The sequence below is a fragment of the Gordionus sp. m RMFG-2023 genome, chromosome 3 (assembly GCF_954871325.1).
Source record: "Gordionus sp. m RMFG-2023 chromosome 3, tfGorSpeb1-WG-v2, whole genome shotgun sequence".
Taxonomy (NCBI): Eukaryota; Metazoa; Nematomorpha; class Gordioida; order Chordodea; family Parachordodidae; genus Gordionus; species Gordionus sp. m RMFG-2023.
Window position 1 is genome coordinate 45,534,372 of NC_088777.1, and position 72,089 is coordinate 45,606,460.

The following is a 72,089-nucleotide window of genomic DNA, read 5'->3' on the forward strand; positions in this document are numbered from 1 at the left end:
AAGAAATTCTCTGGGGTCATTTGTGAAAAGTCGTAATAATATTACCCAGATTTTTTAAAAACATAAATGAAGGCGAAAAATGCCCGTTTAGAAGTCACTACTGGAGTGAATATGAAGTTTTTAAAATTTTTGTATTTGTTTGTCTTTTTTTTCTGCCTGTGTTATTAAATTGAAATTTATGTTTGAAAGGAATGATGAGACACACGTATAGTCCCATATGAGTGATTTGCCGAGGGCCCAAGGTATGGTTGTCATACCATCAGGTCTTAAACCATCTACTTGAGATAAATTTGATGTTCAAGATTGTTTAGAAGTGTGCAGCTGTTAAGCTTCTATTTATTATATGGTTTACAGTTGAGTGGCGTTGATGTCGCCCTTGAGTAAAAATGCAATTTAAGCCATGTCTACCCGTTGAATCAACGGGTGATTTGCATTTGATGCAGTCATGAGGCTGTACTATATCGCAACCTAAACCAATGGTTACTCTCAGTTGTTCATCTGATAAGAGATTACCAAGGTTGCGACTAGGGAGTGATTCTAACCATTCATGACTACCAAGTCTGTCAGATAATTGAAGGAGTTGAATGCAATCTAAAGGTGGATTGACTGATATATCTGTTTGTTATTTGGATATAAAGGTGTGAAAAAATTTTTGTGTGTGATGATTGATGGTAATATAGTGTTAATGGGTGTGTTTGCCTTCCATTTGTCAATAGCTTTATCTAATAAACGATCGGTAGGGCATATGAAGCCAGAAATCATAGAATTGTTAGATAATCTGGGTGATACGAATGATGATAAGGATAAAAGATTGAGTGGCAAAAAATCTAAACCGCCTAGTTTAGAAGGTAGCTGAGCAAGTGACCAATTGAATGAGTTTAAATTTGTGTTTAAAATTTTTTCCAGAAATATTTTAAATTTATCTTGAATTTTTGATATGAATTCATTGTTTTTGAAAAAAGATGATGATCGGAAATGTGCATAAATTTAGGTATGTACAGGCATTTGCGAATTAAAAATAAAGATTGATGAGCTGGTAGGAGACTTAGAATGTACTCCATACTGTAAAAGCTTTTAAAAATCTTGCAGAGAAAATCTTTCGACTTGGTCGCATTAGCTAATGGGGACCCAAGTAAGGTTAAGCTGTCAGGAGCAATGATTTTGTAGCCTTCCAACTTTTGTGGCTTATTGTTTAAGAAACATAATTCTATTTTATTTATGTTGAGTACCAGGCCGATAGCTTGGGAATTGATTTTCAGGTGTTTTAAGGCGCTTAGTACATTAGCTGAAGGGCCACAGATAGTCCTATCATCTAAATCAAATGTATTTTTTGAAAAATTCTTTCCTTTATCTAAAAAAAAGCCGAAATCGTTTTAAAATTTGTCTTATTCATCTTACTTGTAATAAGGGTGAGTTGTTTTTTGCTAAACTGACTCTTCTTATTTGATTGGAGGAAAGTGAAGGAGTAATTACTTATAAATGCCGACGTGACTAATATTTTATTTATTTTAGAAAATCCTTCATAAAATTCTAAATACCAATTAAATTTTATGCCATTGTGTAGTATTTATTAATATACTATTATAAATATAAGCATTTAGTATATTTATTTTAAATGATTAATAATATATATTTATATAATAAAGAGTATTCAGCTTTGGGTACTTAAAAATTGCCCCCCTGTTTTGGAGGGTTTATGTTAAAGCTTACCAAACTATGATGTTAAACATCTCTATATGATTAATTATTTGAAGCAATTAATTTACACAAAACAATTTTTGAACATGAAAGTGTAGCTAGATGATGAAAGTGATAAACAGCGGATTAAACTATAAAGAAGGATATACATTACAATACACAGAAATTATTTCATAATCCTTTATTAAATTTCTTCAACCACTCATATATTAATAACCAACATATATTACATAAAATAAATCTAAATTTATTATACCCTCTAAATTTTTTTAAAGTCACAATTTATTAATTAAAAAAGCTTAATAAACCCATAAATGTTTAAAGTGAAGGAAGAAAATATTTGATGATATTTAAGACGTAAAAGAAAAACATATTTTAATAAAAAATTATTTGCCGTTTATGTAAATTTTTATTAATATAAGCCAATAATTATATGACAAGCGTTGCTAGGGCATAACATCGTTGCAGATAATTAGGTGTTCAACACCAAGCTTCAGACATTCTTCTTTTCCTAATTGACTTTTGCCCGATCGGAAGTATTTAGGATTAATTTCAATTTAAAATATAATAGGTATTTTTATTTTTTTACAGTTGTTTGGCAATTCCTTATATTTTGTCTCAAGCGATATTTGTTATCACTAGAGAACGAGAGTAGTATCCCATAATGTTCCAGAATTCGTAAATTTAGAGAGAGAGAGTGAAAGGTTTTTTGAAATGTATAGAATGATTCTATTTGCATTATAAATAACAATCAAAATAATATTCATTCTTTTAAAACTAATTGAAAATATATTCGATTCGAATATTGGCTAGCCAACTTCTGATAGAGAACACAGTGTAAACTTTAATAATGTATTTCATTTGTTGGGTATATTGAGGTAAACATGCTCATCATTTTTATCATGAGGGTTTTAGATAATAAAAAATAAAAGCATAAACTCGTAATTGAACCAAATAAATTTCCTTCAAAATAACAAATTTACTACACTATTTTTTATTGAACATTGACTAAATATATATATATATATATTAGTAAATTACCACTCTCAAAAATTTAAAAATTCTCTTATTTACTAAAATTTATAGGTTGATGATTACTTATATCATATAGTCTCCCTCTCTCTCTCTCTCTCTCTATCTATATATATATATATCAGAGAGACTGGCAGGTACGGCTTTGCCAGGTCCGGGTACACGGATCGGGCTTTATAAAAATATCCAAAAGTCTACGTTAAATTCGAGTAATTCTAATCTTGAATCAAAGGGTTTAAAATATATAAATTTAGTATATATTCTTTATTTTACCAAATGCTTTAATTTCAGGAAGGTACTCATAACTGCCATCAGCTCCAACAATGTTTGCTAGAAAAATAATGATAACAATAAATTCTTCATTTTTTAAAAAAAAGTAAAAATATGTAAAATAAAATTTTTATTTAAAATTTAGTAAAATTATAAATATATAATATATCTGCTAGTTTAACGATATTATAGTATTTACCTAATTTTTAATATAGATTGTAAATAGTTAAATGTTCAATTGTCTAAAATAATTTATAATTGACCTAATCAATTGTTTGCTCTCAAATAAATCTAGTTAAGACGAGTTTAAAGAGATTTTATTCTTAGATAACAATTATAAAGGAAGGGATTCGATAAATATTTGCTTGAAATAAAAATTGAACAAACACATTCCTATTTCTTGGTCTTTGACAAAAAACAAACTTAATATGTATTTGTAATTTATATTCACAGTAATAAAATGCGTAGTTTAAAACTCATATCCCTTATTTTTATGATAGAAAAACTCATCAACATTTGTGTTTTTCTTAATAATAATTGTCTAACATTAATCAATATCTCTAAGTTATTGGGTAATAGTATATAACGTTATAATATATAGCAACATATTAAAAAGGGTTAAATATCATTAGGAATGTAAGTAAGTTCCATGTTAAATATATTTTACCATGATCCCATATATGATACTGTTAGCTTTCTACTTTATAAAGCATTAGATAAACAACAATCTTATTATACAACCCGATGAACTATAAAAAACAATTTAAAATATAGATAATTTAATTGATGAAATTAATAACCTTTATTTATACTTACAGAGACCTGCAGAAAATATTTTCAGGCCCAGCTCGTGTTTTTTTTAAAAATCATATTAATTTACACTGATCCGGGTTTTTTTTTTAATTTTCGTGTAGCCGCACGTGTTTACAACAGCCTGATGTTGTTTACGCTCTATAGGCTAAGAAAAATGGTTGAGCAAAACAAAGGCTTATACCAGATAACTTAGGATTTAATTATTTTAAGGTGGGAGATAGCTGATTTTAAGTTTAGATTCTTTTATGTAAGTCGTAAATAATTACTATCGATATTTAGATTTAGTCTATCATATCCATTGAATCTCGATTTTTCCTAAATGAATATATAGTTTATGTATTTAAAATTTTGAGTTTCCAATCAAATTCCTATTAACTATTATTTAGAAAATGCCTTAAATCAGGCAACTGCCTGCTATAAAAAGTGGGCGATTTTTATTTTTCATGCATTTTATTAAGAACTCTAGAAAGTGGGCATTTGTTGCTTTTTTGTTGCATAAGTTTGTTTTCCCCAAAATCTTAGGAATGGAATAAATTTTATTTGTTCAATTTTTTTATAAACTATTTTTTAATATATATTTTATGAAATAAAATAGATTTAAATTGATATATGCTTTTTCTTCTTTATAAGTGTAACTCCAATATTTGCTTTAGTAGTTGAAAATTGGTCAATAATGGGAGATCCAATATCTATTAATATTAATTGTATAAAATTATCTCGAGAAGTAACAATAACATTAGCCAATTAGACTAAAGGTTATCATAGAAAAATTATTAAAGATGTAAAAACTAATAGATTAACAATTTGAATATTTCTACATTTCAAATTCGAATGTTATTTTTTATTTTACTCCATATAAATATTATATACCTGTAAAAGATTTAAAAATCATTTATCTTACATTTATTTTTATCTTTTACATTATTTAATTTAAAAAGTACTTATAAAACAAAATTAAACATGCCAAAACTATTGGCAACTTTATAATATACTTTATTGCGTATATTTTAATTATATTTAAAAATTGTTAAATTTTATTTTCCTCTCTTGATTTATGTTTTTTCCCAATATTTTATCTGAAATTAATTTAAAACAATGAGCAACGTATTCCTATTATATTGTTAGCACCTTAAGCTATTCATTTGTAATAAAATTTTACTTACAAAATTAATATTGGAAATATTGAAAAATGCGAAGAAAATATTTATTTTTCCTGAATTTAATATATAATTTATTACATTTATTGAAATTATTTTACGATTTAATCCTCAACTTCAGAAGGGATTGGTTGGGTTCTGGTTCAGCAAAATATAGGGCTTCTAGGTCCAGTGAGGTTCACACTTCTGATGTATTTTTTGTGAATTAATATTTTTATCCACGAAATATTATAGATTTTTTTAAACGTAAACACCGATTGTACAAACAAATTTTTCCAATATTAACGTTGACTCAATTGATGGTTGCTATATAAAATAACTGTTTTTATTCCATTTTTGAATATATCTTTTACTAAATTTAATGAACACGTTGTGATTTTCATCAAATGATTTTTCCCAATTTAAAAATACTATTACTTGTTTGTCTGGGCATGATATTGAAAATATTTAAAATTATTTTAGTTCAATTATATTCAGAGGAGATAAATATATCTGAGGCCAATTGATTTCAAAATTTAAATCTTGGCAAAAATATTAATTTTTAGTTTATTATACTCAGAGAAATGTAAGAAAGCATTGAATAGTGTTAAATATATTTTTGAGTTTTTACCCAAATATATTAAAATTACTGTATCTTGGCAACAATACCAATTAATATAACTGAGAGTACCTTTTCTTCATTGAGGATAACAAAAATTAATCTCAAAAATACCACATCAGAAAATAGATCGAAAGGACTAGTTTTACTTAATATACAATACCGAATTCCTAATATAGACCACTTAAAATGGGCATGAAGCAAATTAAATTTCTATCTATTAAAGATATTATAATTTAAGGGTCTATTATATATTTTATTGTGATTTACTTACAGGTTTATATATCCCATAAATATTTGTGTTAGAAATTTTCATATTTAAAAATATGATTGGCTACATAATAAATTTTATGATGATTAACTGTTTTCTTATAAATTTTTGATGTTCCACAAAAAATCACATTAATATAAAAAATATTATTTTATCCCCTGCCCTCTCCCCATTTGAAAATCTTTCGTCAAAAATAATAATGGAATAATGTTTGTTCATTTTTTTTCAAGCTAATATTTGTCGAATACCTATCCTTTAATAGTTAAATTGATATCTAAAGATAAAAATTGCTTCAAACTCGTTCTAACTAGAAAACAATAAATAGGTAAATTAGCTATTATTTTAGGCAAAACTTGAATATTTAAATATTAACTCTTTTCAATCTACGTTACGAGTTAGGTAAATACGATAATATTGCCAAATTTATTTTGAAAAATTTTAAATATAGAGATATAATATTATAATTTTACAAAATTTTAAATTAAATTTAGTCTTACTTATTTTCTTTTTTAAAAAATGACAAATTTTATTGCTATATTTTTTCTTATAACAAACATTGTCGGAATTGATGGCGGTTATAATCTACCTGAAATTAAAGCATTTAGTAAATGATAAAAAATATTACAAATTTAAAAATTTATCATTTTATTCAAGGTTTGAGTCATTTGAATTAAACATAGAAACTTTTTGAATGTTTTAAAAATAAAATACAGTTAGTCAAAGTCAAACTATCATTATTTTTTTTAGTTATAAATATGTATTTGTATTACTCCAATTTTTCACTTGAACCTTTCTAATTAATTTTTTTTAACAGAAACACATCGCTTTTCAGTGAGCTATGTTAAAATTAAACTCCTTGAAGCAAACCATACTAGTACTAAGGATAATTATCCCTATCAATATTCAGTGATTGTCAATTTTAAAAGTCCAAGAGGCGCTAAAGAATTACGTAATAAATATCACAAATTTATTTATAAAGTTTGGAGAATAACTTATGGAGATGCTGGATTGATGGCCATAGGCGAAACAAATGGGGTTTATTATATTATATTTTCTTTTATAAATAACAATATACTTCTCTTTTTTTTAGAACTTCTCTGTACATCGCTTGGAAGAAGAAAGATATTATTTTATTCGAATATTTACCATAATTAATAATAAATATCTCGAAAATTATTCAACTTTAAAATTTTTTACAAGTATATAATCATTTAGAATATTTTAATTATAAAATTAATGAGAGATTGATAGATAAGCTATATCCACTGCGCTATCTTATAATAGATAAATCAATATTTTAATTTATACGATTATTTAAACCCAAATTTATAAACATTTATTAGATGATAACCTACGACATAAAAACCCACTTCAAGTATTCGGTATAAATAATTTAAATAAATTTTTTTTCAGTTTTTCTCACATATTTTTTTCTCTTATATAGATCATTATCCATCCATTCCATCACTTGAATTTTCTACTTTGGCAAAATTACCAAACATGTCATATTCATTGGCTTTGAAAATGAATGGTTCAACACCTAGGAATAAAATTGATTATTTCATGTTTATTATGGAAAAAAATAATGAGCCCATTGAAAGAAGAAGTTTGAATAAGGTTAAAATATAATATTATTTATATGTGATAGATTGTCGGTGATGTTATTTCTAATTATAAATTTATCGTATCTTAAAAATATAAAGCGATACGGTGATGGTAGTTTAATTTATTTAATGTTCAAAATGAAACAGATACATATGCGAGAAATGTAAATATAATATTAATAAAAATATCAATATGGCCCCACAATCTATCCTCCTTACCATATTGAATAGAAAGTTCTTCCAGAAAACAAATAATAAGGAGACACGGACAGGAGTAAATTCAGAATAAAAAAGGCACTAGATAAAAATATCACTGATAATAAGTCAATTCCATCTTTAAATAAAGAATATTTAAAAAACGGGATGAGAGTAAGAAAACACTGGGCTAATAGCTATGTAGGTAGGATTCGATATCTATTATCAAAATAGGTAGAGATCAAAGGCCTAGACTAAGAGTTTGTAATATGTATTTTATAAAATTTGAAAAACTAATAATGTTATAAGACTATTCCCTTTATTAATAAATATTTGGGATTTTTTTTCTTTTCGATCTTCCTTGGCATATTTTTTGTTTTTACCTAATAATATATACAAAAAAAAACTATATTTTATGTTAATATACTTTTTTATTTTTATATTCTTATATTTAAAATATTTAAAAAATCACAATTATCATAACTATTATCTGAAATTTTTTATGATCATTCACAATCATCTCGCTCATTTTGCTAGATTGAGTTTATTTTTTAAAAAAAAAACATTTTTATAAAGAAATTAATTTTATAAATTTAATTTTTTTTTTAATGATAATAACTATATTCATTTTAATATTTAGGATATCAAACAAATTACCTTCAATGTACCATTCGAATATAAGGCTGACTATGTTATGATAGTTTACACTGTGTTTAATAACCATCGAAAGCTGGAAAGCGAATATACGATACGAAAGTTTTTCCAATTTTCAAAAATAATTCATAATCCTACTTTTTAAACATCTTTATTTTTAAAAAAAACACTTTTTTGATAAAATGTATGGTATGTTAGGAACAGGTTATCACTATTAATTTCTCATTCTTCGGATTTTGTTTTAATATTTAAACAGAAATTATATATTTAATCTTAATTTATTTGAATTATATACCGATGTTTTTATTTATTTATAACGGAATTAGCATAAATTAATAAAATAGTTATTAAAAATGAAAATATATTCGTGTATATGCCTTAAATTTTGAAGGAGCATCGGTTTTTAACTCTTTCAGGCAGGATAAATTGAATTGGAAACCACTTACCAAATATTAAATTTAAACTTAATATATATCATCTCTGTTGAAACCACCAAAATATTAAAATAATCTTTAATCATTCTTATTTACTACACAAGTTTTATAATATTTATATTTGATACAGGAGATAATCAAATGATATCTATTATTTCTAAATTTAGCAATGTTTAAATTTAAAAAAGAAAAGATTTTTTTAATGCTATAAATTTATTAAATTTGAAGATCAAAACACATTTAAGTAGATGATTTTTAATCAATGCAATGTTCTCATTCGTCTAATATTATTAAAAAATTATTTGAATAATAAGAACCCAAAATTTACATATTATATTCGACATTCTTTATTTAATTTACCATTATGATTCTATCAGACTAAGTAAAATAAAAATTATATAACTTATCTTTATACAAATGAATTGTGACAAAAAACATGTTTTAATTTAATGATAAGCAGACGTTTTTAAACATTTTAATAATCACATCACTCTTTTCCTTTAAACCCCACTGTATATCTTGATATTGATTCGACTATTTTTCCCCTTTTTGTTTAACTTAAGTTTGCACGACTCATGTAGAATTTCTTCCAAGGCTAAGTTAGTCTCTGGGTAGGAGAGTTTAATTGGATGACGTCCATCACACGCTCAACATCGTTTTTATCTTGCCAGATGTAAGTTGTTTCAGGGTTTTAATATCTTCTTATTGGGCCTCTTTGTCTTTTATCGGTATTGTTCATCATTTCACCATATAATCTTATGGCTCTTCTTCTAGGGTCAAATTTTATTAATTTCTAGATGCTTCGGAACCATCTACAGTATCTCTAATTTCTATCCTCATTATTTTGTTACCCACTCTTATATATGATGACCTCTAAAAATAAAATTAACAATTATGTCTTAAGCTATTTCAATCCCCCTTACTTATCCTTATTTTGTTCTCATTAACCCTTTTTTTATATTCTTTGTTTTAAAATTCCTTTTCTTTTTTCAAGAAAACCCAAACAAATAATTAGTTAACTTATTTTTTATGGTCTAAACAAACGTTTTCAAGAAGGCTCATTTTATTAGTTTACTAAATTCTTTGGGACTAAACCCCGTTTCTTTAAGAAAACCCAATTTATTATTGCTTTTTACCATTTATTACGTTTTTCAAGAAAACCCTAAATATTATTGCTTTTTACAATCTAAGCTTACCTTTTTCAAGGAAACTCAAAATATTATTTCTTTATTTCTTTATTATCTTGTAAGATATTTATCGTTTTTCAAAAAAAAATTGCACAATTATTTTATCATGCCCGATCTCCGTCCTTGGTTTTATTTGTTCAACATGCCTAGGTCATGTTCCTGTTTGCCCTTCAATTTCTACTTCGACTTTTTATTTCCCAATATTTTTTTTACTATACCCTTCCAAACATCAATACCCAAAATAAATTTCCTATTCTCTATTTTTCAAATTTGTTCCTTCTGCTTCACTTTTTCCTTTAAAAAATTCGAACTTGTTCTTGTCTTTCTTCCTAAAATATCTCTGCTGGAGATTTTTTTTGACTGTCTTAATGTTGTTGTACGCTAGCATTGACAACTACCATTTACCTTCTCAATATTTTTTTTTCTTACCAGCTTTTAACTATGCATAACATTCTTCCTATTGTTCATCTGATCTTGTATAGTAAGGCGGCGAAAAAACTAAATTCTGAACATCCTATCTATTGCAAAATTGACCAAATTTTACCTTTAAATTCTGGACTTCCATTTTACTAAAGTTTTTATTAATCCATATTTGACCAAATCTTTTACCTTGACTAAAGCTACTTTTATTGATAAGCCTAAAAGTTGTTGACAATTTATTCATTTTAAACCCATACCATGATAAATATCTTTTTTTCTCATATTCCAAAATTCACGTGTATTCTTTAGAATTTAATCTGGTTTTCGGCCATTTAGCTTTATTTCTTAGTAATACATTGGCAACTCTTAGCTACTTTTTCTATATTCATTTTTCGCAACCAAACATCTTTTCGGGCTCTGTTTTTTATTATTTCTATGCCTTGATGATCAGCATGCAAAGGTGTTAAAATTTCTTTTCTTCGACGAATCAGGAATTACTAAACGTTATCTTCACATTGAACAATTGTCTTCTATACTTATTTATATTTTAAAATTTTTTAAAGCTTTATTTTAGCTTTTCCATTCTATATCTTCCCCCAAACATGCTCTAATTCATATATAATGATGTGTTGTAACGATATCCATTCTCAAATTTTATATTTAGTTATAAAAAAAAAATAATTCAATTTTCATCCTAGTTCCCAAAATTATGAGTCCATGGAGAATCACCCTTATCAAAATTTATCTAAAAAAATTTGTCATCCCTTACCTTCCTACACTAAATCCAGGGATAAATTTTTTTTCCTCTAAATTCCTAGCTTTAAACGTCGTTTTTTAGACGATGTGTATCTGTATCTAGATCCATTTGAAAAATATCTTATAAACTAGAATAATTTAACTTATCTGCAAACTTAGATTTGGAATTTCTCAAAGTTCTTTTAACTGAATTATCTGGTAGCATTATTATGCACATTATTTTTGTCAAATTTTGAAACTTCTTCGACAAGTATCTGGAATGAGTTTTGCGATATTTCTGAGGCCCTCATCAGACAATTTAAATTTATATAGCTAACGCGTTTTTATCAGAAGGATGTGATATGGCTTTACATTAAAATTTATTGTTAAAGCATTTCCACCTAATAGTAAATATCTTTCCTATGAAAAACAAATAAAATGAATATATGGTATATTTCTCAAAAATAATTTTTAGCTTAATTTTAATTTATTTCTATAGATTTAATATTAAAATGTCAGATATTGGAGAGGAGTTTTAAAAAAAAAAATAGGCACAATTTTCCCTCCATGCCAATATATTTTTTTTTTATAAAATTTTTTTAAATCTGACCCTCTACTCACCCCTTCATGGTTTATTATATTGTTGCAGATTATTAACCAAGATGTCGAGAGATATTTTATTTATTTTGAGAAATCCTATCGTGATATTATGCAATTTTATCCTCCCCTATACTCCAGACTAATTGAAAAAATTTTTTATTAGCTTTCATTTGATATCATAGTCGAGATACTTAATTCAAACTAATTTTATCATCCAAAAAAAATTCTATTTAATTTATCTCTGCTAAAACTATGATTAGGCCAATGGTGTATTGTGTATTAAATGTTTAGATATAAATTTGCTGAATAGAATTATTTGAGACTTCTTTGCTATAAGAAGAAAAAAACTACAAAAAGCATGTCTGATAAGATGGGATCTTTGATAACAAGCTGTTGCAATATTTTTGGGTTTAGAATGGCTATTTTTTGAATTCCCTTGGAGAAATATTGCAATGGGCTGGAACAGATATTTCATCTAAAGCAGATACATTAACTCAATATGACAGCCAATTTATTTTGCATTTAAATGTATTAATAAATTATTTAATTACGCCACAATTTTATAGAATATTTTTCAAAAAAAAGATATGGATGTGGCTAAAGCTATGAGAATCGCGAAAAATATTAGAATTTGTAATACTAAAAGATAATATAGACTATTTCAAGAGGTTTATGTGATTGTTGAGGCGAAAGCGATTGATTTGATTTCGAGATTAGCAAGCCTAGACTTGCATTTGGACAATTAAAACGTATATCACCTTAGAATCGATCATAGGATTCCACTAAAATAACCGTTAATAAACATAATGTGAATCATCAAATGACTCTAACCAATTATACTAATGTTTATATATCAGTAGCTCAAGGGGAAGGTAGTGGACGCACAATAGCTGAATCCCCTAAAAATTTTGATATTTTTTATACCGTATAAAAAGAAGGTCATTTTGATAAATATTTTTGAGACCCCTGAGATTGTAAAGGCTAGTGATGCCCCTGCAATATATCCTTTTAAAGATATTTAAATCTTATCATTGAAAAAAATTAAATATTTAGCTAAATTTTATCTAGAATAAATATAGCTGAGACTTATTAAATTCAGAATTTAAATCTTGGTATGAAAGATGAATTTTTGCAATGCAAGCATTGCATACTTTAAAATATATTTTGAAGTTTTTCCAAATATATTAAATTACTGTATATGGCAATACCATTTAGTACAATCACAAATGCGAACTTTTTCCTCATTAGGTGAATGAAAATTTATCTCAAAAGTACTACATCTTAAAATCGCTTGAATGGGCTAGCTAACTTTATTTAATATACATCGAGATGTAAGTAATCCCTACTCAGAAACAAATTTTTGAAAAATTGGCGCCGGAATTAAATCATTTATGAATGATATTTTAATTAACTTTTTAAACCATCATATAATGTTTAATTCTATATTGTGATACATTCCGATTATGGCTATTATATTTAACAAAATTATCTTCGCTCTTAAATATTTTGTATTTTCCAATATTTTATTGATTAATTCTAATAAATTGTTAATATTCCAAAAAAAATTTATCCCCCTCGCCAATAATTTCTGGCTACTTCCCTGATTCTGAGCAATTATGAAATAAAATTCTTAGTATTTTAATTTTTATTCGAAGCCAAATAATTTGTACTATAATTTCATAAAAATTCACTTAAAACCTGGCCTTTAACAGAGTGACCCACTTGACTCTTAATTATTTTGAGATATTCAACAGATCATTGACAAAATTTATGGTAACTACGATTTTAAACAAAAGGTATTTCAATGACTGCATCTTAAAATACGACAAAACTAAGAAAGTTTCATCAATTAGAAAGCAAGTAACTTCTGTTATAGTATTTAATATACCTTTATCCCAATAACCGATAATTTTTCAATCGTCGACGAAGCAAGTTTAATTTATTTGTACCTATAGACAGTGAAAAACTTATATATAATTTTAGAAACATATTTATTTAAGCGCATGAAAGAGATTCTAAATATTCTACCAGTTTATCAAGCTTCGTATCATGTTAAAACTTTCTTTTAATTCCTAAAATTCTAAATTTGTTTTATTCATCCATGAATTTTGTATATTACGAGACAAGGGCGGACTGGCCATAAGACCCAGTGGGCATTTTGCCCACGAGGCCGCGAGAAAATGTCGATTTTGAGGCCGATGAGAGGAAAATATCAAAAAAGAGGCCGGTAGGAAAAAAAAATTATTTTGTTCACATTATTTTCTCTTATCATTTATTTTTTAATGATATCTATTATTTGAATATAACATTCCCTGAGAAGAATTATCATGTAGTTTACTATATTTGAATGCATAAAATATCAATTACGTCGCTTGACGCTATTTATCATTTACCACGTACTTTTTGTTTTTTTTTCAAAGGAAGTGAAAACGCTTATGTTTGAATTTGAGTAGAGTGAAAGCTAAGTTTTGATTAATTTATTATATTAATTTATTATATTAATTTTTATACATTAATTTATTGTATTATAGGAAACTATAGTGATTGATTGTATTTCTTCTTCTTAATTCATTGATCCTTTTGAGCTTGGGCTTGAGTAGAGAGAAAACTAAGTTTTCATTTATTTATTTAATTTTTATACATTATTTATTGTATATAGGATTGATTGTATTTCATTGATCCTTTTGAGCTTGGGCTTAAGTAGAGTTAAAGCTAAGTTTTGATTAATATATATTAATTTTTATACATTAATTTATTGTATATAGGAAACTATCTTGTTCTTAATTAATTGATCCTTTTGAGCTTGGGCTTGAGTAGAGTGAAGGCTAAGTTTTCATTAATTTATTATATTAATTTTTATACATTAATTTATTGTATATAGGAAACTATTGTGATTGATTGTATTTCTTGTTCTTAATTCATTGATCCTTTTGAGCTTGGGCTTGAGTAGAGTGAAAGCTAAGTTTTCATTAATTTATATTATATTTTTATACATTTATTTATTGTATATAGGAAACTATCTTGTTCTTAATTAATTGATCCTTTTGAGCTTGGGCTTGAGTAGAGTGAAGGCTAAGTTTTCATTAATTTATTATATTAATTTTTATACAATAATTTATTGTATATAGGAAACTATTGTGATTGATTGTATTTCTTGTCCTTAATTCATTGATCCTTTTGAGCTTGGGCTTGAGTAGAGTGAAAGCTAAGTTTTGATTAATTTATATTATATTTTTATACATTAATTTATTGTATATAGGAAACTATCTTGTTCTTAATTCATTGATCCTTTTGAGCTTGGGCTTGAGTAGAGTGAAAGCTAAGTTTTCATTAATTTATATTATATTTTTATACATTAATTTATTGTAATATAGGAAACTATCTTGTTCTTAATTCATTGATCCTTTTGAGCTTGGGCTTGAGTAGAGTGAAAGCTAAGTTTTCATTAATTTATTATATTATATTTTTATACATTAATTTATTGAGAGGAAACTTTTGTGCGCCTAATATTTGTATTACAACAATTTACTGATCATTAGCAAACAAACATAATATAAGAAAAGAATCAACTTTATATACTATTTTTACACGTAAATTGAGATGTATGTAAATAGTCAAAAGTAAAAACTTATTTATATTACATAACCCAAAGATAGTAATGTTTTTTTATTATTATTACTGGCTGGTAACATAACAGATTACTTTATGCTTTATATTAAAATACAATTCTTTAAAAAAAATTATAATAAATTTTATTTTAGTTGAATTGATATATTTTTAAAATACTTATTTATATTTCATACCCCAAAGATAGTAATGTTTTTTTTTATTATTACTGGCCGGTAACATAACAGATTACTTTATGCTTTATATTAAAATACAATTCTTTAAAAAAAATTTTAATAAATTTTATTTTAGTTGAATTGATATATTTTCATATATGCATAGAAATGCCAAAAGGAAATTTAAAGGTGGAGCTGAAAAATTAAGAAAAAAAAATGCTGCTGGTCTCAAAGCAGCTGGTGCTGATCCAAAACAACTTAAATTATCTTTTTTTGATAAATCAATACCAAGTATTTCAAATACTATTACTCCGTGTAAATAAACTATTTTTTTAGAGATATCAACAACTGCCTCCCATTCACCACTACCTGAAACAACTACCTTATCTAAAACATTTTCATGTATTATGGCATCAGTTCAATCATTGCCACTATCCTCACACTTGTCAGAAGCAACTACATCAATAATGCCTTCAGATATTTCTCAAAGTGGATTATAAGAATTGGATGTGCATACACATGAAAATTTTAAGTTGCAATTAACAGCCACTATATATCAAGAACTTAGATTTTTAATGCAACATCCTAACAACCAATAAACATTAAATATGATAAATTATATTATCGAATGGTAATAAATGAAAAAAATACCTAGAAAATGGATTACCATAAAAATTATACGCAATAAAGCCCAAGCTGTGTACTGCTCAATCTGCTTGGCATTTGCAGTATGTGAAAACACTTTCACAACAGGCTCTACAAATTTTCGTCACATGCACTCAGTTATTAAAATAAATGAAAAAAGTGCATATTAGTGCTGTCGAGGCCTACCTCAGAGCTTCAAAAAACCAGTCATTTAATAATTCAATTAGCGTTAAAATATTAAATGAAAAAAATCGACAAATTCATAACAATATCCACATAATAAAATCAATAATTGATATAATAAAGTTTTTAGGTAAACAAAACTTACCATACAGAGGATCAAATGCTACCGAAACACTTAGCCTCTTTGATAATGAAAATTTAAATCATGGCATTTTCCTGGAATTGATCCTTATTATATCAAAGAATAATCAAATACTTAGAGATCATCTAGAGAAGGCTATTTTAAAAAGCAAACGTAGAAAAGATACGCTTAAACTGTCTAACAAATCAAAATCGAAGGAAGAGGTTCTCTCATAACCTTGTTGTCAAAAACAACTGTCAACAAAGTTATTGATGCTGTTCTTGATCAAATCAGGAATTTAATAAAAAAGGATGGTAACAAACGGTTTAGTTTGCAAATGAATAGTATTCAAGACATTTGAGTTTATGATCAAGCAACCATTTGCCTACGATACATATATAATGGTAAAATAACAGAAAGGCTTTTTGCACTTACAAATACGAACTTTCTGAAAAAGAATTTGTTGATATCTTGAGTGAATGCTTTTTAAAACATGAAATTCAAATGAGAAATATAATTGGAGAATCATTTGATGGTGCTGCAAATATGCGGGAGGATTTGTTGGGTTGCAAGCTCTTATTAGACAAGAGGCTCCAGGTAGCTTGTATATTTGGTGTTATAGTCGCATATTAAATCTCTGTATATGTGATTCATGCGATAATATTGAAGGCAAAATTTTATTTGGATTATTGAACAGACTAGCAACCTTCTTTGGTGAATCATATAAAAGGATGGACGCTTGGGTGAAACAGAATAACTCAACTGGCCAAAATAAACTGAGAAGGCTGCAAAAAATAGGCGAGACAAGGTGGTGGGCACTTGAAAAAGCTCTTAAATGGATATATGGCAAAGAGAGCTTACTTCCAATAACGATAAGTGCACTTCGATTTATAATAGATAATAAATCATTTGAGGCAAAAACCTCATCAGAAGCGCAGTCGTTGATAGATAATTTATGTAAATTTAAGACTCTTAGTACAGCTGTAATATATTTAGAAATTTTTGAAATAATGGGGCCATTGTCATTGTATCTTCAAACCAAAAATTTAGATATTTTGTCGGCATGGAAGATAATAGAAGATGCTAAGTCTTCTGTGTCATCGATAACTATTACATCAATTCAAAATAAAGCAATAAAAATGGCTCTGATTTAAATGAAACACTTTCTTATTTAAAGCTTCCGGAGAGTATCTGTGTACAGACTGCTCTGCCAAAAATTCGAATAGGACGAGCAAAGAGAATATATAGTGATGAAGGCCAAGATGAACGTCGTCAAGAATGGATTGACCTTTATATGGTTGAAGTATTTCGTCCTATAATTGATCAAATTATAAACAGTTTGTCGGAACGCTTTTTTGCGAATAGAGAGCTTATTTTGAATGTGCGATATTTGCATCCAAGGCATTTTGATGGCATAAATAGTAAAGGTATTTTTGAAATGGCCTTGGAAAAACTGGCGCAATTGGCAAATATATCGAGTGATAAATTACATAACGAATTGTGTTCATTTTAGTGTATTCAAAGATTTAATAGCAGAAATAAATAAAACGGACGATGATATTTTATGTACAAGTGAGGAGTCGAATGAAGAAGATGGAATACTACAATATGATAATAACTCGAAGTGTGATAAATGTAACAATTGTTTAATATGAGTGTATGAAATTCTTAAGAGGTACAATATGCATACAAGTGCATACACTAATTTATTTTTGGCGTATGAATGCATTTTAACTTTATCATTTACCCAGGTTAATTGCGAGAGAACATTTAGCAATTTGAAAATTTTAAAAAATAGGCTGAGAGCTAATATAGGCCAAGAAAAATTAGAGGCGTTTTTAATGATGTCAGTTGAACGAGAACTATTATCGCAGATTGAAATAGAAGATATTCTTGTTTATTTACGCAAAGGTTCAAAGTTAATGAGAGATTTATTAACATAAAAATTATATATTATTAAATCATTTATTTAAATCTTATTTATATCTATTACAATATGATCTCTAATTTTATAAGTGCAACAATTTTATTCTCTGTGCAATATTGTATAATTGTTATAATTTTATATGTGTAATTAATTGATTTTATATATTAAGTATGTATTATATTATATTTAACATGTGATGTATGATTTGATTTTATAGTGCAATATCCTTGTAAATCTAATATAAAATATATATGTGCAGTGAATATTTTTTTATATGTGCAATGAATATTTATTAATATGTGCAATGAATATTTTTTAATATGTGCAATGAATATTTTTTTATATGTACAATGAATATTTTTTTATATGTGCAATGAATATTTTTTTATGTGTTCAATGAATATGATTTTGGATGTGCAATTTTTTAAAATAAAATATATGATTATCGTGTCATTATTCTTTTCTTTTTTTAAAATGTAAATTGTTTGAACCTATAAAAAATAACAAGTAATAAAAATATATAATTTAAAGAAGCCATTTAAGGGAACCCGGCCGAAGGCCCGCAAAATAGGGGGTATGGGGGCGAAGCCCCCATAAAAATGAGGCCGCTATAAAAAAATGCCCACGAGGCCGTAACGTCGCCAGTCCGCCCCTGACTATTATCTATAAGTCAATCTAATAAATATGCTTGAATCCATCTTTACTCTTACATTTTTATCACTTCCCTAGACAAACCTTGTCAACAAATCCGGTGGTTTAGGCGCTTGCTCATTGATATCCCTCAATATATCAGCATTCGTTTTTGAAATGATAAAATTTAATGAAACCCTCGGAGACTACCACATTGTTGATTCCCATCAAATCATTACAATCAACCTTGGAGTAGAAAAGCCAATGTCTGTAGCTGCTCATACCACACACCTAGATTGTTTGTGTATGCATTTACTACAATCATTTTTTTATGATTGTTGCATATGGTAAATTGGCTTCCAATATTATCAATGATTTGTGGTATTTTGGCCCCATATACATAATAAGATCGTAGCAACGTTTTCATTTCTAAAGTTCCTAAGTAGTTCTTGTGAAATTTCATTATAAAGTGCATTACAGTATGGGCTTCTTTTATCAAATGTATTTTTTGAAAAATTCTCACCTATATCTAAAATAATCGAAATCGCTTTAAAATTTGTCTTTTACTCCGGCCAACCAAATAGCATATATCTTCTTAACTGTAGTAATGCTGATTTATTTTTCACCGAACTGACTCACTCTTTTTCTATTGGAAGAATTTGATTAACGAGTAATTACTCAAAATTACCGGCATGACTAATATTTTATTTATTTTAGAAATTCCTTCATAAAATTCTTGTGATCAATTAAATTTTATGCCATCGTGTAGCATATTTGTTGATATACTATTATAAATTTAAGCATTAATAGAATATTAATTTTAAATGGTTAATATTATATATTTATATAATAAATAGTATATTAACAAATATACTATACACATTGTAAAGTAGTTATAGAGGTTTTCCTCAATGGTTGATTTTATGTACTAGGTTCACAGGCCTATGTGACAGCACATCGTAAATATTTTTCAGCGTTGGGCACTTGAAAATTTCCCCATGTTTTAGTGGGTTTATGTTTAAACTTACCAATTGACTATGTTGTTAAACATCTCTATATGATTTATTAATTATTTTAACAATTAATTAATTTACATCAAACCCTTTTGGAACGTGCAAGGAGTTAGATTATACCAACAAAAATACGAATTGAAAAATTTATTATTCGTATTCGTACGAATAATGATTTTCGATTCGATTTGTAGAATATTCGATTCGATCTGTAATTTTATTTAATCATAAATTAAAAAAGATCCATATAAATTTATTTTGTAAAATTTAACCAAATAAATTTTATTAGTAAGATATATAGAAGCATACGTATATAATATATTTATATATAATGTAGTAAAATCAATATAATATTCATGTCGTGTAGAAGAATGGAATTCTATATTTGATAATCATATGCGCTCCAACAGAAAGGAGTGGCTCACATGGGGGTGAAGATTCTTGCATTGATAATATGTTTCTCGCCATTTTAGATAAAACAAGGAAAACGATCTATGGTGTAGTTTCCAACATTCTAGCAGGTATTTATTCGACGTGGTTCTCGCTTCTTTTAAATATGTTTCAACTTCAGAAATTGCATGACATTCTGCTTAAAAATTACGTCTATATTTGATTGTATTAATGGGTTGACTGATTGATATATCATATTTTATTTTATAATTATCGAACTATTTCTTAAAATTATTTAATATAGTTGTAACGTTAATATTATAAGAAAGATAGAGTTAGGCACTCAAAAAAATTCAATTTATGTCTGGGATATATTATAGCTGAAATAATAGTTTCCAAATTTGTTAAATTATAATAAAATACTATTTTTTGTTGAGCATTAATTGCGTTTGTGTGTATTATCAAAGTGACTTAAGTTCGTCCATCATAAACCAATTTTGGGAAGTTAATTTTGCATTATGAAGTTATTCGAATAAAAACAGCCGTTAACAACAATTTTAGAAATATAAAATGTTTCTTCATTATTCCACTAAGAAATTTTATTAAATAGGAATAATTTCAAATAATTTCCACTAATAATATATGATTATTTTCCAATATTTATATAAATTATTTTAGTCGAATAATCTCGAATAATTAGATCGAATATTAGATAAAAATTTATTCGACGAATAATATTTTTTCCTTATTCGTTTTTGATTCAAATTTTCGGATTGAATAATTGTGTTATTCGTATATGAATCATATCGAATATCGAATAACAAATAATTTATTTTAGATATAAGCTAGATAATGAAAGGGGTAAACAGCGGATTAAACTATAAAGAAATGAAAAGAAATATAGTATACATATACAATATACAAAATATATTATTTCATATTCCTCTAAAAAATTTCACCCAACCCCTCATATATTAATAACACAAGAAAAAATCAATCAATATTTATTTCAAAATTTATTATAAATTTCTTATAAATAATCACAATTTATTAAGATTTAAAAAAGCTTAAATAAGCCCATAAAAGTTAAAGTGAAGGAAGAAAACGTTAATGTCTGAGACGTAAAAGAAAAACATGTTTTAATAAAAATTATTTGCCGTTTTTGTAAATTATCATTAATATAAGCCGATTATATGGCAGGTAATAAGTGTTCAACAACAAGTTTAAGATATTTTTCTTTTTCTAATTGACTTTTGCCCTATCGGAAGTATAGTTTAAGTTTAGTATTCTATTCAAAATATAAAGGGTGCATTTTTATTTTAATAAAACTTTACGGTTGTTTGACATTTCGCTATATGTTGTCTCAGACATTATTTATTATCACTAGAGAAAAAGAGTAGTATCCCATAATGTTCCCAAATTTAAATTGAGAGAGAGAGTAAAAGTTCTTTTAAATGTATAACATGATTCCATTTGCATTATAAATAATAATCAGAATAATATTTATTCAATAAAATCTAAAAATATTCTATTCGAATATTCGCTAACCAACTTCTGATAGATATAGAACACGGTGTAAACTTTTATAATGTATTCCGTCATATATTTGTAATTGTAGGATATATTGAAGTGAACATGCTCGGTATACTATTAGAATATTAAAAGAATATATTATTATATTTCATAAGGTTATATTCAACGCTATTTGAATATTATATTTGTCATACTTATAACTTTCCTAAAAAAAATAATATTTAAAATTATATTATTAAGGTCAATCTAATTGCATAATATTAGAAGATAAATTACATAATCATAAAATATTATATATAAATAAGAATTTAAAATAAAGATACCAATTGTTTTGACATCAGATATGCGAAAAAATAACAGGCATAAACTCTAATTAAACAAAAATAAATTTTCAGAAATAACAACTTTACTACACTATTTTTTATTGAACTGAACATTGACTAAATGTATATATATTAGTATATAATTTTTCATTCTAGTCTATCAGAGATGTCCGGCCCTACCCGGGGTACACGGACCGGGCTGTATTTTATTTTTTTAAATATACCAGGGCCGGGCTGGGCTTAAATAAATTTTTTAAATAGCCAGGCCTGAAAATTTTTTTAAATACCAGGGCAGGGCAGGGCAGGGCAGGGCAGGGCAGGGCAGGGCATGGCCAGGTCAAGCCGTATATTTTAAATCCAAATATTTTAAATCGCCATTATTATCTATAAAAATTAAAAAAATTTGACCGAACCATGCAAATGACCTCTGCAGATATATATATATAGTACTTTTATAATATAGACAAAAAAATATATTAATTAGGATTTTTATACTATAACATATGCAATAAGTCATTCCTTAAACCTTATGTAAATATCTTGTTTCAATCCGACTATTGTTCTTTTCAATAATAAATTGAAAACAATTAATTTCATCTTTAGGTGTTAACGTATCCAACTTCAAAACCATTGAATAAGATTTGTTAGGTAATTTCTGCAATGTTTGCAATTCAATTGGCGGAATAAATGGGTAATGGTCTATAAATAAAAAATTTTTATTGTTTTTTCTATAGGATTATTAATTAATACCGAACACTTTAAATAAATTTTCAGGTCCCCCACTATCTAATATATTTTAAAAAAAATTCTATATAATTTATATAATATTATATAATTTGAAAAATATATGTTGCGATGCATTTATAAAAAAATATGTGATAGATTATATAAATGATAGCGAATTCGATTTAAAAAAAAATATATGATTTTTCTTAATTATTATATAAATTATCTCTACTTTATCTTTAATTAGTTTTTAAAACTGAATCTTAATAACTCTGCAAAAAATAGCGCAACGGAGCATTACTTTTCCTTACATATTCTTCTCGTTTTACGCTATATTTCTTCTGATTAATTAATTTTTTAATTTTGGATGTTTAATTTTTTTTAACATAAATAATGTATATTGTGTTTTTTCTGGCAATGTGTTATTTTCAACTTTAAATCGTTTTTTGAGCCAATTTAAAATTTTGATTTTACTGGAAATGTATTCCAGCAAGCCGGAAAAAAACATATTGTAATGTTTTAAATAATGAATAAAATAATTAGAAATTATTTTACTTATAAAAAATTTTAGGGTTGAAAAATTTTCCATACTATCGTTATTCAAAAGGGTAAATATTCTAATAAAATACAATTTCTTTTCTTCCAAGTTGTGTATTACGAATTCTTTCTGGGGAAAAAAAAAGAAAGAAAGAAAAGGATAGTAGATATAATCATATTTTATAAAAGAAAATAAATATTAGTGTTGTTAAAAAGACGTTGTGTCCATTTTTAAAAACGTCCCGATTAAAATTTTGGTCAAAATAATATTATATAAGCCTCGAGATTTGGCAAATAGAGGTTCACACCTTTCTGCCACCTATTAGCAAAATCTTTAGGCTCACATAATAATTATTTTGTCTAAAAATCTTAATCGTGCCGTTTTTTAAAAATTGGTCAAATGCGAACTTTTTAACAATACTAAAAATAATGTTACCCCAGTTATTAAGTTTTGATCTAGCATGCGAGAATCTCCATCCGTTACTTGTGAAATAGTATATGAAAGTTTATGATTAGGATATGCAGCATTTAATTCATCATAGGCTCGAGGTTTAGTATAATTTACGAGAGCTGAATATGAATTGTATTCTGAACCATAGAGATAAATATAAATATCGCTCACAGAGAAGCGATGTGTATCTGTAAAAGTTATTTATTTTTATTTGGAAATATTCCTTTTTTTTTTATTCTTGATATGATTAAAATCTAAATATATCTTATTTACGCTAGGGGTCAGCCCCACGCCGAATTTTAATTTTTTAAATCGAGCTGAGTCAAGCCTTAAACCTGTGCACCAAATCGTAATGAGGGCGTTAGTTATTCTTTTCTATCGGTATTTGGCGGCGTTATGAGTTTCTTTTTAGATTAGTAACTTAAAGGCTCTACTCATTTAGAAAAATTTTAATAAATGAATCTAATTTAAAATTCAATGTGTAGCATTATTTCATATTTATGTCATTTATTTTGGATCCTCTTAGTCCCATCATTGTTTAAACAGTGCATAAGTCATAATTTACCTGGTCTCACCCCTATATTAATTTATTCTTTCCTCATTCTTTGAAAAAAATATATCAATTTAGAAATAGCTTTATTTTAAATTTATTCCACTCTGATGGAAAAAGAAAGATCTAAAGTTGCTCTGGTGTAGCGAATAACTTTAGAGATGATCTATAAGTTTAAATCACGTGTCAATTTTAATTCTAATTCTATTACAAAATTTGTGTATCTTTTCTTTTAAAAAAAAAATCTAAAATCCAATATTTTAGTCCTTTTCTCTTTTTAGGAATATATTTATTCATTATACTTTAATTTTAAGAGTCAAATTCCACAGATCCTCTTATACAAAAGTAAATGAAAGTCTGATGAAAGAAAAAATTTATGTTTCATTTAATTTAAAAATTATTTTGGTGGTTATGATTCTTTTATTAAATATATTTATTCCATTAGCAGACCGACCTCTTTATCTATTTATCTGCAAAATTTTACCTTATTATCTGAACTATCATAATTTTATAATCTAAAAATAATTTAAATCGGTGCCCCAAATTCGGCTCGTCAATCATGACCGTGGGCGACTAAATAGTTTTGAGCCCCTTGATATTTTTTTAAAAAAATATATAGGCTTCGGTTGTTGTATTGGCGCACACCATACGTATGTCAAAGATCTGTCGAGATCAAAATTTTAGCCTCGACTTGGATTTTAAAAAAAAAATATTCTAGCTCGCCCAACCCGACTCAGATTTGTTTATTTTTGACATTTTACCTCGCGGCACTATAAAATTTTGTTATTTTTAATCATTTTACCCCCAGGTACAAATATTTAAAATTTTGTTATTTTAAATAATTTCGATCAGTGGAGTATAGTTCGTATAAAACCATAGATCAGAGGATTTGTGCGAGCTGGTGTTTTTAAACATCCTCGCATAAAACTTTTATTTTCATTTATGCGAGGAGGTAATTTTTAATTACCTCAAAATCAACTAACAATAAAAGGGGATAAATATAATAAAATTTTATTTTAATTTAATACATATTGAAATTAAATATGGACAAGCAATTAATTAACAAGATTAATCGTTTTTAAATTAATAAAAATAAATTATGTTGTAAATATAAATTTGTAATAAAAAATGGAAATTTTTTTTTGATCTTCTTTGAGAATGTTCAAGTAAGATTTTTGTTTAAATTTTATCTAAAATTCTAAATCATTTTTTGTAAAAAGTCTTTTTGATATTTGAAAATATTTTAGAATTTCTTAAATGTAATCTATTTTGAAATTTTGCACCAATTTATTTCGATAAAAATATGATAATACTATAAATTTTTATAATAACTTCGATAAAATAATTAATACATAAAAAATATAATTATAATTTATCAAAATATTCTTTTGTTCCACGAATTTGATGATGGTACCTATTTAGAAATTAAAAGATTTAATATTATAATTATTAATACAAATCAATTAAAAGGATTACCTAATTAATCAGTTGGCCGCGATAACCCAACTCCAAATAGTTTTGCATGTTATTGTAAAAGTTAGTAAAATCATAAGGAATAAATCCGTGTAAGAGCTGAATAATATTCCCAATAATTTCATCTCTTGAATTAGGGCGGGGGTTTATTGCTCGATATTTATTTTTCAAGACTCAAAAAAAATTTTCGATGGGATTTAGCTGAGGTGAATATGGTTGTAGATATTCAATCCTATCTTTATATGCATCGATAAGATGGCTTCTATGGATAGATGCATTATCAATTACAATAATTGAATCTGGTGGTAAGACACTGATAAGCTCTGTCATAAAATCACGGAATAACCCATTATAAGCTCCTTCGATTATTTTACAATGGATTACCCCTCCAATTCCAATTGTACAAAGTATCCTTACATTTTTACCCTTAGAGGATGAAATTTTTATTACTGGACGGACATTGTATGGTGCCCAGGCGTAGATTGGTACAACGTGCAAGTTTATTCCAGTTTCATCTAAGAAATATAATTTTCTCTTGGGGTATTTAAGATCTTTACACAATAGATTTGACGAATATTGATTGCCCCAGAAGTATTTCTTCTATCAGGCTCCTTGCCAGCTCTTTTTTTCGACCAACCTATATTTTTTATATATTTGCTAATTGTTGTTTTCGTTCTTGGACTACCAGGAGGTAAATTTTCTATTATCTGATGGATAGTAAGAGTATTATTATCCATCAATAAATTTATGATGAGTCTTTCATAAATAGAAGTATCTTTTTTTTTACTTCCTCTTTTTTGAATATTATATTCTTTTAAAGGTTCTACATTTATATCTGGGAATGTGTCCCGTCTAAATTTATGAACTGATGCTGTAGACATTTCGACGTATTTTGCAATGTCTTTAATTTTCATCTGTTCTCTTTCTGGCATTGATAACATTTTAGTAACTATATCTATTTTTTCTTTATTCCAATATTTGTGTATTCTCTTTGGTCTTTGAATTCTCGAAGAAGACTGAGAGTTTTCATTTAAATTGGAAAAATTAATATTACTACTATTGGAAAATAAAGATTCTATATTAAACATTTTTTTTATTATTTAAGAAAAATTTAAAAAATTAATAAATATATTTTTACTTATTTAAGAAAAATTTAAAAAATTAATAAATATTTTTTTACTTATTTAAGAAAAATTTAAAAAATTAATAAAAGTCTAACACATATTTTTATATTTAATAAAATTAATAAAAGTCTAACACATATTTTTATATTTAATAAAATTTCCAACACAACTATTAATCTTGTTAATTAATTACTTGTCCATATTTAATTTCAATATGTATTAAATTAAAATAAAACTATATTATATTTATCCCCTTTTAATGTTAGTTGATTTTTAACACTCGTTTCACTGTAAAATAAAGATCAAAGGATTTATGCAAGCTTGTGTTTTTAAACCATCCTCGTATATAAAACATTTATTTTTATTATTTCTAAGAAAAATTGTATTGTTTGTAAAAAAAAAAAAAACTTGAGCCATTTGAGCAATAATTTGTAAATAATTTTTTTTTAACAGAAATGATAAATATTTATATATTTAAAATCATTATTAAATAGATTGCTCTTCATATCTCTAAAATGTATATAAAATTTAAAATTTATATTACTATTTTTAGCTAACTTTGCATAATTAATCACACGGTGTTTTCTCCTAAATGATAAATAATATTACAATTATAAATATTTATTTAGTATTAAATGGTAACTCACTGAAACTCGGGGAAATTTTTAATATTATTATTTATTTTATTTTTAATATTTTTAATATTTTTTTTTATTTAAAAATAATAAATATATCGTGTGGGGGAGGATATGGGTGGAAATTTTTTGATGTAAATAATTCAAAATTTAATTAGTCAAAAATTTAATGAATTCCAAATTTTTTTTAGGTAAAAATTTTCACAATTCTTTAATTTTACATTAAAAATTGAGGTGTGTGCTATATTGAATGCTATTAAGTTAGGACTATAATTTATTTTTTGTGAAAATTTTCACAATTCTATAATTTTACATTAAAAATATAGTATATTTAAAAATTTTAAAAAGGCGTATGCTATATTGGATGCTACTAAGTTAGGACTATTAAATCAAATACTAAATTAATAAGCAATTTATTTGAATATACATAATATATAAACTGATAATAGATAATATATAATTTTAAGTAAAAACAACTGTATAAATTTATATCATTTAAAAATTTAATTAATTTACTTAAATTTGCCATATTTTTAATATACGAAAATAATAATCACATATATATAAATGAGAGGAAGATTTCCTTCCAGTTCTGGGGATGCTAGCCTTAAGATCCTTCCATAAACGCTCAATACCTTGAGTATGGGATGATATATCATTTGGGTCTATAAATTTTCTGCTGCTATTGATCAAGTAATGATCAAATCTATTTTCATTAAAATTGTTATAACTAGAAAAAATGTTAAATTTTAAGATAAAAAAATTCTTATCCAGAGGATCACATATTTATTATTTTTTTAATATAAAAATTTTTTGAAAAATAATATCAAAAATTTCCCCGAGTTTCAGTGACTTACCGTATTAAATTTACTACTCTTATGTTTTTTACAATGTTGCATGTTCAAGTATTTAATGCTATCCAAAAATTGGTATATTTATTTTGAAGACATGACAAACAATTAAAGATTTTATAGTTTTATTTTGAGATTTTATTCTAAAATAGACTTAAAATTATAAATCTTATCATCGTGTTGACTATCTAAAACACTAAGACCTCTGTCTATCTCTTCTTCAAGTTTACATAAAGTTAATGTTTTTCTATTGAAACATATAAATATTTCTTATTTCTGATTTTAAAAAATTCCAAATTTTTGTTCAAATATTTATTTTTTTTAAAAAAAAAAATAAGAAATATGGTTTTATAAACTTTTTTTATAAAAGTAAATATAATATATAGATATATATATGTTAGCGTCCATGTGTTTTTTCCGGCAATGTGTTATTTTTACAACTTTAAATTATTTTTGAGCTCGTTTTAATAAATTTAAAATTCGGATTTTACCGGAAGTACCTATCTTATGAATTGTAAACAATTTTGCTCATAACCTTTGAGTCATTTATAATTTTTATAAAAAATCTATGGAAAAACAAATATAAATTATATTAGGTTCAAAATTTCGTGGCAAAATTGTCTGACATTTATAGGGTAGGTATTCCAAATATGATAGAATACATTTCCGGTAAAATCAGATTTTAAAATCTAAAAAATGAACCTCAAAAATATTATTTAAAGTTGAAAAAATAACACATTGCCGGAAAAACGCATTGAAGCTAACATATGTATCATTTAAAATGTATATTATTGAATGGTGTTTTCAGATATATAACTCATTTCTGATATAAAAAAAAAATTAATTCCAAATGATTGCTCAAAATATTTGTTTTTAATGGTCTTATAAGTTTTTTTCCTAAACTAAATATAATATATCTATATATACATCATTAACATGCAATTTGAATGATGATTTCAAATATATAAATCAGAGACCTGCAGGCCTGGCCCTAAGCCCGGCCTGGGTTATGGGCAGGGCTGTATTTTAATTTTTTTTAAATAAACCCCGGACGGTCCTAAATTTTCGAAATCGCCATTATTAGTTTTAAAAATTAAAAATAAATATAATTATATTTAAAAAAATTCCGACCTGAAAAATTTTATTTTTTAAGAACAAGCCGGGCCAGACCTGAAAGTATTAAACCCGTGGGGTCTGGCCGAAAAGAAATTTTGAAAAAAAAAATGGGCTGGGTCGTGCAAATGGTACCTCTGCCGGGTCTCTCTGATATAAATATTTTTCATTTCTGATAAAAAAAATTAATTAATTACAAATTATTACTCAAATGGCTCAAGTTTTTTTTTACAAACAATACAATTTTTTTTAAATAATACTTTGTTTTTATGCGAGATGGTTTAAAATTCGCTCCTCGCATTAATAAAAATGATCATTAAAATAGTTTTATGCGTTTTTAAATTCTCCGGGTTCGGGTTCACAATTTATTTTTTTCTATTCCTAACCCCGGCCCGAATTTTTTGTATTATATTATTTTTAAGGCATACTTAGGTGTTACATGCCCTTGTTGGATATTAAATTAATATATAAGTAACTTAAACTGTTTCCTATAATGGGAATAAAGACTTTGTTAAAGATATCCCTGCCTAAACATTTCAAAAAATGACAAAAGTAATTTTAAAAAATTAAGTTTGGAAATATGAAATTGGAACTTGATTGGGACTCAAAATTTTGGTAAAATTAATGAGGTGCCGAAATTATCAAGAGCCAAAATTATCAAAGTTTTGATCATATAAATTTTATAAGATTATTGTTAAGCAACACTATGTCGGTAGATAATTACAAACTGAAATGATATTTAAAATTTGGCTAAAATAAAATAAATCTACATAGATTCTAATGCTCCAATGACCAATGTAGGATATTGTGGTTAGTATATCGATATAGGAGAAGGCCTGATTTTAGCTTGAGTTTTGCTTTAAAAATATAAGCTTAGATTTCATAATTTTTCTAATTTGTTTTAAGTTATATAATCTCATCTGCTTGATTTCTATACAACACGTATATATATATATATATATATATAGGGTTGTATATACTTCAAAATAAATAACAAAACTAATAAATATATAAAATATTATCTTTAGCGTGTGACTATTTACCGACACCTTCCCTTCCTTAACAATAGCCTAAAATATGTCTTTGATTTGACATAAAATATACAAAATATAAATTATATTTTTAATTAAAGAGTATTTTGAAGAAGAAGAATGTATAAATTGAAAAAAATATTTTTTTTTACTATATGGATGGATGTTTGATAGGTAAGTAAGATCCTCAGCCCAAAGAATATTTATTATAAAATAAACGATAACAATAACATTTCTCATTTTATTTTTTCAAATTTATAAAAGAGAATTTTGAAAAATTTTGTGGAATATTATCCTATTTCATATAAATTTTATGATAATAAAAATAGCAAGCGATGCATATTTACTTAACTCCTATAGGAGAATATTAAAAATAAATAATGTAAATAGGTTGATAACTAACTATATTTCTACTAAAATGATTTTCAAAATAAATATTAATTTTTTTGTTTGATCTAGAAATATAGAAGAAGAACGGAAGTCGATAAAATAAAATAAAAAACATAATATTACATTACATTTATCCTGGTTCTTGCCAAAAAACAACCTTAAAAAAATTTAAATGTCCAATCTTTAATATAGTTTATAATCATTTATTAAATAGTACAAAGGAATAATTAGATTGCCAGAATGAATAGATTATTTTTTTGAAAAAAATAAGTTTACAAAAATATCCAATTCCTTTATTCAGATCTGTATTCTATTCATAAATGAAAAAATGATTCATCAAATAATATTCCTTTTCAGATCGAATCGTTGGAAAAGGATCATTGGGAAAAACGGATTATATATTTATTTATATTGTACAATATATCCAAAATCTAATCTTTTTTTCCCCCAATATAACTCTTTTCTTAAATTTTTAATGTTATTCATTTAACTTAAGATTAATTCCAAATTTTATGTATAACACCCGAATTATCCTCTTTAAGATTTTTTTTCTCCAGTATCCTTCTAGGTATAGAACAAAGTTAAATCTTCCCTTCATAACTTGTTAATACATTACACTATCTATTTTATGAGCAATATATTTCTTTGATATCAATCACCTTTTAAATCAGCTAACACTTTAACTTTCATTGAAATAAAAGGGGTTTTAGCTTAAATTCAAGTAATTGTCAATCCCAATCTATCCCCTAACAGCAGATACTTTCAATCAATATGTATTAATGAAATATAATTTAAAATCTATCAAATGCTAAGAACAACCATAATTTGACACATGAATAAGATAACGTCACGAAGTTATCGTATACAAAATAGTTTTGATATCATGCAAAACTAATTTATTTTCATAGAAAAGACGCATATAAATTTTTATTATATTTAAAAAAATACATATTTACTATGGATGGAAAAATATATTCGATATCAAAAAAGATTTGCACCGAGTATAAAGGTATCTTAGACAGAGGAAATCAGTTATTTAACGATCCTACTATAGTCGAAAATTTTGTCGAAGAAAGGGATGATCCGAAAGAGAGATTACTAACAAATCCTAATAATCGCCTTAAAAGGACATTATCCATACGTTGGCGTGTAATTTTGAAAAAAATTGATGAAGAGATCAACAAGGTGAACTATAACCCTAAAACATTTTTGAACAGTTCACCGGGGAAGGCTCTCTCAAATTCTTTAAAAGGTTTGCCGAATGAAATGGGAGAGTTGCACAAAATATTCCAGAAAATTGGGATCGAATGTGAAAATTTTATGTATCAAAAGGAAAGCAATCTATCTAACCAGATGGTGCCCTCCAATTTTAATTCTTATAACGTGATCTCTAACCATGGATATCCTGAGGGTCAATCAATGACCGGAAATAATCAGGGTTGTCATTTGCCCTCTTCTAATGTTTATAATCAACAAATATGGCAAAGACAACCTGGTTATGTTCAAAATTTTAATCACATACCCAATTCATATTTGACCCATATCCCATCCGACTATAATAATCCAAATGAGGTATACAATAATCCGAACGAGGTAAGATCTATCACACCATTTCATTATCCTAACTTTCAAAATCATAGCAATATTCCTCCTTGTTATGCAAATATTAATAACATGCAAAATCCCATTTATAATTATCCGTTCATCCAAAATGGATCTTGTGATGTACCTGCAAACATTCAGAGACCTATAAATCAAAACGATCAACAAGTGGCTCAAACAAAACCCTTGAATGAAGATAATAGATTACCAAATTTCAATTATCCATCTTCGCCTCAACAAAGTTGTATAACTAACTATTCTTTAAACACAACTCAAGAGATTCACAACCCCGCTAATTACGTTGAGGTTATTACGGTGGACAAAATAAATTCCGACAATCTGAATGAGCGCTTACTAAAGATTCCCTTAAATAATTCTCCAAATATGGATATTCCTGATAAATCGCCACAAAATGCAATACAGGGGGGAGCCGAATCAGTAATTATCAATAATATTTTAATCCCGACCAATTTGGTAGAGGAATTTACTCGTACTTATTATTTGAATCCAAAAAGCTTGCCCAATAAAAATGTTGATAGCAACCCCCATATTGAACAATGTTCGAAAGATTCACAATATCAACCGAAAAATGATGGACACCAACAAACCAACTCGGTAATTGATTATGTACAAAATAAGTTGCCAAGCGAAGGGAACTTCGATTTTTGCAATCATTTAGCTATGAATGGATATGCTAGAGATGATTCAAATTTGAAAAATCTTCCACAATTTAAAGACTCGACATCTTCTATGCAAAATTTTAACTCCAATCTTTCACCACAAGGTCAAAATATGAACGTTTCCGAATTGATAAATTGTTTCTTTGAAAATCTAAGTTGCAATAATAGTGTAAAAATGAATACTGCGCTAAAGGATACAAATGATACTTCTAGCCAAATAGCCTACGGAGTAATGAATGTCATACCAAACATCATATAAAATAGACGCAATCACTCTACACCTTTCGAATTGACGCTTTCTCTCTTTTAAAAATGGGAAAATCTTTATGATTTTATTCTCAAAAACACATTATAAAAAGAAAAATTTTAAAATAATGGCCCATTTTGCCAATTTAATTTTATCCAGATTAAACAATGTTAAAAATAATTTCAATTTTACTAAAGGTTTTAATATTATTCTCTAGAAGTGTTATGTTAAAAAGGTTTTTCTTCTAAAACTCTTTAAATAATTATTTGTATCTAAAATAAATAAAACTATCTTACTTAACCCACCTAGAATTGAATTGACATGAGTCTGAGACTCTAAATAAAGAATCACAATGTTAAATTTTTCCTAAATTAATTATCTCTTATATTAGAGATCAGAGGTTATATAGAGCCCGGAAATTAAAACCTATAAAAAATTTAAAATAAGAGAACAATCTAAACAGAGAAAAGGAAAAAGGGAGAGGGGGGAGGGTATCCTCTTTGATAATCAACCATTACATGATATAATTGAAAATAATATTTTGTCATGGAGGGGGGGGGGGGGTTAGACTCAGCGTTATTGGTTTAGAAGAGTCTAAAGGTCTCTGATTGAAAGAGGACGGAAGATTATTTATAAAAATAAATCTTTCATATAATTTAAATTCTGAATTTAATTGGACTTCAGATATACATTTATATCCTATAAATAAAATTTAGCAATTTTCAATATCAAGATTTGATATATCCTCAGATCAGGAGTTATAACATTTTTAATGGTTAGAACCTTTGATAATTACAAATCGCTTTATTGATTTTAGTCATAATTAAATCCAAAAATGGAATAAAAGCAGATATTTTAGAGCCTCGATCAAGTTAAACCTTTATTTGTCTAAATGCAAGTCTAGGTTTGCTAATCTCAAAATCTTATAATTTCGCTCTCACCTCAACAATCACATAAATCTTGATAAATTCCTGGATATTATTATCTCGGTTTTCTAAGTTGTAGTATAATAATATTCGCGATTTTCATAACTTTAGCCAAATCCATTTTTTTGAAAAATATGGCATAAATTTTAATATAATAAATAATTTATTAAAACATTCCAATAAAAAAAATCGGCAATCTATTCTAATATTTACCCAAGGGCATACAAAATATGTTCTTCTAGATTCAAAAAATGCTGTAACAGCTTAATGTGTAGACTCTATCTTGTCGTGCAGGCTTTGAAATTTCTCTTTTCCTTTAGTACAAGATGTCTCGATAATTATATTAGCAATTTCTCTCTGTTAGGATATCTCAACATTTCATACACTCTAAAAATTTTCTCATAGTTATTAATAAAGGTAAGTTAAATAGAATATTTTTTTTGGTTGATAAAATTTTCTTATATCCATCAGTGTTTAAGATTTAAAAAATGTAAGAAAATAAACTTTAAATTTTCTTGAGAAAAATATTAATATATAAAAAATAAACAAAATTAATTTTAACTTTTTGTTAATATTTGGATTTTAATATAACCTATTTGAAATAGAATACTTTTCAATACATAATTCATGAAGCCCTTTTACAATTTTTTAAAAATTTGCTACATAAACATATTACAAATAACATGACTGCAAGAGGGGGGGGGATAATGATTGTTAAAATTTAGGGAGATAGAAAGTAAATCTGGATGTTTCCTATAAAATTTATTCATTTTGCTTAGTGTTCTTTAATAAAATTTGAATAAATGAAGGAATCGTTATAATCATGAAATAAGAATTAAATAATATAATCATAAATCGATATTTGGTGCTTAGGATTGGAAGAATATATCATATGCGATAGGTACATAATCAGAAGCAAGAGGAAGGGGGAAGGGCTTGGGGATGTTTATCTCTTTGAAAATTTACCAGTTTTGGTAAAAATTGGTTTAAGATAATAAAAAATTTCCCATAAATACCCCTTACCTCTTTCGATCAAATGTATAAAATAAATATGTTGCTATGAATAATAATTTAAGAGAAAAGTATAAATAAAATGATTTCCAATAAAATTTCAATCAAATAGATATTAAAAAATGTTTATTAACATTTCACGATATTTGAAATCGATCATATATTTTTTTGGAAAAAGTATACCATTTTTAAATTTTCAGCAAAACACACTTATGCTATGTTTGAATAGTGATATTTTTACACACAAGGAAACTAAATAAATTTTTGATATTTATTAATAATTTAAAAATTTTGTTAAGAAATCTAGCAGATCAGACGACATATTTAACAAATTATGTCATACAATTTTGGGCTTATAGTTTTTTAAAAAAATATCAATTGTTCAGGTTAATATGTCATTTTTGACAGCTTTCATTATAAATTGTTTTCAATTTGACATTCAACTAATATTTAACAGCTGTTATCTATTCAATATATTCTTATTCAAGTTAAGAGAATGATAGGAATAAGAAGTGATTTAAGATAAATATAATTATTTTTAAAATAAAATAGGTTATCATACACGATTATTAACCCAGAGATTTCAAATGGTATCCCGATATTCCTATAAGCTTCAAAATTCTCTTACCTTTAAATATAAACATATTGGTTAATTAAATTTTAGTTTAAATTAATTTATTTAATTTATTAGAATCGGTAACTAATAATATATTAATATCTAAACCTTCTGATATTGATTCAAAATACCATGAATCTTTACATTGGAGTATTGAAAGATATTTGGTTATGGCATTATATGGTATATTTCCTGCTTCTTATTTTATAAGTCATCCATGTATGGACTATCTATTGGCATCTTCAATTGTGTTGCATGGACATTGGTTATTTTAAATAAATTTTATACTTTACCCAATATACATAAATAAAGAAGTGATCATATTATATATGTGGGGATGACGCCCCCAGTGCATATACCATTTTTTTCTCAATTAAATTAAAATTTGGTTTAATTTCAAGCTAATATTTTAATTTGTACAATTAGAAAGTAAATACATTATCCCTATTCTTTTGTATTTTAAAAAATGTCTAACTAAATTTATAAATAATATAGTAAATTCACAAAAAAATTAGACAAGTTATTTATGATGTGCCTAATTACAAAAATACAGATATCAAATACAATTAATTTATAAAAAGGTAAGGTGTGTGGCCAGGAATTTTCTATTTGGAGAGCAGAGTTGGGCAGGTCCTCTGGAAAAAGAATCTAGATACAGATTCTTTATAAAAAAATGAATCTTAGATACAGATACTAGTATCTTTTTCAAAATATCAAAAAGATACAAGGTATCTTTTATTAAATTAGAGTATCTTAAATACTAGATACTTTTAAATTATCATTACCAATTAAATTAGAATAGTTTATAAAATACAGTTTTTATTATTTATTTGTGAAGAACATAGCATACACATATAAGAATGAATATTTGCAATAATTAATAAAATATTTATTGATGACTAGGTTTTATGTAAAAAGAAATTTAATAAAATCATTCGTATTCACAAAAAAAAATTATAATAACCAGAGATTTTAATATTAATTTTTGCCCATTAATAGTATAAACAGGGAAGGGAGAGTAGTATATTTAATGGTAGTTGAAAATGTGCAAATAAGAAAAAAAATTAAATCAAATGGTTAATTAGAATTTGCAGGTTATTTTCTGTTGTTTTAAATATAGATTATATTCGGAGTATATGGCTAAATGGCATCTCTAAAAAAAATATACTAGTTTTATTTTATTCATTATCTTTGATAAGTATTTATCATTACTTGTTTGTGATATTTATGTATTTTTTTAAATTAGATATATTTTCTAATTTGACTTATTAATTCTTGCATTTGTAATATCATATATATATATATAAATATCATTTAAACTCTTTTCAAATTTTTTTTATATATTTCTTGCAAAATCATTAATTATATATAAAAAATATAAAAATAATGTACAACATTATATTATTTAATTGTTAATTACATAGCAATTTTCTTTAATGCATTTTAAATTGATTAAATTTTGTAAATAAATACTGTAATGTAATTTTACTTATATCATAAATAAATAAAAGTAACTAATAAAGTTAAATTCTACCTTATTATAATTATTTTATTAAGAACCTTTTAAAATTATCTAATATTATATATCAATTATAGCTTAAATATTTCCTCTAATTAGAACTTTCTAAAATATTTAAATATAAAAATTAGGGAGGTGTCGATATTTTTTATTGGATCACATCGGGCCGATATTTTACCCATTTTAAAATATCGGTTATCGGTCAATATTATAAAATTTGATCCGAACAAAATTAAAATGTTATAAAATTAAAAAAATAGTTATATCTGAAATCATTTATTTTTATAAATAAAATCGAAATCCATTTTTATATATTTTTTTTTAATAATAATAATTAATTAATAAACATTCATATTGTTATTTTTTTGCGCATTCTGTTTATAAAAGTGTGCTATAATCTCTTCAGAATCTGTTTTTAGTGAAGCTGGTGATATTGACAGTTACTATTGCCGCAAGCTGACTGATAAATTGGAAATATTGGTATTTCTAAAAAGAAATCTCCGCTATATTAATGTTAAATATTATTTTAAATATTTATTTTAAATTTCATAATATAATTGTTTATTACTTAATATGTATATAGATTAATGTTATTACTTATTATATAAAAGTGATTTAACAATAAAAATATTTTATATACTTTTAGAATTGCAATCGAATTGAATATAAACTATAACTGATCATTATAATTTATTTAAATGACATAAGTTATGGTTAGTGATGTTAAAGTAACTAGTTACTTGTAACATTTTGGCTAAAAAATAACTGTAACTAGTTATATTTTTAAAATTGTAACTAGTAACTGTAATTAGTTATAATTTTTGAAATGTAACTGCCAAAAGTAACTAGTTACTTTTAAAGATATATTCAAATAATTAATTTTATTTTTAATATGTTATGATATTTTTTAAATTAAATTTATTTTTTAAATTAAATTTATTTTTTAAATTAAATTTATTAATTTAAAATTTTGTGAAAATGTCTGATTGTTATAATTTCCCGTTCAAATTGATTTTCTTTTCTTAAATTGTTACATTGCTGCTGGGCTTCATAATTTTGTAAGCAAATTCAAGTAATTTAATAAATTTTAATATTATATTTATTTACATGTAGCACAATATATTTTTTCCGTCAAGTAACAAGCATTGGAACTTCATATCATACGTAATAAAAAAAAATTTTAATTTAGTATAAGGAAAAACAAAGACAGATTATTTAAGAATTTAATATTAAATTATTAATCATTACTTACAAGAACCAAGTCTAACAAAAATATCATGTTATAGGTTTAATAATCTTTATGATAATGACAACATCATTGCTGCAATTCTTCACCCTTTATTTAAAATTGACTGGCCTTGGATTAGGCAAGAAAGGAATAAAGCAAAAAAGGAGGAAATTTTAAATTTAATAAATACCTTAATACCTCAAAGTGAATCCCAGACGAATGAATCATGCTCAAAACCAACATCACTTGATGTAGTTGGATTTTTTGACCTAAAGCGCCAAAATATTCTGGATAATGAACTTATAGAAAACTTTATCAAATCTAATAACAACACTTTTTCTTTATATAACGATTTTCCAAAGTTAAAATTACTCTTTATTAAATATAATGTTGTTCTAACATCAAGTGCTCCCGTAGAGCGCTTGTTCAGTCTAGGTAAGCTCATTTTTGGAGATAAACGAGCACGTCTCCTAGATAATAACTTTGAAATTAATTTGTTGTTAAAAGCAAATAAACATTTATTAGATTCTAATTTTTATGAAAAATAAATGTTTTTTTTCAATGCAAATATATATTTTTATATTCGATGTAAATATTCAATTTTGCGATATTTTTTTATATAAATAAATTGTATATTATTTTAAATAACTGATTATACTTAGTTTATCCTAATTTTTTTTATATTAAATAAATGCATTCAATAAATAAATAATGCGCATATGAATGATGTATAAAGTAAGTAACTAGTTACTTTTGAAAATAACTGTAACTAATGACTAGTTACTTTTGTAAAAATGTAACTAGTAACTGTAACTAATTATGTTTTTGCCAATGTAACTAGTAACTAGTTATGTTTCAAAAGTAACTTTTAACATCACTAGTTATGGTATGGTTAAATTATAGATGTTATACTAATAAAAATATTAAAAATTAAAACCATTGGTATCTTTACGGAATACAAAATTATATATGATATCGAATCGGTAATCGGCCGATATAAATCTAATATCGGAAATATCGGATCGGATCGACCTCTAAAAAGTGGTATCGGTATATATACAAAATGATTTTAATTTGATAATCAACCATCCATCTTCTATAAAAATTTTTAATAACAATTATCTAAGAGGGACTTATGTATAGGTATTATTATGTTAATAATTATAAAATAAAAATGTAAACTATACTTTAATATGTTTAACAAAGTTTGTAGAGGAGTTTGTTCAACCTTTAATAACTTTTTTACTTATGCAATTTTGACATTCGGCTTGTACCTTGTCCTTTTTCACATGAATTACTTTATAAAATTCTCCATCTAGAATTTTAAGATTCGGATTTGATTCAGGAGAACCTATCTCTATAATTTCATCTTATCTGTATCTTTTTAAAGAAAATGAAAAAGATACAAGATTCTTTTCAAAATAAAGGATCTTAGATACAGATACTAGTATCTTATTAAAAATGTCAATAAGATACTGAGTACAAGATACAAAAGGATCTTGTATCTTAGATACAAGTATTCGCGGTACTGCCCAACTCTGTTGGGGAGTGATAATTTCTTACATTAAATGATTTTTTTTGAGCATAAAATATTTATTAGAACTAATCATATTTGAAAATATGATAATTTACAACAAAAATAATAAAATATGTAATATAAAATATTAAGATCCAATATAATATGGTTAAAAAATATTATAGCTATATAAACTGTTATGTAACTCACAATAAAATATAATAAACATTTTATAAAGATCTAAAAAGTTTGTCAAAATATTGTAAATCTTCTTTCTGATTGAGCCTTATTTTAATATTTATTTTGTGCTGGGGATTAGATCTCGATGAGTAAAGCTAGTCTATTCAATTTAAGATGTTATGCTTTTGATATTTTTTGTTCTCTATGAAAAAAGGTCCTCTTATTTGTGCTTATACTAATTGGTATCATTGCCAAAATATACAAAAATTTTAATATATTTGGTAAATATTATTTAAAGTATGCAATACTTCCACTCTATTTCTTGGAAAATTATCTACTAAAATGAATCTCTTATACTATTTAAATTCTGAAATTAATTGGCCTTCAGTTTTTTTAAATTATTATCTGAGTTTGATGGCTCGCTGATTTCGCCATTGCCTAATAAATTAGCGACGACCAAGGCATGCTATTTAAAAGAATTTTTTAATAAATTTAATATATAATTAATGTATTAAATTTTTTTATAATTTATTTGGGTGCTCTTAGTTCTAACAATGTTAATATAGTTTAATTCATTTCTTAAATTATTTTCTCTTTCACTCCTATTTAAATTTATGTATTTTCTCATTCTCAGAAATAGACGAAGGAAATGCATTTTTACACAGTCACATAAGCAACACATTTTAGGAATATTCTATGATTATTAAAATATAAATTTGGAATGCAAGCATAATATAAAGTAAGAAATATAATAAATTAGAAATCAGATTTAGTAAAATGATATTTTATCAATATTTGTTGGACATAAAGAAGTACTTTTTGCATTGAGTATTACAGCTATCGAACAAAATTCTTCACCTGGGTGTACTCGTTGAGATATACAAAGAACCTTCCTAGATAAATTAGCAATCCTTAAAAGTTCCAATCGCCTTTTTTTCTTATAATTAGCTCATCCTCTTCTGGTATGTTATGTTGGCAATATGGCATTCTTGCTATCTATTGCTAATGATGTTATAATTGTGGCTTGGGGAGGGGATGTATACAAGCTATTTAGCTATATATTAACTGAATGCTTGCCCATTTGAATCTCACTCTGTGCATTTCTATCATGCTTAAAAGGTTTTAAATGTTTAATTAATAATTCAATGATGTCATAGAATTCGAATTTATGTATTCTGGAACAATTTTAAGATTTTGTAATATTGTTTAAATGAAAATTATAATATAAAATTTGAAGCCCGGGGATTGGAAACCTATGATCACGCTTTTTTGCATATTTTCTTTTAGGCAAATGATATCTGAGCAATCAGACTTATTGATTTGTATGTGTGTTTCTATTTCACTGCAAAATAAATCATAAATTTATTGTTGTTCCCTTTTGGGAGGAAAAAAATTCCACAGACTCCCTGAATGGATTTAATCATGTGTAAAGTTCGTTAATTATATCCATTCGTTATTCGATATCTTTTGGTTTTCAAAGTTGTAATAATAATATTCGCGATTCTCATAACTTCAGCCATTTTCATTTTTTTGAAAAATTTTTCATAAATTATAGTGTAATAGATAATAATACATTACATAATCGGCAGTCATTAAATCAAATATTGTATCAGCTTTAGATGAAATATGTGTTTCAGGGGATTCTGATATTTCTCTAAGAGCATACAAAAGGCATTTCTAGATCCAAAAAATGCTCTAACAGCTTGATGTCTTAGACTCCATCTTGTCTAGCAGGCTTGCGGTTTCTTTTTCCCTGTAGCACCAGAAATTATAGTGTAATAGATAATAATACATTACATAATCGGCAGTCATTAAATCTAATATTGTATCAGCTTCAGGTGAAATATGTGTTTCAGGGGATTATGATATTTCTCTAAGAGCATACAAAATAGGCATTTCTAGATCCAAAAAATGCTGTAACAGCTTTATGTCTTAGACTCCATCTTGTCTAGCAGGCTTGCAGTTCTTTTTCCCTGTAGCACCATAAATTATAGTGTAATAGATAATTATACATTACATAATCGGCAGTCATTAAATCTAATATTGTATGTGAAATATGTGTTTCAGGGGATTCTGATATTTCTCTAAGAGCATACAAAATAGGCATTTCTAGATCCAAAAAATGCTGTAACAGCTTGATGTCTTAGACTCCATCTTGTCTAGCAGGCTTGCAGTTTCTTTTTTCCAGAAATAATTATATTCAGCATATTCTGTCTATTTGGATATCTGTATATTTCATGCACTCTAGAAATTTTCTAATTATAGTTAATAGTAGAGATAAATTAAATAGAATTTTTTTGGTTGATTAAATTTTCTTATATTCATCAGTTTTTTTAAAAAATGTAAGAAAATAAATTCTTAATTTTCATGATATTAATATACAAGAAATAAATATTTGAAATAGAATATTATACCCTATTTGAAATAGAATACATAATTCACAATTTTTATATTTTTTTCATAAATTCTTTCTTAGGGGCGGGACTAAATTGCAATAATGTTAGGCAGTTAAACGCACCCTATATTCATATCTAATTAATGAATATACTAATTCATAATATATAAATAATATTATCATATATTCGTACATATATTTCCATTATATGAATATATATATATCTATGTATTATAATGTAATTATACATGAAATTCTACATTACTACAAAACGCAATTTACATTAGTATTGATAAATTACAAATCTATCTATTTTTATTTGAATATTTTACATATTAGCAAGATCAAAATATAAAAAAATTAAATACAAAACTACATATTTATTGGAAGGACCTATTTTATTTAAAAAAAACTTATATTTGAAAATAAATTTTGCGAACTTCATAAAATAATTAACATTAAAAAATCGGATCAAGCCGATATTTTCTAAAAATGCTAAATATCGACCCCTATCCGATATTTATCGGCATAGCCCTATTTCCACCATTTGTAAAATACCTACCCTATACATTTTAGACAATTTTATTAGATACTGCATGTATTCCCCTCATTCATGGCTAACACGAATTCGAGGCGAATATTACAAAATACGCTGGTCGCGAACTGTGAATAAGCGGCCCTGCATTTGCAGTTAGCACGAATACGTTGTGCTTTATTTATATACTTCGCGGCGAATTCGCGCTAACTGTGAATGCACGGTTAGGCCTCATTAATATAAACGCAATTTTATATAGCGGTACGGTATTTAACGCTGCGTTATTTACAAATCAAGCCAATAAATCGGTATAGTTTATATATACGGGACGAAACGATGAAAAGCTATGATTAAATTTGAAAAACAATTTCAAAAATTATTAACACTGCGCATATACTGCAAGTAATAAACAACTATTATATTACCTTAAAAATGTGGAAATATATTCCGTCGGAATCGGAATAATACAACTAGCAAACAGACGATAAAAAAAAAAATTTTTTTGTAAAAGATATTTTGCAACTCAAATTCTAGAACGCTTTGGGTTGGCCCTAGTCTTGGCACTCCTGTATTTTTTTATAATATATTTTATCTACAGAAAATAAGATTAGTTTTAATTATTGTATTGTTTTTTTTAACGGAATAATCAATTTGGATTGAAAGAAGGAAAGAGATAGAGGGAAAGAAAGAAAGCAAATAGGATATAATTATTTTATAGTTCTTTTATATAATTAATTATCTTCTATTTTATTCATATAAATATGTATATTATGCTCTAAGGGGAATGGAGGTTGTTATGAGCGATTACGTCGATAGATGGGACAGGTATAATAGATACAACTTTTTCGGGAAAATGGCCAACATGTCCGTTCTCTCCGTGTCCGCCACAACCCTAGGACTCTTGTTTTATTTCAACTACACTGACGTTGGTTTGATCAAGGCTATATCTCTCTTATGGCATTTATAATTTTTTTTTTATTGTATAGATATGATTTCAAAATTTATGATAAATTTAATTTGAAATGATACCTTTTACGAGATAAAATGCTAATATATTTTTCTCTTCGGAGAAAAAAAAATTAATAATAATATGCAAACGCTTGTTAACGCACAAAAATTAACCAAGTTGTTTCATTATTTTTAATTTAACTCCTTTTTTATTTATATAATCAAAACTGTATTACTTTTTAGTTCTTGTCCACACTTCATACAATTTCTGCTTTTAAAATTGCAAGCGTTTTAACCGCAGCGTTAATCGAGTGTGTATCAGGAACCTCGTAAACGTAATTTTTCTCTATTTATATACTTTTAAAATGGCTACTTTTATGATTTTAGAAAAATTGTATTATCAAGGATCGTTAATTTTCTTTCTTTTATAATATATATATTTTAATTCAAAATATTATTCGACGATTCGTATACATAATTGCTTTGACTTGTTCGTAATAAAGAAAAATATGGTAGGTTTATAAAATTATTAAACTGTACAATAAATAAATAAATTTATCTAGATAAATATAATAAATAAAATATGTACATAACTCGGGTAATAAGATTTGATGATGTAATTAAACTGTATACGTTGCGACCAACGTTTTTAAATATTATTGAAAATTAAACGACAATAAAGACGTCATATTGCTGCTCTTCTACTGACTTGCCCCGCAATCCAGATTTTTTAACTTCTTGACGGCTTTCCTAAAGCTTACGTTGGATTTATCCCATGGTGTCATGAAATTTACGAAGATCTTATCGGCTATTTGTTTACCCATCACCAAGAAGTACCTGTTATCCCCCTTCGATTTAACGCTCCGCGTTTCGTTGATTTGAGTCTGCTTGTTACACGCGCATTTTAGCATGCCTTGTTGCTTACTCAACCTTTTCCGCCTACTATTCATGTAAATCATTTTGGGATCGTCGAATTCAAGTTTTAAAAATGTCCCCACTTTGAAAATTCTTTTCACCTTATAATCCTTCATGAATAGTAAGACATTGTTTACATTGTCCTCTTCTGGTGTGCGCTTGACTCTTCTTTTACCAGCTTCTACTTGTTTGTTATATAAAATATACGAAAGTTGGTTATGAGTCGATGTTTGTCTTGCGCTATCCTCTCTGCGTTCAGTGAAAGTGAATTTTTTGTGATGATTTTTGATTTTGATAACTTGATAATATAATAAAAATAATATTTATTTCGTTATCAATAATAAAGAAATAAAATGAGAATATAAATAATTTAATAATAATTTTACCTACATCAGATCTACAAAAGTTCTCCAATATGGATTCATAAGTGATCGATCTCGGGCAGGGTTCACATATTTTTTCTATTGTATTTATTTATTTTATTTGATGATATATAAATATATAACTAATAAGAAGATATTTAAAATTTTATCATGTCGCTTTCAAAAGTATGGTTTTAAAGGATAATAATATTTTGACAGGTCTACTAAATAAACTTAGACTGGGGTATAGTGAGGCAAATTTGCAGCTTTATCTACATATCATTTTAAATCAATATATATCACGCCTTTCTTCCCTAGAAAATGAATACAATAATATGTCATAAATAAGGAAAAATATTTATTTTTTTAAAGTATTTTTTAAAAATGTAACGCAGATATAAAAAAAAATCCCTTCAATTAAATTTATGAGAGAAAAAGGCACCCAATAGTACTTTTTTTTCTTAGCAAAATCTTGGCTATGTCTGGGGACTGAGGGGATTTACCCCTCATTCATACCTAGCGCGAATTATACAAAATACGCTTTCGCGCTAACTGTGAATGCAGAGTATAGCTCTAAAGGTCTATCAGGGGGACGGGCGAGTCCCCAAAAAATATTCAATTTATATTTCCCAATTGTCCTTTTCCTCCGATTTAATCGCGTAAAAATAAATATAAAAAACTAAATCCTGATATATTTTTTTGTTATCCTTTCTAAATTTATTAACTATTTTATTTACCTAGTGTAATAAAGTATATAAAGAAAAATTAATGATGGGGTTGGTTATATTGAGAGTTATTTTCTAATATTTTATTTAAAAAAATTACCAATCTATAAATTTCCTATACTATAATATTAGTCGGATTTGGTTATTATCATTGCTGTTAAACGCTACTGTAGCACGCTATCAGCTACTTTAAAACTTTGAGCTACATTTTTTTAAATAATATTTTTCACATATATATTTCCACAAATAAAAAATATTGGAATAAAAAATATGACTATAATTTCAAATATATATAATTGATTTATTTTTTATTGCATTTCAATAATAATAACATCATCCTCAAGTCTAAATCGAAGATCAGAGAGTATTTGCTTTGCCGTACTAAATAATCTTCCAACAATAGCACTTGAGGGCAATGCAGCATTAAATTAAATATACATATTTTTTTATACAAGAAAAATCATCAAAAATATTCATTTGAGTATTTTTACATTTAAAAAATGGAGCTAGAAGATTTTCAATAGTATTATTGTTTATTTCAAAAAGAATCAGCTATAGTTGGTGGTGTTTTTGATCTGGTTAGGGTATTTTGATTTGTATAGTATTATTTAAGGTTTAAGTTACCCATTGGATTCACATACTAATATATGGCCGACTCAACTTGAAACTAGGGTGATCAATAGCAGATATGTTTAACATCCAGATAATAATTTATAAAAAATTATCAATAAATGGATGTGTCTGATGAGAAAATGAGATGTTTATATTAATTAATTATTGTAATTTTTAATTTATAATATAATTCTTAAATAATAACCATGTCTGGACTGGGCCAGAAAATCAACTTTCACATAAACTAATCTAGCTCAAAAACTATTGTAGATACAGCTTTGAATCAAATTTTAAAGAGGCGGCCAGGCTTTTGGGTTTAATCCCGCATATTGCAGACATCTAATCTAAGAGGAATTTATAACTGAAGATATCACATCAAAATAATTAACTCTTTTTATTAAATGTGATATCAATGAGTATTGAAGGGTTAAAAATTATACTAATCCTGAGGGGAGGGGTTGCTCGTTCGATTTCCTCTATCATCCAATTAGATTTTTATTTTAAATGAAAAAAAACCAATCAATATTCCCGAGTCTAAATAAATCTTCAGTATGCGCATCTTTATTTTTAATTATGCAATCTAGCTTCTCTAACCCGAAAAGGAAACAAATCCTTTGCTCAAATTAGGCAAGCGTTTACCTCAACAATTCAATGAATAATAATAAAAAAAATTAGAAATCAAAAAATGCTGCTTAAAATTAACGCAAAATTTAACCATAATGGGTAATTAATTCCATGACATATCGACTTAAATAACACGATTTTTAAAAGACCCTTTTAAAAATGAATGAAACTCAACATATTGGTTATATAGTGTTTATATTTTATATAACTCAAAATTTTAAAACTAGCTCAAACATATCCTGAGTTATAGTCTTCAAAGATTAATGCCTTTTCTTCTTTTATGAATCTCTAATTACTCAAAATATTTTTGGTTCAAAATCACAAATTATACATCATTTTATAACCCTCATAATTTAAGAAAATGCAAAAATTATTTTCAAAATATCTTTAGTGTCGAATTCCCGGTAAAACAAAAAAAGATAATTTTGAGAAGTGAAAAAGGTGAAACGATGAAACTCACCAATGTTTATTACAAATATATTTAAACGCTTAAGTAAAAAATATAGAGAAAATATGAATTTAAATTTTATATAGTTTTTTATAATTCATAGATAAGAAAATCAATTATAGAGGGCGTTTGAAGCGATGAGACTCATCGAATATGTTTATTACCAGTATATTTAAAAATTTAAGTAAAAATATTAATTGAAATAATAAGAATTTAAATTTTATTTAGTTTTTATAATTTTATGAATAAAAAAATTTATAAAAAATATTCATTTTTATTATAAATAACCGTTAATATTTTTATAAAACTACTAAATATATATATATACTAGAAATTTTTTAAAGAATTACATTTTTTAATAAAAATATAATTATTTTTATCGATAGCGCCCTCTATAATTAATTTTTTTATTTTTTAAGTTACAAAAGCTAAATAAAATTTAAATTCTTATTTTCACCATCAATATTTTTACTTAAATATTTAAATGTATAGACAATAAACAAATTGCTGAGTTTCATGGATTCAAATATGGCCCTTCTTAAAATACTTTTTTTATCGGAAATACAACAACACTGAAGTTATTTTTAAAATAATTTTGGTATTTTCTTAACCCTGGAATATACAAAAAATATTAAAATGAGTATTTGGCAAATAAAATTTGTATATTTAGTGGTTGAAAATAATTATTATTTTCCCATAAAAAAATTATTTTATTCTCATTATTTTTAGAATTAGATAACTATGCTCATAAAAATTTTGAATGATAGGTCAAACCATAAGTATTTTTTTTAGAAACCTGCATAGGTCATTATATTCATTTTTAATTTATATAGCTAATAATGACGATTTAAAATATTTGGTTTTATATACGGCCCGGCCTGAGTGTTTTTTTAGACCCGGCTCGGGTATATTTAAAAAATAAAAATACGGTTCGGACCGGGCCTGCAGATCCATAATTTTTTTCACTTTGAGATCCTCTATACGGTTATAATATTCTAGGGAAAACCCATCGAAATAAAGGAAAAATACTTCCGAATCTATTCGCACTATTTGCAAGTGATAACAATCTACGGACACCTCAATAATGGCATCTGTCGGATACATCTCGCATCATGCTACTATGAATGCGATTTTTATAATTAAGTTTCATTTTAAATGGACATATGTGTATTCAATGATGTTTTATTATTATTCTACAATATAAATTTTGCCTAAAGTTCAATTGGGTTATTAAATTATTCAAAATTTTAAATCTTCTTGATTTTTGCGATAAATTGGTATAATAAAGTAACTCATTCATAAGGTTAGTAGTGCAGGATTAAGGAGAATCTTAAGGACTATAAAATGTTATATAATTTGTGACTTTGAATTTTGGGATCATTAAAACCAAAACAGGGTCATTATTGAACTTTGAAGCCTATACGGTTTTATTTGAGATAGAGCATTATAATTTTGATTTTTATAAACAATCTAACCTTCATACTAAATTGTTTCATCCATTTTTAAAATCGTCATCCCAAACACTGGGTAAATTGCCATGGAATAACTCTAATGGGTCCAGAAGTTGATAAATTATTTCATTTATTTATTATTTGTAATTTACCTGCATCTTAATTATAACAAATCAAGATATAAAATTAATTGTGTAACAAGAAAACTTAGTCAAATTTAAGAGCTCTTCGAGAAATTTTAAATCAAATTATATTTTGGAGACTATAAGCTAGTCATATCTTGTATAACGTCGTTAATATTGTTATCGTAGTAAATTGATTATCAAAATAAGGCTATTGTAGAAAATAGATAATAATATCGAAATCTTTAACAATAAAATGTAATTGAACAATATTAAATTTTATGTATTTATCTATTTTTAAAAAAAAAATTTCAAGTGACTCTTGATTTTATTATGATAACGTGAATGTTGTAGTTTAAAATTGAATTTGAAAAAAAAATAAAAATTATATTCAAGTAGTGATTTATCATTACACTCATTTATTTAAAAAAAAAATATATAAATTAATTTGATCATATTTGTTTTCAAGAAGAGCTAGGTAAATATATAGGTATATTTACTGTTATTCTGATATGGCTCGAAACATGAATGTTACATTTTTAATACAATTAGTTTGGTGTTATAATTGATATGCATTTCACAGAGTTGTTAGAGGATATACGATCCTCTATTCTCGGATGCTAATTTTAGCCAAGTTTCGGGATCCTTTATTCTTAAAAATGAGAATCCTGAAAGAGATTCAATTAATATTGATCGATCCTTTAAGGCTGTCCTAAAAACATGAATTCTAAAATTTTTCAAACCTTTATCAAAAAAAAACACGAAATAAACCTTTTTTTAATAGAATAATAAAAATATGGCCAAATTATATTTGTAAAATTTTCAAAACGCTATCATTAGGTTTTCCTCAAAATATCAAAACTTTTGAAAATTAAATAGATTATAAAAAAAATTTTTTAATTAAATTGTCACCAATTAAATTGATATCCTATTATTTAATTTTTTTTTTGAAAATAGAATCTATGCTACCAATGTTTTGTCATCTTTGCCAATAAAAAAAGCCGACGCGATTATGCGAGGATTCACGTGCGTCCTTTTCAGGACGCGTAGACCAACGTGCTAAATGAATGAATCTATACCTCATAATTTCGGGTCAATCGGAATATTAAAATTTTAATTTCTAACATAGTTTTTTGTTTTTTTAATATCCATTTGCAATCTAATCAAAACAAATCCACATCATGAACGAGCCAACGAAATAAAAAAAATTTTGACAAAAAAATAAAATGTGATAGTGTTAGATAGTTTTGTTAAAATGGTGCGATTAAGATGAAACCCAAAACAATAATTACGTAAGTCTGAAAATTTTTTCTTACAGATGGCAGAAAGGTTTGGACGTCTATTTATTGGATAAAATCTTAATCGGACCGATTTTACCAAGTCTGGTTTTTTAACAACACTAGTGTTAGGACTTTCTTTATATTTAAAATATAAATGCAAAAAAAAAATCATATTGAAAATTTTTTTTTAGTTTTATCCCAATGACATATATAATACCTAGACACGATTCATTCATTAGAATGCATTTTTAAGCGTCGTTAAAAGCAAATCAGCTGGACCCGCCATTTTGGTAATACATATAGTAATCATTCTCATGTTAAAAACTACTATTAAATTGATAACTTGCTTCCTTATTATCTCGATGAGCCGGTAATTCTTTAATAAAGTTTGCATCAGATATAGGAATAAATTAGGCTCTCGTTTAAAATTTTAATAATGATTAGTGTAACCAAGATGGCGTCTCTAGCTGATTTGCATTGATGTACACTTTTAATGAATGAATCGTCAGTCTAGGTATCATGTATGTCATTGTTTTATCCCTAAATAAAATGTAAATTAAAGGTTTATTTGTATGAAAGGATACAAGTTGGAGAAGCCGATCATATTTTTTTTCTCATTATATTTAAATAAACACATAAATTTAAACAAAAAAAAAATTTTTTAATTTTTGATCATGTAAGAAAATTTGTTCAGCATTTTAATAATTTTAGGTTTTTTTTAAGAAAATTGAATATAAAAATTGTTAACATCAATTATGTATGAGGTATATTAAATAAAATTTATAAGAATTTAAGTTAATATAATATTCTTTAAAAGATAGGTAGTGTGATATTCATTAAAGAACATCATTTAATGCTTAATTTGTGGGAAAAAGTGTTAATTTTTCAATTTTTTTATCAATTATAAGCCCATTCGAGATCTGTAAGGTCAAATATTAAATTGATGACCTTTATTATCTCCATGTCCATGGTTATATAAAATAGTTCACTCACACAAATTATTTTTATTTGATGTATTTTACTGTTATAAATAATTAAACTTCAAAAGATATTTCTCATATACCACTTATCTTAAATTATATATCAAATAAGGCTTTTTGATGTTTATTCTTATTTTTATATATATTATGTTTACAAAAACTTGTAATATCTTTGAAGCCCATCTCATTTAGATAACGACCCCATCGTTATCATGTTAATAAAAATGAATGCTGGTAAAGAGTTTAAAATGCTTTATTTGGTAATAAATAGATCCATTTGTTTAAAATTAATTATTTCGGGATTTAATTTATTTTTTTGGAAACTTTTAATATATATTTTTGAATCCTCTATAATACTTAACAAATAATTTCTTAAAAATATTTAAAATTAAAACGTTATTTTGTGTATATCTGACTGACTGGGCCCCTAATTCATAATAATTGTATAAAGTTTAAAAAATAATTGTAGTAAGTTATTCAATTAATGTTTAAATTTATAAAAAAAAATGTTATGACCTAAAATCTGAATTTTTAAAAAATTTAAAGATATAAATAATTTTAAAAAAATTATGAAACTCACCAACTGTGTGATGTTTTTCCATTTGATTTTGACGACTATTAAAGTGTTGGGATGAGTTGGAAACATTTATAACTTGATTATTTGTAGCAGCCTTAACGGTCTGAGAAGCGATACAAAGATCATTATCAGGTGGAAAAGTTTCGCATTCAAGAATTTTGGGCCATGGAAATCCGTATAATTTTATCCTGGATTCGCAGCCTCCCTTTACAGCTCTGCATAGAGATCGGCATGGATATATAGGTCTATCTAGACATACGGGAGAATAGAGAGAGCATAGGAATATTCTAGCATCCGGATGACAGCTTACGCTCAATAGAGGAACCCAAGAGCTGGCTTGTTTTACTACCTCGTTCAAGGAATCGTGATTTAATAGATTTGGCAAACGCATTTTGCCGTATCTATCGCCGTTATAAAATATAAAATCATTTTGTTTAAAATGTTTAAATATAATGCTGATGGAAGCCTCAAGTTATGTGTTGGATATAGCATAAAGGTCGGTATTAATACCCATGCTTGCACAAAATTTAAAAGTAAATATCTTTTTAGAATATGGCATCGGAATAACGATAAATTAAGGTATATGATAATTAATTATCTTATTTAATGTACATGATCAACTAACTCACTATATAAAATAATGAATGAAATATTTGGTTTAAAAAATAATTAAACCCTATTCCTTGGCACAAAGTTAGGCTTCTTGGAATGTCAACACACGTTGGAACCGAATTATGATGAATTATCATGGAAGCACTGGGAATCACCCTAGAATATCCACGTCTCATATGAAAGCCTATTTCTGCATCGGTAATTGGAATATTTGCAAATTGGGGTCGATTGACGGAATATGGTGAATCGCTTTTATAATTGTTCATTTGATGAGTATCGTCATCGGGTGATGAAAATCGAATCATTTTATTAAATTCCGTGTATGTAGGGGGGATGAATCCTAGACCTTTTTGGTCATCCGTATCAATTTTTCGCCCTCTGTGTTGTTTGTGACTATTATTCCTATTCTGTCTAGAATTTATCGATTTTTTAAAACCTCGGGAACGTACCGAGAAATTTTCGTGATACATGGTATTGTTATTAAAAGGCCCCGGCATCCCTGGGTCTCTTTTGATCCTCGAATGGCTCATGTATCTTCGAAAATCTCGAGATATTTCGAGTGGGTGAATCGTGGTCACGATTAAAAAATATGTGTTTATTATAAATAACGCTGCTATCTTCGAGTACGATTTTTTAGGAGGTAATTTAAGTTTGAAAAAAATTTTGTCCATTTCAATTCCCGTACAAAGTCTGAACAAACTTCTTGAACACTATAAAAGAAACTCAAAATTATTTCAGAGGTAAATGGACTTCTAAATTTATGCCGTTATTTTGTTGAATTATTTTAATATTATTTATGTAACTGCTTAAGAATGATAAAATCAATATTTTTACACGTTTTATCGATCTATTTAAAGATTATTATGGATTCTCCTATTTTTTCCTTTTTCATGAAATATTAATAATTTAATTTTTAGTTATTTTTTAAAAAAAATTGTAAAAAAAATGCCTCTTTTTGGGGGGATTTTAAGCCTTTTAATAGATTAAGAATATAAATATAAAAAAATAATAAAGAAATCTTGGTAGGTCTGGGGTATTATATATAAAAAAAAATTAAATTTGAATCATTAAAAAAATTTATATAACTTATTTCTCCTATTTTTTAACTTATAATTTTTACGATATAGTTTGGTTTTAAATTTTAAAAATATATTCAAATCTAATTATTATTTTTTTCTTGAATAATAAATTATATAAAATATATTATAAATAATTTTATAGAGTAAAAATTTAATTCATTATGAATAAATACATCGTATCCATCTCCTTATAACAATATAAAAATAATTGTCCTCACTCTTAAAATAAAAATAAATGACATTTTATACGTTCATTTTTTTTATGATACTTATTATTATTATAAAATATATTAGATTTAATTTTGTAATTAAACTAAAGTAAACTAAATATAGTAGTAAAGTTGACCACAGTCAGTCTCGATTACATTATATTATTCATTATATTTTCCTTTCTTTCATTCTTTCTTTCTTTCTTAGTTAATTAATAATATTAATTAATTTTTGTTAAATTTAACAATTTATTTATAAAATTAATTATTTAGTTTATAAAAATATAAACATTTTTTTTTAAATTGATCAAAAATCCATTTTTTAAAAAAAAATAATAATATAATATTTAATTTTTTTTTATCCTAAGATTTGTGTGAAAAAAATAAGAGATATATTACAAAAGATACACAAAATCTGGATTAGTTAACTCATTTTCTTTAAATAATACACAATATTGTTTTAAAAAAAATCAGGAGAAAAACTAATCGTATTTTCACATATGTTTTTTACATCTTTATCTATTAAAAATAAATGAAAATTTGAAAATTGGATAATGATACCGTTTATATAGGTATGTTGTACGGTATATAATGGTATAAAATAGAAATCTGCAAAGTTAGGCCCGGCCCGAAGTTCGGGCCGAGCTCGGGCCTAATTATATTTAAAATAATCGGGTTCGGGCCGGGTCGGGTCGGACTTTGGAAATTTTTTAAATATATCTAAATTTATCAATTTTATATTGAATGTTTTATGTAAAATAAAAATTTTTGATTTCATTTATTGAAACTAAACGCCATATAACATATGTCTTTTATTTTGAGTAATTATAAAAATTAATTTCCATATTTAAATAAATTCGGGCCAGGCCGGTTAATTTTTTTAAAAAATTTTCGGGTTCGGGCCGGGCTGGCAAAACTTTTTTAAAAAAAATTTTGGGTTCGGGCCGGCCCGGCAAAACCATTTTAAAAAAAATTTCGGGCCTGGCCGGGCTTGTAAAATTAGGCCCGATGCAGATCACTAGTATGAAATAATACCTTCTTTTGCTTATCTTCTAAATTATCTAAATAAATATATTTTAGTCTCTCTTTCTATCCATTACTAATTGGCCTATCCTGAATAAAAGATATATATCTTTTTATTAGATCCAAATTGCGAAACTTGGAAAGGAACGGGAAAGCAATAATGCTTTTTTCTCGGGTAATAGATTTCAATTGATATCGATTCAAGTAAAAAATATTTTGCATTCATTCAAATAAATGCTGTGAGGCTTTATTTTGGTAACGGCATTATTTTTTTTCTAAACTGAAGTAACGACGTTACCTTTTTAAAAATAAACTCCATTATTTTTTTCAAAATTAATAATTACAACACTAATTTTTAATTATTCGATAACGAATAATTTATTTTCCATCTGATCTCTAACATCTTTCACAATTCGATGCGCTTCCTTTAATTTAATCATATTGACTTTAATATTTTAAAATCTAGATATTAAGCAATAAAAACGATTTCTTGCTAAAGCCACTTTCCACTTGTTATTATTTCATTTTATATGTTTTACCCGATAAATTAAAGTAGAGCATGTCCGATATGTTTTCCCAGAGGTGTTAATGTAGATCATATCTGATAGGTTTTCATTGTATCGCTTTTCAATTTTTTTTTCTTATTGTAGTTCTCTCTTATAATGAAAATTTTAAAAAAATATTTAATTTTACATATGAAAATAGTAAAATATATTTTTTTAAATTTTATCATTATAGTTAAATATAAATTGTTATTTTGATAAGTGAAATTAATTATCCAAGTTATTAATAATTTTATTATAGACCTATTATTATACAATGATATTGCTAAACATCGACCTAATCTGTATATAGCTTATAATGATAGACATCCAAAAAACTTTCTGCTATCCTTTTAAATGTAATTTAAGAGGGTCAAGCCAGAAAAATATTGCCTAAGATTTTCGCATCTAAACCTTTGTGCTTTTCTGGATAAAATACTGAGTTGGCCGTTTTTAAAAAACGACTCTAATGGAACGATTTTGGGTCACTATGGCTACTAATCACCATTAATTTCTTCCTTTTTAAAAAACATGCACTAAAATTTGATTATTTATCAAAATTAGGAATTAATAAATTTTCAAACCAGAATAAGGAAAAGGGGTATTAAAAATTTTACAATCAATCTTGGATATTCGGGAGATCTATATAAAAACACATAAAGATCTTCGCAATTGGGATACGACCATCTATTAAGTGAAACTAATATTCAGGAAACTCATATTTATGCCAAACAATATACTATAAAATGCATTCATTGTAAATGAGTATGTTTTTAATTGAATTTATGTTCTATAAAATAACTCTTTTACATTCACAATAATTTTATAGTTGGTATTGGAGCATTAATAATTTAAGTTATTCTTTTTAAAATTTACGAAGAGTGCCATTATAATTAAAAAGGTCTAATTAATAATGGAAAAATATCGCCGACGTAGGCGACAAAAATTTTTCTAGGGTGGGGGGGGGGGTATATATAGGTTTTTGTGGTGAGTTTTTATCCAGTAAAAACCCTATCATATAGGCGTGGGGTTCGAAATCAAAGAATAGATCGGATGAATAATTAAAAATGGAGAGTTTAATAAAATAAAGGTCAGGTTGTCGAGAAGGAAAGAATGTGATTCAAATATTAAATTAATTCACAAGGAAAAGATGTAAAAATTGAAGTATTTTGAAAAAAATATACAAATTAATTGAAATTTAAAGAAATAAGTAGTGAGAATTAAAGTATTGAAAGGCAAAAAAAATGGATAAATAAGAAAAGAAATAAGTTGAAAAAGTATGAGAAAGATATATATATAAGTTGGAGGGAAAATGAATATTAGGAGTAAGGAGAAGGATTAATGTTGGAGGGGTGGAGGATTTAGAAAAGAGTCATATTAGGTTTGTGCAGAAGTTAATAAAAAAACAATATGTAGTATTTGGGAGAGAGTATAATATTAAATAAATACATTTATTTTTTGGAATAAGAAATTTGATTTCCTATTTTTCGAATAATAAGTAAAGGAAAAATTTTGTTCCCATTCATGAAGATGCCAATAGTGACAAGGTAAAACAACCATTTTTATATTATCCGTGTAGCTTTCCTTGGAGTATAAATATATAATTTTTTTTATTGCTGTGGGTGCAGTAATGTATTAGATACATATATTTGTGGACATTAACACTATAATAAGCATTGACATGGAAACTCTGACCAGCGAATGTTCACCTCTGGTAATAAAGGAGGATATCAACTAGAGTACTGCACGGAATGTCCGTAGCCCGACCAAAATATTTTTCGTGTTCGGGCTCTGGTCGGGTTGTAAGAGCTATCCGACCCCACCCGAAAAAAATATTTATATAAATATCCTAAATAATCATTATAATACATAATGTCAATTATAAAATCATATATTTTATTTATCACATTTTATCCTTAAAATGTCAAATCAGAATAACATGTCATTATCAATTATTATTTTATAATTTACTTAACAACCATATACCAAATTATTTTATGTGATTATATTTTCGTAAATTGCATTGTATAGTTAGCGATATTATTATATACTTTACTTTCATCATATTCTATCAAGTTAAATAAAATATATTTTACTAATATCTATTTAATTAAATAGCCTCATATTTTCATATTAAATAAATTATTTCAATGGATGAAAAATTAAAAAATTGGTGAAAAGATTAAGAGCAATGAATATGAAGTAAGATAAAATGTCAATGGCAAATCTGAGGTCTGGAAAAGTTTGCATTTATATATGATGAAATCCAAGAAAAACTTAATTATGTAAGTTGCAATTTTTGCAAATATATGCTAATAATTCTATAACAACATACATAAAATATATGATATTATTAAATTATTTTAGGCATTAATTAACTAAAAAGGTAATAAATGCATATTTATAATAGGGAGTAAAAAGACTATATTAACAATTGATAGCCTTTTTGGTACTGATTCCAAAAAACTCAAAATTTATGCCAAATTAAGAAAAAAGAGTGTACAAAGCACCATGTTTGTGGATGTAATTTGAGATCATGCAATTCATGGGGAAGGCTTTGTTGATTGTTGCCAATATTCCAAAATTGAATCAATATATGGAAATATTGATGTTAAAAGCATCATTCCATATCCCACGACAATTTCTAGAAATTTAATAGATACTGCTGATCGGTGGCGTCACTAGGGGAGTGCACGCAGTGGCTTGAGCCCCCTGAAAAATTTGAATAGCCCCCTGAATCAAAATAAAAAAATTTTTAATGGTTCCTTAATATCCCCTTGAACTAAAAATAAATTTTTTTGATTGCCCCTGAATGATTTTATAATTCTATTACGTAATGTATATATTTAATTTTATTATTTAAAAATTAATAAGACTATCTTAACCCTTCAATACTCCGGTGGGGTGTAGGAAACCCCAGGCATGCTGGAAATGATATTGCATAAAAACGGTTAATTATCATGATATGGATTCTTCAGTAGCTTCATCAAATATATCTTAGAATCTATATTCCAAATTTCACATATTTTGGTTGAGTAGTTTTTAACATATAAGCATTTTGTGACTGCTTGGGGTTTGTGAGACCCCACCGGAGTAAATTCGTAATTTTTTTTTTAATTTTTTTTTTAAAACTTTTATAATTATAAATATATACCACTATATTATAAAATTTATTAAAACGAAATTTGAATATAACATATTTTGAATGAGATATATGAAATTGAAAACACAAATATTTTTTCTGGTGGAGTTATTTTATGTTTATTTTCTCCAACAAACTCATTTTTTAAATTATTTCTATCATCTACTATGATTTTTGCAGATTCTGAAAGTAAATATAAAATATATAAATGTAATATTTTTTTTGAGGTGATTTGGATAATATAATTAATAGTGAGGATGAATTATGTATGATAGTGATCATGATACACAATCTGAATTAGATGAAGAAGAAGATATATTAGCTGAAACAGATAATAAGCTTAAGTACTATTTAGGTAAATATAAAATCATTTATCATAGTATATTTCTCTTTAAAATTAGCTAAAAATAAGGTTACTCAATGGAAAAAGGATTTTCCCAATCAGAGAATAAGAACTCGTCAGCAAAATATAGTTATTGATCAGCCAGGAGTAAAAGAATATGGGAAATTAGCTGACACTCCAGAAAAATGTTTTGACTTGTTCATAACACCAAAAATGATTGAAGAGATAATTTATCATACCAACCAAAAAATTAAAATTGTAAGTCAAAATTATAATCAATATGAAAGTTCTACAAAAGAAGTTGATATAACTGAATTCAAAGCATTATTGGGAATTCTTTATTTAGCTGGAATTTTTAAATCTAACCATCAAAATATGTCTGATTTATGGAAATCTGATGGGTTTGGAATTGATATATTTAGAGTAACAATGCCTCTTAAAAGATTCAGATTTCTAATTCATGCAATGAGATTTGATGACATACTAACAAGTGAAGAGAGAAAGGTTAAGCCTTCAATAGGAAGGTGTGGTGTGTGTCCTAGAAAAAAGGATAAAAAAACTAAATATTTTTGTCAAATATGCAAAATAAATTTATGTTTAGAACACATTAATATTTTATGTAACAAATGTTTTGATTGTCAAATTTAACATATTTCAATGTTCAATATTTTTTTTATATTTGAATTTATCAGTGTAATTTTTTTTTAATATTGAAGAATAAAGATCCATGTTATGAATTATCAGGATTATATGATGGATAAGTTATTTTTTTAATTTCCAATTTAAAAAAAGTAAGCTTTTTTTAGAAAATTTTGGCACAAATTATAATTATCCTCACCATCTTTAATCTAAACTTAAGAAATAAAAATAAATAAATATTTTATCAAGTTTAAGGTTAGTTCTATCTTATTTTCAAATATTAAATCAAAATAATGAATATAACTGGACATATATACATTTGAAATTGGGGTCTATTAAACCCCACCGGAGTACTAACGTCATTTTTTTCACCGGAGTATTGAAGGGTTAATTTTTATTAAATTATTACTATTTTAATTATTAGATTAGATAAATACATATAATATAAATTATATTTTTACTATGTCAGCTTGCAATCAAATAATGTGTTAAAAAGTATAATATCAATATAACTCATTAAATATTAATTTAACATTAATAGTTGATGTTTTGACTTTTATTATTAAAATTATTATATAACCCTAATAAATAAATAAAATCATTTATTAATTGTAAATTAACACATTTAATATTGTAATTACCCAAGGTCAAAATCACTAATTAACTATATTATTCATTATTAAATTTACCATCCTCTTCCTAAAAATATTTTCAAGGTCCAAATAAGTATAAGAGATTTCTTTATAAAAAGTAATTAGACATATAGTTTATGATCCTCTATATAATTGGTTTAAACATTAGGTATAATACTACTTTTACAGAGGTATTTGACTGTTATATAATATATTACAGTTAATATTTTAATAAATTTTACTAATATATGCTTTTCATAATAAATATAAGTAACAATTTGCATTCAATTCTTTAACGCCATCTATTTAAAAATATTATTAAAAATCAAACAACTTATTATTCATCCCACAATGGATGTAGTAAATTAGATCTATTCTTCTCTTTTCACGGTTTTTAAGAAATCTATTTTATTATTTGAAAAACTGATTTGAGTTAAATTTAAATACAATATATAAAATCTTAATTGCCCTCATCGTATCACTGTGGTTCTTATTTTATAGTTACAAAATGTTTCATTTCTATATGGCATCCTTGATTTGTAAATAACTTAAGGCTTCAATATATTTGCATAATTTCTTCTAAAGATTTTTAGTGTTTTTATTTTATCAATTTATCTAACATAATAAATATATGAGTTAACATCGTTAGTGTCATGGCTATTACTGCAAATTAACTAGCATCTACTATTTGTGTGGCCATGTTAGTTAAAATTATTACTACAGCTGCTGGGAGCATATGATCATATTTTATATAGGCAATAATGGTGAATTGTGTAGTCGTTTATATATCATTAAAAATGGGAGATAATCATTTAGAAATTTAATATCTCAAAATAATTTTCTCAATACTTATCTAACTTCCATCATGTCATCTAAAAGGAAGCTCTAACCACCATATAGTTCTATGATTTGGATTGCTAGTTTATATTCCCTTTTTTAAGAATTGTTGATTTGATTACTATAAATTTTTTCTTATTAGTCAATTCTATAAAACATTGTCTAAAATGTTAAGAGAGAGTTATATTAATTTCATGACCTTTTGTCAATGTAAGTTGCTAAGAATTATATTATATTATATGGTTTTTAAAACCATTATCAATTAAGGCATGTATAAATTAATTAACCTTTTTTATCACTTGTAATTCTTTAGACGCAAATTTTTTTTATATTAGCAATCGATTATATTTTATATTGTAATAAATAGATTTTGTATTAAAAAATATTATTTTTAGAAATGTCTTGTATTGTTTTAATTATTTTGTATGAATAATATAATATGACAAAATATGAAATTCAGTATAATTGTTCAGAGTTACCAAATTTAAAAAAAGTATAATATATGAATATAAAACCCTGCCGAAGGCCGGGAAAAAGCGGACCGAAGTCCCGCAAATTAGGGCGTATGGAGGGCTTCGCATCCAAATTTTTTTAGTTGAGCCCCCTGAGATTGTAAAACCTAGCGACGCCCCTGCTGCTGATGGTATACGCAAGAAATTATTTCCGAAATTAAATGCATATATAAAAAAGGGTAGACGTACTGATAACAAATATATGAAATATGGTTAAATTATTTATAATTTTTGGATTCAATTGTATTTTACTTTTTTATAATATTTTTTACAAATTAAATAAAATGCAACTTAATATATATCTTGATTAGATTATGGCCGTCAAATAAACTTTTATTTAAGGTCGCGATAAATAAATACACATAATTTTCTTTGGTTATTATAATATTCAAACTCAAATTTTAAAATTTTATTCGTACTAGGGTCGGGTTCGGGTGGAATTAAAAAAATGTGTGCTTAGACTAAGACATTAAAGTTTTTTAAATTAATATTATTCAAATAATAAATATATTACGAATAAATACGAATATTTTCGGAGAAACCAATTTGCAAACTTAAAAAATAGGATTCTTGTGAATTGATAAATATTGTACTATATATTGTTTTTTTAGAATAAATGTAAAATCCTATTTAAATAATAAATAGAAAACTCTTATCTTTTTTTATTGATGCAAAAAAATTATCAGGAATGAAAAGGAGTATTGTATAAAAAGATGGGATCCTTAATAATAGATATATAATTAATAAAAAAAAATATAGTAATATATATCATCTTTTTGGAATAAATATAAAATCATATATAATATTATTCAAATAATAAAAATAATGTAATATGTATATTCTTCTGTGAGTTATACAAAATATTCATAAGTTAAAAATAAGTAGGGTGCTTAAAATAGATATACAAATTTATTTAAATTATAAAACAATATTATACAAGTATTTTTCGTATTCGTATAAACCGGGATTAGTCGGATATAACCTCACGATACACCACATTGATTGCAGTTTTTGTTTTGTCATAATATTTAGCTTATGAGGAGAACAAACCCGAGACATAAATATGACTGTGTATTTGAAAAAACAGGAAAAGATAAATAGATGCCAACTTTGTTCAACGTTTTTCCCTGCCTGAACTTTATTAATTGTAATAACAAAAACAGGCCTCACGGGAAATTGGTGGCACTTATGGTAAGCCAGAATCAGTTGGAATTAAACTTATTCTAGGAATGAAAACTATAATGGTGAGAAAGTGACCAGAAGAAAATTCCGCTACAACTACATTTGGTCCCAAAGAGCTTATAATTAATTTAGTTCCATTGATTTAATACGAATTATTATAAGTACCCCGACTTTGAAAGAAATTTTGTGATATAATTTATTTTAAATTCGTACACTATAATTTCATATGAACCTTTAGAATTGAATTTACCTAAAAACTGTTGAGTTGAATTTAAAATAGAATGATTTGATGAAAATATTTATTTTTTGATATCTAAATTGTTTCAATATAATATAATTTACTACAAATTTACACACTATAATTAAAATTTTATATGACCCATTAGAATTGAATTTACTTTAATACTGTTGATTGAATTTAGATTAGATTAATTAGATTAAAATATTTTTTTAGTTTTTTTTTAAATTGATAAATAAATAATAAAAATAAATAAATACGTAACGTTGACATGACGTACCGAGGACATCAGAAAATTGTAATATAGATTAGAGGTCTGCATTGGGCGGGGTTTCGGCCGGCCCGCCCACGTGCGCCCATCTAAGTGGGCGAGCGGGTAAAAAAATTTTTCGAGAATGGGCAGACGGGCGGGCGGGTTAAAAAAATTTGAAACTATGGGCGTGCGGGTTAAGGAAATTAAAATTTTTGTTCAAAAACAAACTAAAAAAATAATTGTTTAAATGATCTATAACAATATTTCTATTTTTATTGTACCAATCGTTTTTTTTAAGTGAAGAACATTTATCTAACTATATTATGTAATAAACACAACAATAAAACTTTTTTCTTAGAATAAATAAACATTTTTGTCTATTTAAAAAATTTCTTTTATGGGAATCTAATAAAACTTTTCTAGTGCTTCTTCCAAACGCGGATTTAGCATTGCTGGAAGATTTTTAGAACAAAGAACAACCTGTTTGAATCCAGAAAATGTCGATTCATTATTATTTTGGCATTATAATTACATATAATATTAATTTTACATTTATATTCTTTTCATAAATATTCAATTTGATCAAATAAATTGTCCATAATTTACATTGATTATTTTTATACTTATATTAATTTCCTAAATTATAAACTTTTTGTAGAAGTGTAATGCTGAAATATTTTTATTAGATGCTTAAAAAATGAAAGAATGACCATAATTAAATTTTGTAAGCGGTCTTGGGTTAAATTTTTTTATAAATTATGGGCGGGCGGTTAAAAAATTTTAGACTAATGGGCGGGCGGGTGGGCAGGTAAGGAATTTTAGATAATTGGGCGGGGCGGGCGGGTATATATTTTTTTGAAAACTATGGGTGGGGGTGTTAAATTTTTTTAAAACATTGGATGGGCAGGCTTTTGGTCCGAAAACCCGCCCAATGCAGACCTCTAATATAGATATTAGTTATAAGCGGGATATTATATTATGATAAAATTGCCTTTTTATTGAAAGAAATTAATTTAATCTAAATGGTATTCAAGTTTTATGTGTTAAATTACATTATTTGCTCTATATTTTAAATTACAGTGTATAAAAAGGTCGAAATTATCATAATTTATAACATTATTGTAAAAGGTTAGCAGGGAGTAAGGAAGATAAGACAAATTTTTTATCAAATAAATATATTTTAAAAATATTTAACTACAATTTAACTAAACTATAATAAATTTATCCTTTATATATAAAATAAAACTATGAAACTATTAAAGTTAATATAAATGGTGTTAATTTAATGAATGTAAGATACAAAAATTTGCGCTAAATAATAACCATTATAATAAAATAATAATCCATGTTTAACATTCCACCCTCTACAGGAACCCCGCCTAGGTTCTCTTTAGACGTAAATCTTTCGTGTTCAAGGAGTTTCCTATATATTTTGATCATAAAATCTTTCAGTCTCGTATTGGTAAATGATAGTTATTTTGGTTGTAAAATCTTATCTTGTCTTGCTCCCTCCAAATCTTTAAATTAAACGGTTTAGTATATGATTCGGCTTGTCATCCTTCTGTTAATTATTATCATAATTTGTTATTGAATAATTTTAGAATATATGTATTATTGAATAAGAATCGTCAAATAATCGAAATAGAATTAATGAATATCAAATTTGAATAAGAATAAGAATAATTGAAGCAGAATATTGAATATTTGGGATGAAATAAATAATCGGTCGCGTTTTATTTAAATTTTATTATATTATAAATAGTTTTAAATAATAACGAGGTATATAATAATTTTTATCAATATTAAATTTCAATTTTATCTTCCTTTTTTAAAATATCCTCAATTGTAGCGTTTTATATAATAATTTTTTATTAATATTAAATTTCAATTATTTTTATTTTTTTAAATTTTACTCTCTTGTTTTTCAATATAAACAACTTTTTAAAACATAAATAATCTTTAAATTGTTCTTTCTAAAAAGAATTTTATTTCGCCTTCCATTTCTAATATATGATTTCCATATCATATTCTTAAAAACTTTTTTATCAAGATGTTTAACTTTCACCTTGTCTCTCTTAACAATAATTGTTTTACATTTCACAGTTTTATTTAATTTTTTATCAATTATAAAAGTTTTTATTTCATTATTTTCTTTAATGATTATTTCCTTATTTTCTATAATCACAAATGTTTCAAATTTTATTATATAATTTATTTCTTTCAGTTTATAAGAATCTCTTTCATTTTAAATATTTGGTTTTAATTCAATATTTTTCAATTTTTTGATACTGAGATTTACAATTATAATGATAATTTCTTTTCTTATAATGTGTTTCTTAGTCATATTTATTATTAAAATTTTTATTAGAACAATTTTCTTTTATTTCTGTAGCCGATTTATAATTACATAAATATTTTAATGTACACAATGTTTCATCATAACTTGAATCTAACTCTTTTGGTAACATTGCCTTCATGACCAAAAATAAACCATCTGGTAAATTACATATTAAGCTTAGAATATTCTTACTATTATAAAATATTAAATAATCTTCTAATTTGTCTATGGACTTTGTTATATTGTTATTGTCCCATATATGTTTATTCATAATTTAGAAATTTATAATTAAATATTTAAATTACTTTTCACTTTTTCAAATTAATCATTACTTACATGTTTTTAGAATGAACATAACATTCCAGAACTTTTTTTTATCTAATTATCTGAGTTTCAGTAGCTAAATCATATTGTCTATCAAGAAATTTGAATGTTAATTCATTATTAAGCAGGTTATCTAAGTATTCATATATGTTCATTATGACTGATTTATATTTAATCTATTCAGTTATTTTATTAAGTATATTGGAATTTTATAACTTTCCTTCTTTTTTTTTTAATTGGATTTAGAATATTTTATAAATCATCATAGGTTTTACTATATAGAATTCATAACCTATTGTCTAACTATCATATTGGTTCTTGTAAGTTCATATTATTACATTATCCATGATAGCTTCGTCTAGTTTGATATCTAGTTTAACAATTCTCCTCATAGTTGATTGATCCATTTGACCTAAATTATATTTAGAAGATAAAAATAAATTTAACAGATTTTAAAATTGTAAATTCCGCTGCCACCATGTAAAGGTTGGCAGGGAGTAAGGAAGATAAGACAAATTTTTTATTAAATAAATATATTTTAAAAATATTTAAGTACAATTCAACTAATAAACTATAATAAATTTATCCTTTATATATAAAATAAAACTATGAAACTATTAAGTAAAGTTAATATAAATGGTGTTAATTTAATGAATGTAAGATACAAAAATTTCCGCTAAATAATAACCATTATAATAAAATAATAATCCATGCTTAACAATTGGTATATTCGAAAAAATAAATGTAATATAAAAACTTCACATTGCTATAAATTTAAGATGCTTGAAAATAAAATTATATATTATTTAAATGTTATTTAAAGTTTTATTAAGGACATATTTCTTAAAGACCAAAGTGTTAAAGACAATGGCCAGCTTATAATGATTATTTCCTAGCCAACATCAGTTCATGGCTTGAACAGAATAGTTTAATAAATTCAAATAGATACACTGTGTTGCGAGCTATAATTTTTTATCATGCACACTGGTGTATTGCTTAAAAATTTGGATGGAATACATTTCAATATAATTAATATTTATTTTAAATTTGATGAATTTCTTATCATCCCGATTATCTACCATTTCATATGATAAAAGCTTTTCATTCAGCAATACTGCAGGATAAATTGTTCATACAGTTAAAGATTTTTTTAAAATTTACATTAGGAATTTATTCGTTGATATGTCGAAGCCCAGCAATCCCTTCATATCTATATTATAATTTTCCGATGTCCTCACTACGTCATCGTTACGTCATGTCATCGCTACGTCATGTCATCGGTACGTACTTATTTTTATTTTTATTTTTTTATTGATTTGATTTTATTTTTTTTATAGAAAATATTTTTAGACATGAAGCCCAATAAAATACAACTCAAAATAAAGTTAGCCTTATATATATTTTTTTTATACTCTTTTATATTATAGAATGCATCTATTTTAGCTTCTGATAATGTCCCAACTATTTCTAGGGAGTTGAACCTAATATTGACTCCTATTCAGGTTCATTGCATTTATATTCTTTATATTATTCTTTGTTTTTATTTTAGATAACAAGCCCTGTCTTACCCATATTTAATGATTGTACAGGTGGTATATTGACTCCTCATCAAGTTCAATGCATTTATTTTTTTTATTTATTCTTTTGTTTCTATTTTAGATAACAAGCCATGTCCTAACCTCATTTAATGATTGTACAGGTGGTGATTCCGTCATTATTAAAAGAAAAAGATGGCAGATCAATCAAAAAAAGAAACACACTAGGGATAGCGAGGACCTACAAAATAGAACATTCTCTTATTTATCAAGTATAATTTTTCTCAAAATTATATTGGAATTTTTTAATGTTAAATGTTAGTCTTATGTTATTATTTTTATAAAGTAATATATTTTACCTGTAGAATAATTGGTAAATTAGAGATTTCCTCTTCATTAATTATAAATTTTGGGCTTGGTTTCAAAATTATTAGGGAAGGTGGGTTAGAGAAATTCTTTTTTAATATTAAGATCTTGGATGCTTTTTTCTTGAACCTATATTGGGATTTTTTAATGTTAAATGTTAGTCTTGGATGCTTGGATATTTTTTCCATGTTAAATGTTAGTCTTATGTTATTCTTTTTATAAAGTAATATATTTTACCTGTTGACTAATTGGTAAATCAGATATTTCCTCTTCATTAATTATAAATTTAATATCTCTGGGCTTGATTTTAAAATTATTAGGGAAGGTGGGCTTGAGAAAATCTTTTTAAATATTAAGATCTTGGATGCTTGGATATTATATCCAGTTTAACCTATATTGGGATTTTTATTATTAAATGTTCGTCTTGGATGCTTGGATATTTTTTCCAGATATTGTAGGGTAGAACCTATATTAGGATTTTTTAATGTTAAATGTTAGTCTTATATTATAAATTTAATATCTCTGGGCTTGATTTCAAAATTATTAGGGAAGGTGGGCTTGAGATATTCTTTTTAAATATTAATATCTTGGATGCTTGGATATTTTATCCAGATATTGTAGGCTTGAACCTATATTGGGATTTTTTAATGTTAAAGGTTAGTCTTGGATGCTTGGATATTTTTTCCAGATATTGTAGGCTTGAACCTATATTGGGATTTTTTAATGTTAAATGTTAGTCTTATTTAATATCTCTGGGCTTGGTTTCAAAATTATTAGGGAAGGTGGGTTAGAGATATTCTTTTTAAATATTAAGATCTTGGATGCTTTTTTCTTGAACCTATATTGGGATTTTTTAATGTTAAATGTTAGTCTTGGATGCTTGGATATTTTTTCCATGTTAAATGTTAGTCTTATGTTATTCTTTTTATAAAGTAATATATTTTACCTGTTGACTAATTGGTATATCAGATATTTCCTCTTCATTAATTATAAATTTAATATCTCTGGGCTTGATTTTAAAATTATTAGGGAAGGTGGGCTTGAGAAAATCTTTTTAAATATTAAGATCTTGGATGCTTGGATATTTTATCCAGTTTAACCTATATTGGGATTTTTATTATTAAATGTTCGTCTTGGATGCTTGGATATTTTTTCCAGATATTGTAGGGTAGAACCTATATTAGGATTTTTTAATGAATGTTAGTCTTATGTTATAAATTTAATATCTCTGGGCTTGATTTCAAAATTATTAGGGAAGGTGGGCTTGAGATATTCTTTTTAAATATTAATATCTTGGATGCTTGGATATTTTATCCAGATATAAGTTTCATTAGTATTGAATGGCATTTTTGTAATTTGAATAAATAGCATTTTTTTGTACTTAACAAAAGATATAGATAGCCCTTATCAAATTTTTTGATAAAAGGAGTTAACCCACTAATTGGTAAATCCGAGATTTCCCCTTCATGTGTTGATAAATTATTTAGAAATTTAACTATCTCCGGGTTTGGGAAATAGTTTTGAAACTTAATATGGGATGGACTTGGCTTGAAAAATATTCCTCAAGATTAATATTTGCTTGCACCTGACTTGGGAATATCTTATACAAATTATTATGGGCCGGGCTAGGAAAAAATTTTCAAAATTATTATGGGTTGAGCTAGGCTTGAGAATTTTTTTTATAAATTATAAGGTCTTGAACGCGTGGAAATTTTTTCCAAATATTATGAGCTTGGACCTGGCTTGAAATTTTTTAATGTTAAATGTTAGTCTTATGTAACCAGTAATATATTTACAAAGAATTTTGGTATTGGGTACAAGCTCATTTAATAATATTTTGACTCAAATAATAGTTTCCACTCTTAGTCCTAATGGGTTGGACTCAATGACATTGCTTGGACTTGACATAAATGGGGAGGGGGGGAGGGTTTAAAAATTATATAAATTAGATATGATTTTTAAATAAAAGGTAACATCTTTCTTAAAAAAACGAATAAAATTCTCATTCTCCGTCATTTTTGACGGGCTATCTACTAGTTTATTTAATTATGGCAGATTCATTTTATTTTGCTGCTCGCCAAATGGTGCTTTTATTCTTAGATAATTTTTAATTCTGAATAAAACATATATCAGAAAGAATTTATAAAATAAAAAATAATTTTATTAAAATTTATTTAAGTCATTTTACCCTCATTTTTGGAGCTATCAATTGAATGGGGCTGCATGATGCTTTCTAGAAAAATTATAAATTGGTCTATTTTAATCTTTACTAGATTTTGATTTTTTTAATGGTTAATTTTAAAATAAAAGTTTAAAACCTGAATCTCTAAATATTCATATACACTTTAAATATTTTCAACATGTTACTAATAATATAATTTTTTTTAAATATCAGTTAATTAATAAAAACATATGAATTTGATAAATAATGTCCTAATTTAATATTTCTGACAAAGTTGATTGATTACTTAAAAAATTATTTCTATTTAAACATCTAAAGTATTATATCAAAATTATACTATTTCTTCCCTGTAATGCTATAAAATCAGCTCAATCTAACTTATGAAAAAATTGCTAAACCTAAAATGAGAGTATATTTTTTTAAGTATGAGGTTTCCTAATTTTAAACCTCCATTAAGGCTAAGAAAGATAATAGTTTTCACTTAAAATTATGTTTCGATTTTTAGAGGCAGCTTAAAACTTTCTAAAAATGGGGCCAATCAACTATTTTGATTTATTTGGGGGGTTATAAATATTTTTTGAAGAAAATTTAATTAATGGGTCTATAATATATATAGAATATTTAAATGGGATAAGAGTTTCGCTGCCCTGAAGTCGGCCCCACTGAAATATAAAATTCTAAAAACGTGTCATCAAGTCGATTGTTTGCATTTTTTTCTCCAACCACTACCATTTTTATTTTCCATTGTTTTAATATTTAATATGATTTATATTTTCAAAAAAAATATTTTTTTTGCCTTTTATAACCCTGAAACATTTTATAAAATACATAAAAATTGTTAAAATGAGAGAAACCAAATTTTTATTTAATTGATAAAATATACAATGAAAATAAAAGTAGAAATAGGTATTTAAAAATATAAATATATAATGAAAATAAAAATATGGAATAATAATTTTGCTTGTCTCTCTTCTAAGTACTCCATAATGTATATGCATTAAATAGTAATATGTATAAATTTTATATGACGCACTCATTAAATTATCTTTATCCTAATATTCTTATTTTGTAAGAAACAGTTTACAGCTATTCAGATTTGACTTATCCTTACTATTTATTTTATATTTTATTGTTAACCTTTATTCAAATATTATATAGTATATATATTGTTATTACTTACAAGAAAACAGTGATGAATTATTTTAAAAAAAAACAATCTTATCTTTCCACTGTACTACTATATTTTATATTTTATTAATTAAATACATGTAAAAATGTTCATACATAAGACCTAGCTGTAGCACCATTTTATAGTTTACACGTCGATTAAATGACATAAATGTGCATTCATTTAATAATAAATAAAGATTATTAGTTCAAGTTTAAAGCACGAAATGAGCTAGAGCTGACTCCCTATTGGACACTAAAAAGTATAAAACAAAAATTTTACATTTAAGACTATTTTATTTATATAAATGTTGTGTTTCAACACTGTTTATAATTTATATT

The 72,089-nt window shown here is 25.6% G+C and overlaps 3 protein-coding genes across 3 annotated transcripts; 2 read left to right on the forward strand and 1 right to left on the reverse strand.

The window, feature by feature from the left end:
• Positions 1-32,050: 32,050 nt before the first annotated feature.
• On the forward strand, positions 32,051-33,634 carry LOC135927036 (putative uncharacterized protein DDB_G0282499). The gene has a single exon (XM_065462972.1). The coding sequence runs from the start codon at positions 32,051-32,053 to the stop codon at positions 33,632-33,634; it is 1,584 nt and encodes a 527-aa protein (XP_065319044.1).
• Positions 33,635-35,971: 2,337 nt separating this feature from the next.
• Positions 35,972-44,879, forward strand: LOC135925870 (succinate dehydrogenase [ubiquinone] cytochrome b small subunit, mitochondrial-like). Its single transcript, XM_065461410.1, has 4 exons — positions 35,972-36,071; positions 36,112-36,207; positions 36,251-36,440; positions 44,329-44,879. Exons 1-4 carry the CDS (start codon positions 36,056-36,058, stop codon positions 44,513-44,515), a joined length of 489 nt encoding a protein of 162 aa, XP_065317482.1. The 5' UTR covers positions 35,972-36,055; the 3' UTR covers positions 44,516-44,879.
• A 146-nt stretch (positions 44,880-45,025) lies between these two features.
• Positions 45,026-53,770, reverse strand: LOC135925869 (secreted frizzled-related protein 5-like). Its single transcript, XM_065461409.1, has 4 exons — positions 53,268-53,770; positions 52,596-52,993; positions 45,798-45,872; positions 45,026-45,709 (listed from the first exon to the last, which is right to left on the reverse strand). The coding sequence occupies exons 1-4, from the start codon at positions 53,732-53,734 to the stop codon at positions 45,198-45,200; spliced, it is 1,452 nt and encodes a 483-aa protein (XP_065317481.1). The 5' UTR covers positions 53,735-53,770; the 3' UTR covers positions 45,026-45,197.
• Positions 53,771-72,089: the final 18,319 nt, after the last annotated feature.

What these genes read in the sequence shown, in the direction of transcription:
- LOC135925869 (XM_065461409.1), bottom strand. Translation starts at nt 53,734, where the DNA reads ATGAGCCATTCGAGGATCAAAAGAGACCCAGGGATGCCGGGGCCTTTT. An exon ending in ACTTTGTGCCAAGGAATAGG is followed by an intron (nt 52,994 to 53,267) that starts GTTTAATTATTT and finishes TAACGGCGATAG; the next exon opens with ATACGGCAAAATGCGTTTGC. An exon ending in GGAAAAACATCACACAGTTG is followed by an intron (nt 45,873 to 52,595) that starts GTGAGTTTCATA and finishes TAAATACAATAG; the next exon opens with AAAAAATATGTGAACCCTGC.
- LOC135927036 (XM_065462972.1), top strand. Translation starts at nt 32,051, where the DNA reads ATGGATGGAAAAATATATTCGATATCAAAAAAGATTTGCACCGAGTAT.
- LOC135925870 (XM_065461410.1), top strand. An exon ending in CTTTAAATATAAACATATTG is followed by an intron (nt 36,208 to 36,250) that starts GTTAATTAAATT and finishes TTAATTTATTAG; the next exon opens with AATCGGTAACTAATAATATA. An exon ending in ATTGTGTTGCATGGACATTG is followed by an intron (nt 36,441 to 44,328) that starts GTTATTTTAAAT and finishes TTATGCTCTAAG; the next exon opens with GGGAATGGAGGTTGTTATGA.